At 47.0% G+C, this 72,089-nt stretch overlaps 1 long non-coding RNA gene across 1 annotated transcript; it reads left to right on the forward strand.

Moving 5' to 3' along the window:
• Nucleotides 1-20,298: 20,298 nt before the first annotated feature.
• LOC138566034 (uncharacterized) lies at nt 20,299-58,039 on the forward strand. Its single transcript, XR_011301798.1, has 2 exons — nt 20,299-20,368; nt 57,737-58,039. It is a non-coding gene; the product is annotated as an uncharacterized lncRNA (long non-coding RNA).
• Nucleotides 58,040-72,089: the final 14,050 nt, after the last annotated feature.

Here is a 72,089-nt window from a genome sequence, read left to right on the forward strand (position 1 = left end):
ATATCTTTTAAAAAGAAATAAAACACAGACACCTCAAAATGTATAGCAACGGGCATGGAAATACTCTTACTTGTGGCTATCCATAGACCTTTGTAGCCTGGAATAGCCGTTAATATCGGAAAAATGGCTGAAACAAAAATGCTTTCCTGCCCTCAGGCCCTTACCAAGTGTCCCCTCATTTGTGCCAGCTCCCCCCAGGCTCCAGATGGCCTCCACACCTCCCCTGCCCTCTCCATTTCCCCCCATAAAACAGACTGTTTCTGTGATGCAGTTGGCTTTGTGAAGTCAGCTAGTCGAGGCTATTGCTGAGGCTAGAGATAGCTTTGTGTTGCAAACTCCCTCCAACTCCCAAATTTCACTTGGTGCCCTCTAGCCGCCCCTGCCTCTAGCTTGATGGCATTTGCTTTTTTCCTCCATTTCACTTTCCAATATCCTCAGTTATAGCCACGTTTATCGCTCGCATCGAGAGGAAAACAATGGTGGCTGTTTCATTTCTAAAAACACCCAGTTTTTGGGTAAATCCCTTATATATACCTATCTATTTTTGGGAAGGGGTACTCCCTTCTCCATCAAATATTTAAATAACTACTGTACAGAATAACACCAATCCATGCATGGATCGTGAGTCAACACTTCGTGCCCAAGTTGTTTGGACCTGATCCAAATCTGTGCAGTGGTTTGAGGTGTGCACTTTGGCCAAAATGACCTTGTTTGTCAATGGAAAAATGAATGGGAAGTAGGTGCAACTTTGGACTTTTTTTTGTCTTCTTAATAACTTTCTTATTTTTTTACATATCTTTACAAAACGTTGTGCTCTGTGGGGGTGGAGAGCCGAGTCTCTAAACACTTTCGAAATTTCAGTGAAGTCCGTTACTCGAATCAAATGTTATTAACAATAGAATTTTAAGTGATTCCTATGTGAGTCCGGCTCACCTTAACTATAGGGCAGCTATTGCCGCCCATATATATATATATACATACATATATATATATATATATGGTGTGGGGGCATGGACAAGGAACACATGTTAACAAAATGACATACATACATATACTGTACATTTATTCATTACATTAACTCACATTAATAGTGTTTTACAGCAGGGTTTGATGGGCAGAGATTTGGTGGGGTTAAGGATGGACCTTACTTGGTTAGCAGAAAGAGTTTGAGCCAGGTCTTAAATAGTTCAACCAACTGCTTTAGTGTCATCCAGGAGAGCGCTAAATACTGCGAGGAAAGCAAAGAAAAGGAGAATTGTGAGGCAGCAGAGGCGGGACTTGAGACATAGTGGCTGTTGTGAGTCAGGGAGTGGAGAGCCTGAGCAAGAGAGTGAAGGTTGGAGAAGAGCTAGGTAGGTTGTTGAGGTTGCATGTGACAAAGTTAAATATTTTGTTGAGGGAAGTCAAAGAGTAGAGGATGAGGCCTATGAGTACAATGGAGCTGTGGCTAAATCTTCTAAAGACCAGGGTGAGGATCAGGAGTTTGCAAGAATGACGGGTGAGGTGCATTCAGATCAGCCTGATATTTAGAAGGCTGATACCTGCTGGATTTTGCTGTCTAAGGACCAATATTTGCAAGCATTGGGTGATGGAGTGTGAAGGTGGGGAGTCAGGGGATTGGAGAGTGAGGTTGACGTGGGAGGCCCAGTCAAAGGTGACTTCAAATGTTCATGGGTTCCAGAGATGTTGCAGGTAAAAGAGAGAAAGGTGGAAAAGATTTGTGTGCCATCAGCAAAGAGTTGGTACATGAAACCGAAGGATGAGATGAGTTTTCCAGAGAAGAGGTGTACAGAACTAAAAGGAGCAAATCTAGGATGATCCTTGTGGGATCTTCACTCCCACCAAGTGAAGAGGCAGAGCAAGTGTTGGAGTTTCCAGGGATGGAGAAGGAGTGGTCAGTGAAATATAAGGAAACCCTTATGAATACAGTGTCCTTCCTACCAAGGGAGGAAAAAGTGCAGAGGCGGGACGAGGAGCAACCATATCCGGAGAGAGAGTGTGTTGAAAGAGGAAAGCAGAGTGGTGGGAATGGTGAGATAAGGGGATAAATGTAGATGAATGAGTGAGATCTGTCTCAGAGGAGTTTCAGCTGTGGAACATCAATTTGTGGGCGCTGCACAGTGTGTTTGTCTCCAGGTAGTTAATGGGGCATTGAATAACATGCACACACGGATTTCACAGTGGGTAGGATGAAGGGAGATGCGATTGCAGAAAGAGGGTTTATTAGGGTAGAGAGTATTTTTTTTTTCAGGATGGAAGATGTCAGTAAGCAGAGATAGGTTGAAGCGAGAGGAGATGGGAGGAAGTGTTACAAGATCTTCGGTCACTTGGGGTCCAAAAGGATGGGTTGGTTGAGTGAAGGATGGGTGTCAGTTCAGCAGGGCATGCAAGAGGGAAGTGTGAAAGAGTAGAGGGGGCAATAGGTTGGGGTTGGTGGAGAGATGGAGACGGGGTGCAGCAATAGAAGGGTGAACACGGTGTCCCTTATTTTATTGATTTTAGAGAAGTTGGTGACAAAATTATCGAGTTTGGGGGCAAGCATCGTCAGGAGGACTATTGAAACATCATGAGGGTGGGAGCAGAGATACGGTATAAGAATTGTGTAATACAAAGGTATGGAAGTCTAGAGCAATGGTGAGGGCAAAGAGAGGGTCACTGCAGGCAGCAAGTAAAGGAGCGAAGTGAGTGTTGCTCCATCAACACAGGTGGAGAGGTTTAGTTGTCCTGAGCTGTAAGGGGGTGCAGCCATTCAAGGTTGAGGTCTCAGTGAGCAGGATGAAAGAACAATTCAGGTAGTGTTGTAGTTACAAGCAGGTGGCCAGAGCTGTATTGAAATCAATAAAGGCATTTTTAATAAAGTGGGCATGTTGGAGACCTTAGAGAGAGTTTCTGACTTAGGGCATCATGACAAGTTTAGTGGTAGTGGTAAAACATGCATTTGATTTGATTTGAATATTTGCGTAGCGCATATCCCGCAGGAACCTAGCAAAAATTGCATCTATGCGCAGAACAAAAGAGAGAGAGAGAGAGAGAGGGGAGAGTGGAGTTAGGGTTGAGGATGCTACAAAGATGTGATCAAGTACATGCTGTGGTTAGAATTTCTATGGCAAATTAAGCACATAACCAGGTTTTTAGATTTATCGTACAACACAGTAAACAGACAAGACAGACAAGACACAAATCGGTTGTGGCACGTCATCCAACAGATGTGGTCGCAAAATAGAGAAGGCTGAGTGGCTCACATTCGTGTTTTCGAAAAAGAAGGATTGTGTAGTAGAAGGGCAGAGGCAGAGCGGAGAGAACACACAGGAGCTTAGTGCAAATACATTTCTCTTAAGAAGGAACACACAAAACTGTCAAGGTCCCAGTACACAGGACAGAGGGACTTAAAATAAATGCACTGTTGTACTGGTAGCCAGTGAAGGTGGCGAAGAACGGGGCTGATGATGTTCCTGAAACTAGTGCCAGATAACAACGTGGCAACCATCTTCTGGTGGGTTTGCAGGAAGCAAATGAGTTATTGTGCACTATTCAAGAAGCCGAAATCACCATAATGTAGTCTGGCAGCGGTAATAGCATTCTCCATCATAGTTTGGCTGAAAGGAGGAAGTGATGTTGGGCTGGGGTCGGCAAGTAATGCTTTGATTACTTACTGGGAGTGTCTTCATTACCCTGAGTCTTACTCTTCCTCGTCCCAGTACTTACATTTTAACATGTTCCTACTTCCTGACATTCATTCGAACCTCTTCTACTTTTAATCCCACACCCTTAGGTTCCTACAAGAGGAGGTTTACACCTCATATACTGGAGTCTAACCAAGAGACCTGGCGTGCCACGGCTACCTCCAAGGAGGGAGTGTGGGCTACAAGTACTGGGATGATGAAGAGTACAACTAGGAGCAATGAAGATTACAATAAATAATCCAAGCATTAGCTCCATGTCCCCCTTCCTCTTCCCATTCCATACATTTGAAGCATACCGAATACATCTATGGCACGATGTACAAAAGATTCACAGCAAACCTAAATGACTTATGCACCCAGTGAACTTTAACGACCAGTGGCAATCTTTTAACAAGAAATTGCTCCCAAAACAGAGTGGCCAAAAGTTTGATCCTCCTGACCCAGAAAAAGTGTGTACTGCTGCACAGATATGAGCGGGAAATCCCACGTGTCCAGTATTAACACTTCCCTGGCTTCCACCCAGGTGACAGGCATACCCCTGTAGGGCACCCAGCTTACTCTTAGACTGTAAAGTCAAAGCAATGGTTTCCTTTCACTAAGGAATAACAGTCATGGGAGAAGCCTTTCTACATCTCCCTTAGGCCACAGATGTGACAGAAAACCTCCCTAAAGACCAAAGAGTGGCGGAGCACTCCAGCTAGGTCATCCAGCCAGGACTGTGAGAACCCCTCCGGGAGAGTAACGATAACCATTACCATCATGAACAGAGTTTATTTCAGAGATTGATACAATTTCCATTAAAACAGAATTACATATGCAGTTTTACAAATCGTTTGTGAAAAATAATATAAAAACAACTCCTAATATACAATAAACCAGTAATAAAATGCAAGATTTAACTTAAGGGGGCTACACAATCATGAAAAAGAGTTTCCTCGCATACAAGGCTCTCCTCAAAATTGATAAAAGTGCCCAACCCACCCTAGGAGGATCTGCCCACAGCAAATAGAACAATGCAGGTCTACACTGAGTGAACCGAAGTTCACGCAGAAGCCCACTCCAGGTCCTGGCTCTTAGCTCGGCGTATGCAGGACAAAACAATAGTGAATGGGCCAGGTCCTCCAAAGGCACATTACACAACCAGCAAGATGGATTACACTATCTCACTCCCATGCAGCCTTCATGGCTCTGAGAGGGAGGCGGTTACAACGTGCTCTTGTAATCAACATTCTCTGAGGAGAACTCTCGTCCCATAAAATATATTTCTGGATGCCCAGTGCAGTTACAATCACATGCCTCCTATGAAACGCAATCAATAACTCCTCAGATTCCCTTTCCTCTAACCTGCGAGAGATCATTCTTGTTTTTAGGACCTTTAGTATTCTTGATGTCAGCATCTCTGATGAGTTCAAATATGAGGCAGCATTCCTTTCCCCCAGCTCCTACTTTATAAACGCAAGGCAGGGAATCCTGGCACGGGGTCTTTCAAAGTTAAGAACCTAATTAGGTCATACATCAATCCCGCCTTATCATCGCTCCATAAACAGAGCCAGTGAAATAAAGGCTGTGCTTACAAAGTGTCACTAATAAATGCACTGCCAAGTTCTAAATGGACTCCATAATTAGAGGCTGATCAGGCAAGACCCAATCATTTTTTGAAAAAATAATTTTCAATTCTCTGGAGCGAGTTTACATTCTTATATCCCCACAACTCCATGCCAGACCTTGCAACCGAAACAGCTTTACAAATATAGACTTTTAAGATCATTTCTACCGGTTTGGCTTTTAAGATTGCCAAAGATCTACCTAACCCTCCAAAGGCTTGTATGAACTTAATTGACTGTTTCTTGACAAGTGTTTCCGAGGAAAGGTTTGATGAAAAACGAATCGCCAGATATTCAAATTAACTGGGGGGATAGTAGTACCTTTACTACACATGGGTGGAAATGCTGGCGCTCGCCTACCTTTAAAACAAACCATAACTGCTGACCAGCATTAATTCGGACAACTGAAACAAAGAAAAAAAAATCTCCTTTTAGCCGAAAGTCAGGGTAACACCTAAAAATAATGGCATTAAGGTTAGATAATCATAAATGGGGGAGAACATAAGAGGGCCCACAGCTCTCCGATGCACAAGGAATATCGTCTTCAGTGCTAAAACCTTCAGGCCAGCTACAGCCAAGGGCTCGAAGGGTGGGCCCAGGTCAGAAGATAATTGCAAAACAAATTCCAAAGTTACACTCAGAAAAACCATGTGCTCACACTTTGGCCAGTTGAGCTGCAAATGTATCACTTCATCTCACAGTGATTCTCATTTTTCGAATTTGGTTTTGCAATTATACTCTAGTGCCTAGAGCAGCACCCGTGTGTTCCGATTACTGTTTAGGAAAATGTATAGAACAACCAAGAGAGAAACGTATACGTTTTCTGTAGAATCTGGGTGGTGCCCACCTATCCCCAAACCCTGGTCAGAAGATCCCAAATAGGTGTCAAAGATCTAGCACTTAAGTGCTTGACATCAAAACACTTTAGGACCTAGAAAATAACTGGTGCCCCTGCTTCCAATCCTCCACTAGGGTCACAGAAGGCTTGACTCGCCACCCACTTGGCCTGAAGAGAAAAATGTGCTCAGTACTAGTCAAACACCTCCGGGAGGATCTGTGAGGTGTCAGGTACCCTGCAATCCAGAGGGTGGACCCCTGGCCACTACACCACACCTCAAAGGAATCCCAGTGATAAGCTTAGGATTTTGAGACCCTTTGCCAGGTGTTGATCAATGGGGAGCCTTCCAGATGGGAGGAGGGACCCACGATAGCCTCAGTGGTGGCTCAGCTGACATGCAAAACACATGTGTTAATCACCTCTGCTGGGCCACCATGGAACCACCAATAAGACCTCCACCTGCTACGTCAAATCTTCTGCAGCACCATAGGGATCAGAGGAATTTGAGGAAAGGCGTAGACTAAAGTCCTCGGCTAAACCAGGAACAGTGCATCAATCCCCAGGCCTTCTGCTGTGGGAATATTGATCAAAACAAGGACAGATGGGAATTCTTGGTCAAACCAAGCATGTCAATAGTTGGGTGACCAAAAGCCCTGGAGATCAGGTGGAATGATGTTCGGAAAAGGCACAGTTCCATGGAAGGGGGGTAGGGGTGAAATGGCTCAGTGGATTTGCCTGAGAATTTTTCAACTCACCCCCCGAATGTTAACTGCCCTATGGGAGTTATGACGAGTTTAGTGCAACTCCCCAGGGAAGAGGCAAGCACTCCAGTGTTCTAGACCATGCCTCTTCCTGGTGATTGATCTAAGTGACGGGTGATTTGTGTCTGTCCTGAAGAAGACAAGGTGCCCTCTGATTCTTTGGATTAAACAAAGCAGAGCACAGCAGATAACTTCAAATCACTTTTTTCCTTCCGAGACCAATGATACTGGGACGTCTTGTTCCCAAAAGGGTGTATCTCAATCCAGGGAGCCGGTATCCATTATGATTACTAGTGAGGGTTGGAGGGGCGGTCAAAATAGATGCACCCAGCCACCGCAATTGCTGAAACACCAAAGCCCTTACCATTGGAACCAGGACAGGATCCCAATGCCAATGAGGATGGTCCAACAGAGCTCGCAGATACAGCCAGGCCGAGGGGTTTAGGAAGACCATTGCTGCCATCAATCCCGGTTTCCACAGCCAAGCCAGAGACAGGTTTTTGACACAGGTCTTCAACCCCCTCAGCACGACAGATGGCCCTGTCTTCCAGGAGGTGCACCAGGCCCAGATTGGTGCGAAATACAGCACAGATAATTTGCAGTTCCTGTGTCGGAATCAAATGTGGTTTCACCTAGTTGTGGACGACTCTATGTAATTTTAGGAAGCCCTGCTGGCATGCCATTCTGTTTCAAGCCAGGAAGTACCATGGACAAGCCAATAATCTAGATAGATGTAACACACAATCCTCTGGATGGGTAGCCAGCACCATGGTGATGGCCAAATGGCAATACTTGAAACTAGACGGGATCTCACCCTACCACAAAATGGAGTTACTGGAAGATGGACGGGTGCATGGGAACATGAAGGTAGGTTTCCAGGAGAGCTAGACATTGCAATCAATCCTCCCTGGACACCAGAGGGTTACTCCTTTGGAGGATATCCATTTTTAAAGGAACTTTCTGGACAAATTGGTTGAATCCACTAAGATTGATGACCAAACGGAAACACTGATCTCTTGGGAGCTACGAACACAATGGTGTAGCACCCCAAGTCTTACTTTTCTGTAAGTACTCTGGTGATGGTCTCTTAACCTGAGCATTCACGGTTGGCATGATGATAGCCCCAGTTCAATACATGGCTTCCAGAAAGTTGATGCTGTATGCCTTTGCGATTAATGTCCAGAGCCCAAGGTCTATCCCACTGTTCTCCCAAGCATGTGAAAACAACATAGTCTGGCTCCAACCAGAGGAATAAATGCATAGTCACAATGGCTTAGTCTGCTGTTGGACGGGTCACACCTGGAGTGTGTGTAGGGGGGACATTTAACCTTAAACACCATTTTATTTCCTCCTGAACTAGCTCTGGATCCAGAGTGATTGGTTTGATCTCTCCATTCCTTCTATGAATTGTGACATCATTTGTGCTTCAAGGGGTTGGGGCATGGCTTGTCTTGTTTTTCATTGTAGTACACTTTTTCCTCTAGATCATCCCCAAACAATGTTTGCCCTTCAAATGGTAGATGCAGTACCACTGAATGTTGTGCATTGTTGGTTTTCTGACCCCGAAATCTTTAAACCCATCATTTGCCAAATCCGACAAAAGGTGTGCTTGCAGGTGTATGTTCTTGATGTTCCATGAAAAGTGTACCCCCTGGTGAATTTTACCGCATAGAGACGCAAGGTCTTCCAGAAGAGACTGGACCATTTGAGCAGTGTAGACCCCGTGCAGAGGGAAATGGTGAACCCTAGCAAAGTTATTTTTTTGGGCAGCATTGACCCTGCGATCTGTCACATCTGGTATACATCTGGTACAGTAACATCCTCGGATGACATTCAGGGCCTCCTGGTTAGGCTGGCCCACGGAGAGTCTGCCTCAGTAGATGCAGGTAGTGAAGTCTCCTCCCCCAAGTGTTAAGGTTTATTCATGGAAGGGAGAAGAGGGATTCCTTTCCGTGGACATTCCTCAGATTGTTGGACCATAAGGTCCTCAGCACCCTATTCCAGAAGCTGGGTTGTTGGACAATTACTCAGCAACGCTCTTCATAACTTTCTCAGATGTTTTATAATCAAAAGCTTGGGGTGATGAAGAAGAAGAATCTGTAGGACGGGGGCATTTTCTGGCTCCCCGCCCAAACTGCTTAGAGTCCTCTTCTCTTTCCACTTTCACTGCTATTCTAATTAGCCTTAACATGCACTCAACAGAGCTGGGGTGCTCCTTTCAAGCCTCCTTAGTATTGGGACTCCCTCTGTATCAGATAAGGGTGAGGAAGTACCCTGGTGCTTCAGTTGTTCACTTCACTTTCATATTGTTGCTCTTGCCGTCAGTCAGCCACACATAAACTTTGGGCCCCATGCCCTTCTCTTAACGGACCTCGGCCAGAAATAGGAGAGAGTAATCCCATTCCTTCCCACCCACCTTCCATCTTGACACGCTCCAGAGAGAGCTGCGCTGAGTCAGTACGCCATCCGAGGCTCATGCATAGCCTCTCTGACCTGGGCTCCTGAAAGAAGGGAGATCCTCCACCTGTGTGCCCCTGCTCTCCCGGTGAGCCCAGCAACCACATTCTTCTTGGGCCCGACTGCCGTAGTTGCTGGCTGGTGGTGGTGGGGGGCATGGGTATCCACACAGGGAGCATGGCTCCCAGGGCCTACCTTGATTTAGGTCTAGCTTAGCTACAGTAGAAGCCTGTGCATACCATAGTTGCCTGCCGCGCATACTTCTCCCATACCTCCACGGTCTTTGTGACCCCATGGCCCAACCACAGGGGCTAATCATACTACGAGGACAAGCCCAACAGAAAACAAGAACAGGATGTGAGATCTCAGTAAGTACCCCTTATGGGGGACCCTAGAGGTGGCAGTTAAAAGATTAAAGGAGAAGGGGTCTCAGGAAGGAAGGACACCATCAGATGTGGGCAAAGGGATGTGGTGGTGATGAAAGCCATATCAGATCAAAATAAATCTAATAACAGCTACTTCTAATGGGTGGAAAGGGTGTGGCTTACTTTCCCACCTGTTTCTGTATTGAAGAATAAGTCAATCTTGGAGATCAAACAAGGGGCGTCAAAGGTACACGTGGTTAGACAAGGCCTGCTCACTTTTTTCAGATGGAGAATACGCCCTATCTGAGTGGTTTTGGTGCCATCAGTAAAAACGTGCATAATATTATAATTATGAATTAAGTACCAAAAAGTACCCATACTCTGCATGGGTTTTGAAGAAAGACATGATAACTCTCTCATCAACTGTTGAAAATCAATGATCCTGTAGGTCGCCGTTCCGAGTCGCTTATCGCTTGCTGAGTATACCATTCTTTCATCGATGGCTATTTTTTCAATGTGTTTTTCACAGAAATATTGCACCAGAAAAACATGTCAAAACATACAGTGGGGTGGGAAAGGGCATATAAAGGGTTGGGTGTGTCGTGAATAATAAAAAAAAACATTAGGGGAGGTGGGGTTTTATGTTTCAATAGTTTTTCTCAGCATAAAACCTTCATTAAAAACCCCATCGAAAAAATAGGCGCTGATGAAAGAACATAGAACTGCGTTCTGTGCTTTGCACTCTGCAGTAAACTGCACTGACAATAGATGTGCGTGGCTGGCTGACATAGCCCGGAGCAGACATGGAGGTGAGGCGAGAGTTGGCATGCCTCAGCATACTGAGACATTCTGTGTGCTCTCTCTACCTGTCGCGATGCAGTGCATTGAGGTGCAAATATCTCATAAACGGTACATTCTAGGCCCTTAAAACGTTGTTTTTGAGGTCCTAGTTGGACCTTTCAGTTTTGTTCCTCATGTCGAGATGATTAAAATGAGCTTTGTTCGGTCCTTCTATGACCACATTGATGTTTTGCCGATTTCAAGAAACCGTTTCACGTGTAAAGGGGCTGAAATCCAGGGAAATCCAAATGTCATCTAGCCATGAATGTCTGGAGGGTCCTAATAGATAACTATGCACACTTTGGTGGAACAGTGTGGAACTGTATAAGGGACAAACTAACAGATGTTCTGCTTTATATAGAGATGATATAACATTGTTTTAGAATCGTGCTGCACTCAGGATACAGCCCCCAGTTGTCCCCAGTTGTCCCATTCCTTGGTCCCACACTTCCCAACAAGGCTACATGAAAGTATAAGCAAAACAACTAAGGCATCTAATGAAGACATGTGGTTATGGTAATAGGGTAGAGACATAGCTTCAGCACAACCAATTGCAAATTCATGTATTAGCCTTCAGAATTATGAGGTTTTCATATTAAACGATAAGGGGTGAATTCCAATTGGAATTTGGGATATGTTGGCAGGTGTTAGCTTCAAAATGAATGCTGTGTTACTATGTCTATCTTTGTTGAGGCCCCATTTACCCTACAGCGTCCAGTCCTGGCTCACATCTCCAACACAATTGATTTACTCATGCACAAACGTGCTTGCACATGTGCAAAATCTATTTGCATTTTGTCATAGTGTGTCATAGTGTGCTGGCGCTGTGGAATCTTCAGTGGGTGGAATGTTGGTGTGGTGTGTGGAGTCTTGAGTGTAGAGGTTCTGGAGTGCCAGTTGGAGATGGAGAGTGAGCTGGATGGATGGGCCAGTGTCCATACTTCGATTATACTATTGAACTTACTTGTACTATTGGGCTGAATAAACTACTAATAACTTACCTGGTTCGTATGTGCTGTGTGGTGGAAGGACCCCACTTACTTTATATCACTGGCCACGAGAATTTGTTTTCCAGCACCAGGAGCTGCTGTGGGGGAGCAGCGGACGGAAGACACTGCCCCCAGAAGTTCCCATCCACCAGGGTACCTCGCAGGCCGGGCGGTGCGAGGAGGCATAGTCAGGTGGACAATTTATGTGGAAGAGGGCTCAGGAGGAAAGCGTCCTGGGTTCATCGGATACGGCTGGAGCTGGAACAACTGTGGAGCTGGGCGGTACAGCAACTGGTTATCCTGTCGGTGTTGGTGTTGGCGGGGAGGCAGAGCCCCGGAGGGTGAGTTCGGAGCTTGAGGACAAGTTGAGTGTTGGAGCAGCTGCGGGCTGGGTGGCACAGCAGCCGGTGCCTCTCAGGAGCAGAGCAGTGCTGGAGGCTGCAGGGAGGCAGAGATAGCCTCAGCAGAGTCCTGGTCTGAGAGGTGCCGGAGTGGAGTCCTGCTCCCTGATGTTCTCTTGGGTGAGTGGTGCCAGTGCCTTCAGGGAGACAGTATTAGCCTCGGTGGCAGGGAGGCAGTGGTAACCTCGGAGGAGTGCTGGGTCGTGAGTCCTGCAGGGCGAGTGGTGCCGGAGCACGCAGGGAGGCAGAGGTAGCCTCGGAGCCTGCAGGGAGATGGAGGTAGCCTCAAAGGGGTTCAGGGCTGAATGGTGCCATGACATGACTGGTGACTGCAGGGAGGCAAAGGTAGCCTCGGTGGAGTCCTGGGCCGAGTGGGCTGTGACAAGCTGGATTCCCAGTTATTTACACCGGTGGAGCAGCAGCATTCCTTGAGTGTTTCTGTGCCTGGCGGTGCAGAGAGGAGCATATCTTCACACGAGGGGGGCAGGACTCAGTGATGCGTTTGCTCAAGTTCCGGGGACAGAGGTTGTTGCTGTCAGAGGCAGGCAGCAGTGCTGTTGATGTTGGCGGAGTCCCCGCGTGACCGATTGGAGCGCAACGCCGGCTGGGTGTGCAGTGTGTGTTCCGAGGACATTGTGGAACACACATGTGAGGATGGTGGAGTGACGATGGCAGTGGGGACAGTCAAAGGGGAACGAAATGAATCTTTTCCTCTTGGTTCTTGCCGGATCGGGGAGCTGGAGGCAGGTGCAGCGACTGCAGAACTACTAGGAGCGGCCTCAGGTGTGTTTGGAGCAGCATCCGTGGGGGCGGTAGCCGCAGCCACAGCAGAGTCTGCAGCAGTCGCAGTAATGTCTCAGGTCGTGGATAAAGAGGTTAGGGGCTCAGCTGGTGCAAGGAGTAAGCGTGTGGATTTGGGGGACGGTAAAGGTGTGGATGGTGGTCCAGAGCTTGGAAAAAGAAGGCGTTATGTCACTGAGGAAATTTTGTGTTCCATCTGCTCTGTGTGGGAGGCGGGTAGAGAGGAGTTTTGTGAGAGGTGCAGAGGTTTGGTTGAAAACCTGAGAGCAGTGCACCCGGATCTTTGGGATTTCTATGTGCAGTTAAAGGCCTTCACCTTGTCTGAGGATTGACAGAGATAGGTGTGGGAGAGGCTGGTGATTTTGTTGTTGTGTTGTTAAATGTTGTGGCCTCTGGGTAGTTCTTCTGTGAGGGTGGATACATAGGGGTGGTTGTTTTGGGCCGGAAGTTTGAGTGTGAGTGTACGTGTGGTGGCCCGGGTACCCCTTTTAGTGCCCGTAATGTTGTTTTTGGTCATTGATGTTAAACATGGCTTGTGTGGGCTTTAACATGCAATTTCCTTTTGGGGCATCTGGACTTGAGGATGTTAGGTCACTAGTGGAACATTCGAGTTGGTTCAAGGCATACCATGCATATCCTTGGGTCTGGGTGCTATTTGGACATGTGGGTGCGGGGAGTGTATATATTCTCTGTTCATGTTAACAGTGTTTCTTTACAGGTGTCAAGTTTGGTTATGCAGGTGGGGAGGTTGGAATATGACAACATCCTTTGGTTATTCCTACATTTGTACATGTTTTCCTGCATTGTATATATGTTTGTTGTTAGTGTGGTTTGTGAATGTTTCCCCTGGGGATGGTGATGCAGCGAGGTGCATGTTATTATTGTTGAGGTGCATGCATGCTGTGCAGCCGGTGGTTCAGGTTTGTGTGTATGTCGTATGTGGGTTGTGTTGTTGATTCAGTGGGACTGTTGGTTACAGCCGGTCAGGTGCTGTGGGTTACAGCAGGTTAGAGGGGCTGTTGATTACGGCCATGGTTATGACTGGTGGTTACAGTCGGTCAGATGCTGTTAGTTGTGGCAGGTTAGGGGGGCTGTTGGGTACAGCCAGTCGGTTGCTGTTGGTTAGAGCAGTTTAGGGGTGTCGGTTACAGCCAGGTTATGACTGTCGGTTACAGTTGGTCGGATGCTGTTAGTTGCAGCAGGTTAGGGGGGCTGCTGTCTACAGCCAGTTGGTTGCTGTTGGTCAGAGCAGGTTAGGGGCTGTTGTGTACAGCCAGTTGGTTGCTGTTGGCCAGAGCAGGTTAGGGGCTGTGGGGTACAGCCAGTCGGTTGCTGTTGGTTACAGCAGGTTAGGGGCTGTTGGGTACAGCCAGGTTATGACTGTCGGTTACAGTCAGTCAGATGTTGTTAGTTGCAGCAGGTTAGGGGGGCTGTTGGGTACAGACAGTCGTTTGCTGTTGGTTGGGTGCTGTTGGGTACATCCGTGTTTTGTCTGCCAGTTGCAGTCGGTCGGATGCAGTTAGTGCAGCATGTTAGGTTATAACTGTCGGTTACAGTTGGTCGGATGCTGTTAGTTGCAGCAGGTTAGGGGGGGCTGTTGGGTACATCCACTCAGTTGCTGTTGGTTACCGCAGGTTAGGGGCTGTCAGTTACAGCCAGGTTATGACTGCCGGTTGTGGTCGGTCAGATGCTGCTAGTTGCAACAGGTTAGGGGGGCTGTTGTGTACAGCCAGTTGGTTGCTGTTGGTCAGAGCAGGTTAGGGGATTTTGAGTACAGCCATTTGGTTGCTGTTGGTTACAGCAGGTTAGGGGCTGTTGGGTACAGCCATGTTATGCCTGTCCGTTACAGTTGGTCGGTTGTTGTGGTTACGGCAGGTTGGGGCCGTGGGTACCGCCAGGTGCATGCAGTGCGTGGAGGTGCAGGGTATGTGCAGTGCATGTGGGTGCATGGTACAGTTGTGGTTTGGTATTGGGCCAGGTGAGGTGCGTGGTATTCTTTGGGTTTGGTCATTTAAGCTCACGATTGTGTTGGTATTGTGCATACATGAGGTGTGTGAGCTGGATTCTAGTGAGTGTAGGTTGCGTGTGTAGTTGGCTCTGTGGCGGATGTTGGTTACAGCCAGGTGCATGGAAGTGGTGGTTCGAGTGAGTGTATGTTGTGTGTGGTTGTTTTGTTGGTTCTGTGGGTGGCTGTTTGGTTGCAGCCAGGCGCATGGAGATGCGTGGTAGTGTTGGTATGGTTTAACTGTTTGGCTACAGTTGTGGTTTGGTATGGGGGCATGTGAGGCACGTGTTAGTCTTGGGGTATTGGTCAATTGTGTGTCATGGGTACAGTTGTGTTGTAATTGGTATTTGGTCATGTAAGGTGCATAAGGTGGCTCTGGTGCGGGTTGGTGGTCTGTTGTGGCTGTGCAGCAGGTTCAGTGGGGCTGTGGGTACAGCCGGGTGCTGTGGCAATGATGGGATTGTTCAACTGTTTGGTTACAGTTGGTCGGTTGCTGTTGGTTGCAGCAGGTTAGGGGGGCTGTTGGGTACAGCCAGTCGGTTGTTGTTGGTCACAGCAGGTTAAGGGCTGTTGGTTACAGCCAGAGTGGTGACTGTCATTTACGGTTGGCTGGTTGCTGTTGGTTACAGCAGGTTGGTGGCTGTCGGGTACAGCGAGGGTACAGTTGTGGTTGGCGTTGGGTCATGCATGGTGAATAGTTGAGGGATATGAGGTAGTGTTGATATTGTTCCACTTTTGGGTGGTACAGTTGGGGTTTGTATTGCGTACATGGTGGTGTGTGGATGTATCCCCTTGTGAATGGTAGTGTAGGGTCTGTGTGACTGTTAGGGTATGCAAGTTGCATGCTATGTGTGCGGTTGTTCATTCGGTCAGTTGCTGTTGGTTACTGTTGGTATTGTTCAACTGTTGGTTGCGGTTGCGGTTTGGTAGGGGGGGCATGGTATTGTTGAGGTGCATGCAGGAGGTGTATCAGGTTAATTGGCGTGCTCACGTTGTTTTGGGAAGTTTTCCTGGATCCATGTTTTTTTGTGGTGGTGCTTTTCAATGGTGTGTTGCTTTTGGTTCACTGTTTCTGTCCAGTGTTCTGCTCTCGTGGTTGAGTAACTAACGGGGAGGTGAAGTGTCATAGTGTGTCATAGTGTGCTGGCGCTGTGGAATCTTCAGGGGTGGAATGTTGGTGTGGTGTGTGGAGTCTTGAGTGTAGAGGTTATGGAGTGGCAGTTGGCGTTGGAGAGTGAACTGGATGGATGGGCCATTGTCCATACTGCGATTATACTATTGAACTTACTTGTACTATTGGGCTGAACAAACTACTAATAACTTATCTGCTTCCTGTGTGCTGTGTGGTGGAAGGACCCCACTTACGTTGTATCACGTTTCTACACATTTTTGGCCGCAGATGGGTGTCTGGCTTATAAAATGCGGTATCAGCTACCTGGTAGCTGGGGTGATGTGATTAACCCCATTCTTAATCCGATCAGCCCATGAAAAAGGCCAGCATGTTTAACCTGAACACCACTTCCTGACAGAGAGGTCATAATGTGAGTCTGGATGGAGGAGTCCCAGAAACAACATTAGAAAACAGTCAATTAGGTGAAGAGCCCCCTGGCAAAGTTGGTAAATGGATGTAAAAAGACAGGTGGATGGAACAGGAGAGAGCAGGAAAATGTATAACTCAATTTTGAAGCCGGAGGAGCTGTAGGTGCAGTGAATGCTATGGCTGCATAGCACCCTGCCCTTATCTGCAGACACATGTGATCAGTGGCAGACTGGCCTAGAGGGAAATTGGGAGATTTCCTGGTGGACCTCTGCAGTTTGTTTATATTGCTGCATGCTATGTGTATATGTGGAGACACAGAGCAGAGGCCGCAGGTGCACGTGCTGAGATGACGCAGAGGCACGGAGCAGCAGGACAATGGGCCTCATTACGACTCTGCCGGTCCGGAAAGAACGGTGGTGGTAAACCGCTGACCTGGCGGGTTTAACACGACCCGCCTGCAGGCGGACATTGAAACACCGGCTCTGTCAAAGACGGAACCGGTTTTTCCATGGGAATGGGGACTTACAGAATTCCGCCGCCGGAATACCCGGGTCACTGGGGTCCTAATGCCCCGGTAATTCCGGTAATCACAGAGGCGGAATGGTAATACGAGTCTGGTGGTAACGTGCCGTTTTTTCCGGCTCGGTTACCGCCGGTCTCGTAATGAGGCCCACTGTCTCTGAGTTGATTTCCGGTAGAGTGAGACCAGCATTATGAATAGCTCAGTGTACAAGTGGGGAGTGATATAGAAGGGATGTCTTATCACACATGCAGCGTTCTAAAAGGCCTGAAATGTTAAAGTTGTAAAAACTGGTTAATGGCATAGGCTATAAAGGTAGAAATGCAGACTTGCAGGAAATACTGCTTCCTGCAACCATCCATTATTTTAAACGAGGAATGACATGAACTTTCATCAGAATGTGCAGGTGATGTCTGTCTGGTGGGAAAGTACTTTAAATTATTCTCATCATAAAATTCCTTAACTTTCTCTGAGAGAGACAGGCTACCTATCCTGTTCAAAAATAGCTTGAGGAGTATTGTGCTGTACTTGTCAGTGTATGTATGTTCAGGGTGAGCTGAGAGAATGTTCGTTTGTTGGAAAGCTGCCTCCCTGGACACTCAGGTAGGTTCTTTCATATAAGCTTTATTATAGGTCTTTTCGAGTATGTTACAGAGCGAACCACTGAGTCCCATCACCCAGCTAACTTCTCCCAACTGACTCAAGCTGGAACCTTGACATGGCACTCACAGCCAAGCATTCAGCTGCAGCACATAACCATTCTCTCAGCTCATCCTGAACATACATACACTGACAAGTACACCACAACCCATCCCCCTTTCTTCCAAAAGCACTACATACAAGTAAAGCACATCACAACACATCTCCCTCTCTACGCACACTCACAAAAACATGCAGGGAAACCTGAGGCAACACACTTTATGCATCTTTTTAAAGAAGGATGCAACTCCTCAGCTTCTGGAGAGCATCCCACCAACTTACTTCACATTTGTACATGGAGGACCTCCCCCACCTCTCTACATTTGCTGACTTTCGTGCAGCACTCTTCAAACATCTCGGGATGTACATACATCCCTATCTTGGTACGGAACACATACTTCACTTCTAAGGAGGAAGGCGAGGCCCCGCAGTCCCTATGGCACATGATATCCAACTCAAGAGGAACATCGCACCCACATATCCCCTGGGACACATACCCTAACTTCACTCACTGCAAGGTGCTAACCTGCAACAAAATGGAAGGCGCAACCTTCCACTCTGTGGACACCATACCCTCACTTCACCCACTCGGAAGGGACTACCCTCCAACACTGAGCGACACATGCACCCACAATCGCACATGGAAGGCTCTACCATCCACTCAGTGGGCACCATACCCTCACTTACACGGAAGGCGCTACCCTCCAACATTGAGGGACACGTGCACCCACACTCACACATGGAAGGCGCTACCCTCCACTCTGTGGGCCCCATACCCTCACATCACACACACGGAAGGCGCTACCCACCAACACTGAGGGACTTCATTCCCATGCATTCATCCATGCCAACTTCACTTGAGGCATCTTATTAACTTCCAGCACTAACATGCTCCTATTTTTATAAAACCTTAACTCTAATTAACAGTTACTTCACTATTGACATCTGTTAACTTCTCAAGTGCATAGGTGCTTTGCACCTCTAAGCCTGCAACTCCTCAACTGGTTATATCTAGCCCACTTACACAGGCTCTCCATTATTGCGACTCCAGGCACACTTCATCACCTCCCTTGCCTTACACTAAAGACTTAAAGTCCAAAATGCATAGTCCACAATGCATTTCACTACTGACCTGCAATTCCTCAAAACGTTAATTTTTAATACACGTAGGTAAACCTATTAACATCACTTTGCTTACACTGCGCAGGCATCCAGTATACCATACAAATCACATCCAAATAGATGCAACCTTCAAACTTCTCTTCTGTAATAAAAGTCATATGCATGGTATATACTCAACTTAAAATATACTGACAGTACATTTGGAAAACCAGCGAAGGATACTGTTAATGTGTCAGCAATAACATCCTCCCAAACTGTGGCATCAGATTATATCTGCGTAGTGCTTCCCTGTTCACCACGCATCACTTCACTCTTGGCAGACACGGGCTACACTTCAAACGGATCCTGCACAGTGTCCCTCCTAGGCTTATGCACTGCCAAACCCACAGGTTCTTCCCAATTCTGCTCACTGAGGAAAAAGAAATGAAACTCTCAACAACTCGTCGCCGTTGCCTGATACATATGCTTCGTAGACCCGCAGGACCAGATACTTCTTCCAGCGCTGGGTTTGAAACACCCAAGAACGGTTCATGACGCAGCTCGTCGAGCATAACTATGCTCCTCCTCTTGCTTCTCCTAACATCATGGCAAAATCCATGTCACCTCTGCTACGCGTCCTGAAATTTTTGGCACAAGCGTTTACTGCGGGCAACCACACAGAATTTAAGCGTTCGTACTTCACTAATTCCTTCATTTCCAACCGCCGGCATTGTCCATTGCAGTCCGCTGTCCCTTCCCATTCCTTACACCGTTTTCATGGGACCTATGTCATATTACATGCAGCACCTCAGATGTGAAGTTTCTTTACTTCAAACCGCTGGAGCTAAACAATTACAAGGTATGCCGTGGCAGCGTTCCAACCTCCGCCATACCACTTCACCAATGGGTTACGTCACCATTTGCTCCGGTGAGCCTGAACTCGGCTGAGCTCCTTCACGGACAAGATCTCCCCCGATGTCCCCACAGCTCCACAGTGAGTGCAGCAACACCTCTGCACTGTCATCTGGACATGATAACTCGCCCGGGAGCCCACTTTGCCTGCAGAGCTCGGCTGAAGCTACACCTGCTCCTCTTACCTCGTAAGACACGGCACCACACAGTCTTTAGACACTCTCCAACTTGTGCTTAATGCTAGAGCCTACTCTTACTTGCCCCGCGGCTGTCCCTCGTAAGCCTGTCTCCTTCTCCTGGAGTTATGTGACAAAGCTTCTGCTTACTTTCTGTCTCAGCTCACCCATCTGGCTGAGACTTCCCGGCACTTCATTCCCAAGGTAGGACTGTTTCTCCTTACAGTTCTTGACATATTTGGGGCCCTTACTTCTCATACAACTGGGCAATCATAGTCCTCCTTCTCTTGTCCTGGGTAGTGCACTGGAGCTCTGCTTCATTTCTCTCCCCCCTTGGGTACTGCGCTGAGGCTTTGCTTAACTTCTTTTCCCCCTGGGTATTGTGCTGAGGCTTCTGCTTCATTTCTCTCCCCATTGGGTACTGCGATGGGGTTTCTGCTTTCCCCTTTTGTTCCCCCGAGTTATGCGCTGGGGGTTATGCTTCCTTTCTTATTCTTCCCTGGGTGATGGGATGGACTTAGTTCTCATGGGTGCAGTGGTTTCTCTCCTTCTTTTCAGCTCCCCCTCAGCAAACTGTTACACTTTTCTTCTTCTCTCTTTGAATGCAGGTTCTTTTGTACTTCTTTGAAGAAATCCTCATCGCCATTGTGGGAAAGCAGCTTACTTGGACACTCAGGTATGTTCTTTCATATAAACTTTATTATAAGTCTCTTCAAGATGTTGCAGAACGAACCACTGGGTACCATCACCCAGCTAACTTCTCCCAACTGACTCAAGCTGGAACCTTGAGACGACATTCACACCCAAACATTCCGTGCAGCATACCAACATTCTCTCAGCTCGTTCTGAACATACATACACTGACAAGTACATCACAACACTCCTCAAGCTGGTATTGCACAGTCTACCTATCCTCTGCAATACCAGCTTGAGGAGCTAATATGTGACTGTACTATAATATGCTAAAAGTTGCTATGTTTATTTCCATGCAATTATGTAATGTGGTTAGTCTTTGCTATGATTCGCTGTACAATGTGAGGTTGTAACCATTTTATGATATGCTGGGTTGTTATTATGGTGAGTGTGTAGCTACAACACTAAAACTACCTGTGAATGTCTCCTGACTGTATGTCATAGGAACTTGGTAAAATCCATGCTTCAAGGTGGTTGTATGTTATGTTATGCTATCCAGATTCATAAAGCACACCTTAGCAACAGGGGCTTCATGGCGCTAAGGCTGAGGACTAAGCACATGGCAGATCCAAGCAGCAGAAGTGAGCTCAGGCAGAGAACAGAAAGGTCTTCAGAGCCCTTCTGAGGAGAGATGATCAGTAGTCTCTCAAAGAAACAATGGGATGGAATTCCAAAGCAGGGCTGCCGCTACGGAAAACGAACAACCATCCACTTAGGAATATTTTAACCGAGGAACCACAATGATTCGGGAGTTGGAGGAACGTAATAGATGAGGCGGACCATAATGTTTGATTTGGCCTGCAGATACTCAGGGCCTGTCCCATAAAAAAGCTTGGTGGACTACTTACAAAGCCATGAACTTAACTCATTTAACCACCGGAAGTCAGTGCAAAGAGTTAAGTATCCCAGAGGCTGAAGACCAGTGGGCAGCACCAACGGCTAATCTGGCAACCTAGTTCTGGAACACTTGCAACCTTTGGAGAAGAAAAGCCGGCTGTGCCAGAAACAAAGCATTACAGTAATAAAGTAAACCCGAAGTGAGAGAAGAAACTACCACAGGACAAAGAGAAGAAGGGAGATAGGGCAAGACCTTTGCGAAGAGTCCGTAGCTTAAAGTGAACGGATAGGGAAACGGCACTGATCTGCTCCTGCATAGATAGTGAGGCCAAGAACATCACGCCTAGATTTGTATCCGCAAGAGAAGGCAGGAAAAGAGAGCCAAGGTCCGAGGGCCAGAAATCTGACTACCACCCCAAGGACTCAGGTGTTGAACCGACAACAAGCACCTCAATTCTTTCTCCATTTAGGTGCAGCCCGTTATTACCCATCCAGGAATGGACCGCTGAGAGGCAGGAGTGACAACGCTCTGCAGAAGCCAGCACGGAAAGGTCAAGCCACACCAGGATTTGCATGTCATCAGCGTAAGAAAAACAACAAAAACCAAACAAGAGTGTATAAGTTTGATAAGAGGAAGAATATACAGATTAAAGAGGAGAGGAGAAAGAGCCAAACCCTGATTGAGAGGCATAGCTGCCAACATGAAAGGAGGAAGTGAAAGAGACTGGGAGCGTTTAGAAAGAAAGGACCCAAACCAGTAAAGGACCCAAACCAGTAAAGGACCCGGCCAGAAATACCTGCAGAGGATACCCTATCCCTGAGGATACCATGGGCCAAAGTGTCAAATGCAACCGAGATTTCCAGCAGGATCAGGGGTCTGATGCCGCCCTAATGCACAATCTGGGTCAAATCATCCGCCACCGACACCAGGGCCGATTCAGAACCCAGACTGAAAGGGGTCATGTTCCCCTGAGTCCTCCAGAAAGGAGCAAAGGAGAGGAGTTACCAGGGCTTCAAGCAGTTTCATAGGAAACGAAAGAAGAGAAATAGGGCGGAAATTAGAGAGAGAGTGGAAGAGTACGGATTAGATGTTTTTAAGAGAGGAATAATGAGAGCATGTTTAAGTATGGCCGGTATGTGACCATTCACCTGTGATATGTTGATTGCCGATGTGAGGGGAGGTGCAATACAAGGAATAACAGCCTTAAGAATGCTAAGAGGAATGGGATCTGCAGGAGAAGCTGACTTCATGCTGAGGGCGGCTAACGTAATCTCAGATTCTGAAAAAAACAGAATAATAGACCAGCCAAAGACAGGAGGGCTCACAGCCAGAGAATCCAAAGTGGAGGGCAGGGTAGTGCACGTAGCAGCGATTTCCTGTCTAATAAGCGTGATTTTATCATGAAAATAATTAGAGAGTAAATCGCAGAGCATTTGTGATGGAATCCCAGCCTTAGTGGCAGCAGGGGAGGATAACGAGAGAACAAGCTGAAATAGCTCTTTAGGAGAATTCACTGCAGTTTCCACATGAGAAGCAAAGTGAGGACACTTTGGTGCTGTGACAGCCTGTTGATAAGTACCAGTAGCTTTGCGCAGGGCTAAGTGAGTCGTGGGACAATAGGCAGTATACAGTGCTCCAGATAAGATTTTGAAGAGGGAGTATTTTACTGCCTATTTTTTTAAAGTTGGGAGTAAAATGATTGTCTATGGAGTACAAATGTACGTCCAATTCCCAATGGGACTATTTTATAAGCGAGTACAAATATGTTTTAACAGGGAAACGGAAATGTTTTTGTAATAATGATTCCTTTGCACTTCGTAAGTCATACACATTAAAAGATACATGTTTACTTCTTCTGATCAGTCACTAATAATTGTAGTTTCTTCCTGTGGTACAAAATACACTACTGTTCCAAACAAATCCATGGGGCTGTGTGGGTGAAAGCAGGAGCACAAGGTCTACATATCCGTTTACGATGTTTTTGTTGTGAATATTTGTAATCCCTATTTTTAAGTATTTGCCTATTTTTATGGAGCAAAGGTGGCCATAGGGCTGGTTGTATGTATACAATTAAAGTTTGTCAATGGTCCCATGACATGGAGGCAAGTCTCCACTGCTTGATTATTTGGGCCTCCTTTAAAGATCTGCTGGGCAAGAGAGAAGAAGGCACTAATTTTTGAAAGGGCAAAAATGGGCCACAGTGCCCTTTCACCAATTCCATGAATTTGTTCAGAAAAGTCAGCCATTTTAAAAAGGCTGTACATTTGCAATCAATAAAGTTCAGAAAGATAGTTGTTAGCAGGTTTGAAATCCCATAAATTGTTGCTGGAAATATCTTCAGCAAACTAGACCAAATATTTTCCTTTGGTTTGCAGAAAATATCTCCTGCAAAAGATGATTTGCAGTTTTTTTAGCAGTAAACTCAGCTTTTACTTAAGCTTTCCGTAAACTTTCGAGAAACACATCTGGAGATACATTTGCTTCAAAGTTTTGCCAGAAATGATATGTGGTCTCTTTACTATGGTGTTCCGCTTCTTTAGCTGAGGAAACAAATATATACTTTTGATGTTTGAACGTTTTAAGGGAAATCTGGCGTTCCCTTTTCTGTTTCACTTAGTTGACAATAAGAAATCCTGCAACTTAGTGTTTTGCTGTTTATTTCCACATAGTTTTGCCCAAATCATAAATTTGCAATGTTGCATTGTGAAACCTTGTGAGTTTCACACAATTATGCTGGTCGAATTCAAATTTTGCAGACCCCCACTCATTATCATTGGGATGTATGGCCCAGAGCAATGGATCTTACTGGTTCTTAAAACACACGTGATGAGGATAAGAGAGACAGCAGTAACGTTGCATTGAAATGTGCACTGGCTTTTTCTTTCCGAGATGGCTCCACCGCTCACCACCCCTGATCAGCAGAGAAGCATCCTCCAATTGGAGGGGATTACTGGTAGACTGCTTGCTGAGAATTGCCCTGCCTCCCCTGTTTTTAGATCCTCACTCCATTCTTTCTCTGCTCCCTAACCTTGTTCTCCCCCTATGATTGCATAGCACTCAGTTGCTTCCTGAAGCTAGGCCCATAATAATGGGTATGTAGAGGGATATAGGTAGATGTCTGTGTATGGAGTGTGAGGTCAAGTAGTAAGAATTCTCCTGTGAAGTTTCTCTTCACCTTTCATACATGGGTGTAATGCTGCTCTCAACCAAGCATAGACACCTCCTAACACACACAACCCAAATTGTCTAAGAAATTCTTAGGTCATTTTGAGTTGCCCCCTCCATTGCCATAATGCATTGCCTGCCCAACAAAATGTCTGGTTCAGTGCAGCTCAGACATCATAACAGACTTTTGAAAAGTGCCGTCCCCTTCCTTTCCAAAAGGCTATCAGAATTCATCAACTCTTCTACTCCACTCCTTGGCTCCGTATAGTAAGCTGACTCACCACCCCTGTGGGTCCAAGAGCCCTGCTGCGTGCCTTTTAATGGGAGAATTTTACTGTATCTCAGGAAGAGAAGGTTGAAAGTATCCCAGCATCCACTGCACTGTTGACATCCCCATAAAGGCACCTAGCAACCCTCAAGAGATCCCAGGAAGCACTGTCCAGAGCAGTGTTCTCAAAGAAGCTACGAATCAAAGCCTACTCTTAATGAAGAATGCCCAATGTCCTTTTCAGCTTTCCTGACTTTACTACCAGTCCTTGGGTAGCTATTAAGGGCAATAGTAGGGTAACTTTGGCACTCTCTCCTGGGCTATGCCAGAGTCCAGCATAGCCATATTGCTCCCAAAAAACTCTTGTGCAGTTTATTTCAATGCAGGGTGAGGTTATGAGAAGTGCCACATTGCCTCTTTGTCATTTCAGGGACCACTGTCCTATGTCTAGCTGTCGCTAGTTTTTGCAGGCATGGAAACCAAATCACAGATTTCACCACATCACAGACCGTGCCAGGGCCACCCCATTATCAACTCAGGGACCAAGCCCCGCCAATCAGCCAACACTCTGCTGGTCGCGCCTTCCAATTCTAGATGAACTAGTCCATTTAGACAATCCTGAACTTCCACTTTGACCCTTTTCACAAAGCAGACAAGTTCTTAGACGTGACAGCAACATGGCATGCAGTGCTCTAGAAACACCTACATAAATAATGTCATGGTGTGCTTTGTTACAACATATTATGCTGATTGCCAAATTGTAAAGTGCCAGGCCATTATGGTAAATGGCCTTGTGGTACTGCATGCAGCTGACTGAGATTCTAGGTGACTGTAGTCTTACTTGGGGGAGCAAGGCATACAGTATGTGCATGCATGTACATATACATGGTTCTACGTTATTTCGCCGCTGTATTTTTCATCGCAGGTTTTTTCATTGTTTTTTTTTCTCGAAAAACTCAGGTTTTTTTGTTTTTTTTGGGAGGGTTATCCCCACAAGCCCCCCCCTTTTTATTTTTTTATTCCCTTACACCCGCAACCATATATTTAATTTTTTAACCCCCCCCAAAAAAAAAAAGTTTTTTTCGAAATAAAAACGGCGATGAAAAAACACACAATGAAAAATACTGCGGTGAAATGCGTGTATACCCATATACAAACCTAAATGCAAGAACTGGAGTCTGACACAGCACAATTGATCAGCAAAAAGTCCAAGGGCTCTCCCAAACATTTAGTCATTGACTGTAGAGAGATTGTATCTGTGGTTAGTCTGTATTGAGTGAGGTCTTTAAAATTGTAAGTAAAAAAGCAGTGAATTAGTTGCAAATTGTTGGCTCTGGTTTCCTCCACTTTTAGCAATGAGGCTAAGTAGTAAATATCAGGAAATTGCACATCTCTTACCATGTCCTGGTCCACTGCGCAGGTTGGGGTGGTCAGATCTTGTAGGGGGAGCTTGGTTGCAGACAGGGGATTGGGCAATGCTGAGGTGTGTTCCTTACCTATGTTGAGGACCTGCCCACTTACAAGTGGCATAACCTCAGCATCTGGAGTGAACTGATGGTTGGGTGAGAGAGAATGCTGCAGTGAATGCAGGTGAGCATGAACGCCACTGATTCAGATTGGAACTTGAAATGCTTGATGATCTGGATCCAAGGCACCAACTGTCGCAATTCATTAATTTCAATACAATATTTCAGGATGTTCAACAATCCATATATTTTCTAGGTGTTCTTGGCTGACATGTGCTTTGTGTCTATGTGCTCCATCAAGGACATGACTAACTATTCACATAGAAAGGTTAATGGTATGCCAATCATACTGAGTAATAATGTGCTCGTAATGTAGCATATGAATATAACAAGTTCTATAAAGGAAATAAAAGTGACAGATTTCATTAATGTCGCCATGCTCAAAATTGTTGCCTTTAGGCAGAGTCTTAGTCAATCAGGAGTCTTGGTAGGTGGTATGGTATTTCAACTTCCGGATTCGCTTCATGCCACCATTTTTTTCTCACCACACTCCTTTCTCCTTCGCTCTCCCAAATCTCTGTGCCTCATCTTGCCCCCAATTTCACCACCTGCAGCCACCACATGATGCCACAAATAATCAACCTCATGTATTCCCCTGCTACACTCTGCCTCCATTTTCTCAACAGCCATCTTCTTTTGTAATGTTTTTCTTAACTTATGAGACAGCAGCCCAGCTATATCACAACTTAAAAAGAAAAAGCTGTTGGCACCCCATACCATATGCAGGAATGCTAACTCTTTAACCGCCCCATCCCCTTGGCCATTACAGAGCGGTCAACCACCCCACCGCGGGGGTTATTGCATAAATAGATTTGAAGTGTTACCTTGACAAAAGCTATTGAGTATTGCAACGTATTCTGTTTTCTCCTGGGCCCGCCACTATACAATGCAAAGAACAACAAAAAACACTGATTTGTATGTGCATCAGTGATCGAAATAAAAGACAATTACAGTTTATACGGGAATAGAAATTATTATGGGGCGGCAGTCACCGCCTTATAGTTAAGGTGATGGCCTTGAAACATAGGAAATCCCAAAATTCTATTGCTAATAACTTTTGACTTGCGTGACATTTTCCTTACAAAAAATGGTTCAAGGGCCCCCAGACTCGACCTTTTGGAAAAGATTAATCAAAAAAATGAAAAGTTATTAAGAAAGTTTTTTTTAAAAATGCTGTTTTCAGCCTACTCTAATTCATTTTCCCATATAGAAATAGTCCAAATTTGATAAAGCCAAAGCGCAGAAACTGCTGGGAGAATTTGGACCAAATAAGAAACAACTTGGGCAAGAAGCATTGACTTAATTTCGGGACAGGCTTGGGGAAAATCCATCCAATAGTTTTCAAAATAGTTTATGGGGTTGGGGGCAAACTATTACCGGGGTAATACTGGGGGAATCCAAAAATTAAAAATGCCCAAAAAGCTATTGGAGGGGTTGGCCACCATGGGGCACACAGATGAACAACTCCTCTGTGTGAGCTCCGACCTGAGGTCCCGGAAAAGTGGATTGAGCCCCCACTTCGGACCCCCCTCAAGTATATTCGACGGAATGTGCAAGGAGATAATGAAAATCGCACAAGGAATCACAGAGAAAAACCGATGTCCCTGATCCCCTATCCAGCTGTGTAACACACGTGAATATCAGCGAAACCGGAGGTGAATCGAAACTCATACGGAGATAGGAGCAACTTCGAACGCAACTGGGACACGACATGGAGAGGGGCATTGATCGTGTTATCAGAAGAGCTAGTGCTGAGCAGAGAGAGACAATTATCAGCCATCCGCGACACGTGCGTTGCGGCGTACCTATACAGTGAGTCGCACTTAGCCCCAAGCCAAAACGAACTGTGGCCCCGGCCGCCCAAGCCCCGGACCACACAACGGTGCCGGCCAAATACACTCGGCATCATAGCTTAATACGCGCGTAAATCTAATATAAAGACCGTTACAGCCCATAACATGCCAAGCTCCACGCCCGTATGGAGAACAGAGGGAACGCATAGAGCATACGGCAAGGGGTAGAAGATACGCAGTCAGCACACCATGAACCCCCCACAACAGTGAGATCTGACGGAGCCACTGAAAAGTCTGGAAACAAAGGTGGATCCCTTATTGGAGTGCTCCCCCCAAGAGACCACTACTTAGCGAAAAGCAAGAGGCATCTCCACGGAGACAACATCATAAGACGCATCATCTAGACTGAGGGTTGGGCCCCCATACCTGGGGCGTGTGCCTCCTCATATACTTCCTCGGTGGAGGTGCCACCCCAATCCAAAACTTTGAAGAAGACACTGGACGGAGTGAATCAGGTGCATGAACGCACAACAGAAACTAGCCACCTACGCATACAACCCAACGACTCTTCACTCCGCCGGCCCCGGGATGGCATCTACACCGACTCCGAGTGCCAAAACTGCTGCCACAAAAGGTGATATAGCGGCCCTATTGACAGAAATAAAAAACATGAGTGCCGATATCCGCGGCAAAATTGATAAACTCACGCAACGGCTGGATAGCATAGAAGATAGGGTCAAAGGAGTGGAGAACAACCAAGCCTTAGTAGATACCTTAGAAATGCAACTGGCTCATAGAATAACGAGTCTGGAGCAGAGAGAGGAGGAGTTCAAACTTAAGATGGATGACTTAGAAAATCGGGAGAGAAGAAACAACTTGCGCATTTTCGGAATTCCAGAACAAGAAGGGGAGACGGAGGAAGACCTCAAGTCGACACTCCACAATATCATTAAACTCCTCGTAGCGGACGATGCCATTGAAGAACCTAAACCGGAGTGCATCCACAGAGCAGGTGGCCCACCTGGGGGCTCGAGAACGGTCCTTGTGCGATTCCACCAATACTAAGATAAAGCCAGAGTGTTGGAGAAGGCGAGGAGTGGAGGCACCATCACCCTAGAGGGAGCACAAATAGTGATATATCAAGATCTGCCCTCTTTGACCTTGGCTCTCAGGAAAATGTGCAGACCCCTCACAAAGTGGCTGAAGGAATGGGACACCCGCTACAGATGAGGCTACCCCTTCTCCCTCTCCTTTCAACATGACGGCACAAGGATTAGACTGAGCTCAGAGAAAGACATCAAAGCATGCATATCGGATTTACTTGGAGCACAGGATCATGAAGAAGATCGACAGGAACCCGCAAGGGAGGGGAGGGCATGGCATATCCAAGGTTCAAGGCAAAAAAAGGTGAAAGGATCGAGGAAATATCGCAGAGGCAACATCTCACCTGATGGCGACAAGTGACTTCCGACAACCATGGTATTGTTTAAGGTATATGTTGCCTGATAATAACGGGCATAGACATGGCATGAGGTAAGATCTCAGTGACTGATGTTCGTACTGAAACCACATAGCGATTCCAAGGAAGGGTTAGTGGGGGCTCATTTAGTAATTTGATGTTTTATTTTTTGTACAGGGACTGGGAGGTGACAGTCTCCACTCGTGGTTCAATACTGGGCCAGTGCCATCAACTGAGCCTGATCGAACGCCACCATATGGGGGGAGGGAGTAGAGGGGGACATGGGCAAGGGGAAATATCGAAAGAATGGACTAGTGCAAAACACTGAATGAACAAAAATGTGATGTGGTTACTTGAAATTAGAAGGAATCGGCAGAAACAAATGTATAGTGTGCACAACCTCAGATCACACAACGATGGCGACCGCTGAATCCGGTAGCCGAGGCCCCATAAGGGTGGGAACGCTTAATGTCAAGGGTCTTAACTCACCAACTAAAAGATCGCTGGTGTACAGAGAATTTCATCGAACTAAAATTGGCATTCTTCTTTTACAAGAGACTAAGTACATGAAGGGTGATGAGAGGCCCATATTGGGGAAACGGAGCGGAATAGAATTCTGGGGTTCTGGCCCACTGAGAAAGGGAGGAGTGGGAATTCTCATCAGGAAGGGAATTGACTTCAAAATTACCAAGACCTGGTCAGGCATGGAAGGCCGGGCTTTACTAGTGACAGGATCCATTGGAAATGTGCCTACCACAATCGCCACAATCTATGCCCCAATGTGAATCAGACGAAATTTCTCTCCAAAACAATTCCCAAAATCATACTTGAATCCTCCGGTCATGTCATCCCAGGAGGTGACTTCAATATATGGGCTGACCCCATACTAGATCGCAAAACTGCTAAGCCTACAACACGAGACAACACCAGAGAGGCACACACTAATGTCGCAGAGATGATGGACTTGTATGGAATGAATGATGTATGGAGACGAATGCACCCCAATGAGAGAGCCTACATGTTCTTTTCAGCCCCTCATAACACCTTTACCCGCATTGATTACATTTACCTCACCAAAGAAGTATATAACCAGTCAACACACTCAGAGATCACCCCAATCACATGGTCTGATCATGACATGGTCATCACAGACATCGAATGGGAGCACTTACCGCGTAAAAGCGGGAAATGGAGGTGTAATGAAACTTTGTGGAAAGACCCTGTCTTCAAAATGGAGATGGAAACAGAAATTACTGAATACTTTAAACTTAACAATACAGGGGAGGTCTCCAAACAGGGAGTCTTGGATGCGGGAAAGGCAACTTGGAGGGGAATACTTATAAGAGAGGGAGCCAGGAAAAAGAGAGAGAGGGCCCTGATCGAAAACTGAATCAGACTGGAAATCCACCGGCTAGATAAAGAGGCCAAAAAAGGAGACACACCAGACCTTGTCAAAATAGATGAGGCAAGGCGAAAAAGAGAAGAACTCCCCCTCCTAGAGTACGATCAAATAGCCTGCAAACTCCTATTACTAAAACAAAAGTTCTATGAGAAAGGGGATAAAGCAGACACAATACTGGCGGCCAGGCTGAGGGAATAGCGAGCAGACCACACAGTCCAAGAGATAGTAGACGGGGGGCGCGATACAGATATTAGTGAAACCACTATCCCCGAAGCCTTCGCCGATTTCTTTGAAGCATTATATGCCCCGGAGACGCTCCCAGACCCGCGTGACATTGAGTCATATCTAGATAATATTGTAATGCCCAAAATAACCCCCGCTGAGTCGGCCTGCCTGGAAACCCCCATAACAGGAGAAGAGATACAAAATGCGATAAAAAGATTAACCCTAGACAAATCCTCAGGAGAAGATGGATATACGGCTGGCTTTTACAAGTCATTCAGCACTCAACTCACCCCCTTTCTGGTTGAACTATTTAATGAAATCTTGGAAACAGGTAAACCGCCAGACTCCTTCGTCAGAGCCCTTATTAGAGTAATCCCAAAGGAAGGAAAAGACCCCAAAAAATGTGGATCATATCGCCCCATATCTCTACTAAATGTAGACGCCAAAATCTATACAAGAGTCCTTGCCGCCAGAATTGAATTATATATGCCACATTTTATCCACCCGGATCAAGTGGGCTTCATATTGGGCCGACAGGGGGCCGACACTATGCGCAAGACTCTACACCTAATATATGCCTCCTTAATATGAGCGGTGATCCTGCCTTGTTCTCCATCGATGCAGAAAAGGCCTTTGATAGGGTCAACTGGGACTTCATAATGTCCCTCCTATGCAAGAGCGGCCTAGGGCCCAAATTCAGGAAGGGAATTCAGGCAGTATATACGACACCTATGGCCTCGGTATCGGTCAACGGAGAATATTCCAGGTGGTTCGATCTAAATAGAGGTACCAGGCAGGGATGCCCCCTGTCAGAAATTTTGTTTGCTCTCTCACTCGAGCCACTGGCACAAAAGATGAGAACAGATACTCAGGTAGAGGGAATGCATCTAGGCCAGGTTGAGTACAAAGTGGCACTTTATGCCGATGATATACTCCTCCACGTGATCAATCCAGAAACGTCGATTCACAGAGCCATATCCCTCCTTGAGGAGTACGGCCACATTTCTATTTTTAAGATTAACCAAACCAAGTCAATTTTGTTCCCTCTGACAGGGGCCGCAGAAGAAAACAAGACCAAATATTCCTCCCTTGGCCTTTTCATCGAACACAAGTTACAATATCTAGGGATACAAATTACAAAGCACATAGAAACCTTATACGAAGCCAATTTTCCCAAACTCCTTGAAAACCTCCACGTGGACCTGGCTAGATGGGACAAATTGACAATATCTTGGCTAGGGTGCCTCAACGTGATAAAAATGGTCTGCCTCCCTAGATTTCTGTACCCCTTTCAAATGCTACCTATCAAAATCCCAAAGGACTATTTTCAGGAGGAGGAAAAAAGGCTAGAATAGCATATGACACACTGACACTGCCCAAGGACAAAGGCGGGGTAGGCCTTCCGGACCTCAAACGATACTATGAAGCAGCCCAATTACGGGTACTCATCCCTCACTTACGCAACCAGAGTGAACCACAGTGGATCGCAATGGATAACCATTATTTCCACTCGGCAAGGGTCTCAGAGTGGTTATGGGCCCCGAGGAGGAGAATATTGGCTAGGTCCAAGGCACATCCAATCCTAGCAACTATTTGGGAAATATGGAAAGAGGGCACAGGAATGAGAAAGATCACCACATGGCCATCACCATTAAGCCACTTATTGTCCCCGGCTATAAACAATCATATCCCCAATGTTGAGAGATTTCAGACCTGGTACGAGGCAGGGCTGGAAAGGGTGGGCCAGCTTGCGTGGAGCGAATCCTTCATAACACTACCGGAACTAACAGAAGCGCTTGGAATAGGAGTACTGTCCACATTCCACTTTCTACAGATAAAAGGAGTGTTGACCAAACAGGAATGGAAGGACAAATTGAGCAGGGAACTTACCCCCTTTGAAAAGTTACTCGATTCCAGAACGAACATGAAGGGCCTAATATCAATCATGTGCAAAACATTAATAGAGGCAGGAAGCGGTAACACAGACCATCTCACAGTGAGATGGGAAAAGGACCTGGGGACAGACATTGACAGTGACACATGGGATAAAATGTGTCGTGCAACTTTCAAAACCTCAATATCATCCCAATATAAATTGCATGCCGTCAAGCTTCTACATAGGTGGCAATATGACCCAAGTAGGCTATCCAGAATGTATCAAACAGCTAACCCCCTGTGTTGGCGTCAATGTGAGAAAATCGCCGACTATTGGCATTTGTGGTGGGAATGCCCACGAATTAAGGTCTATTGAGACAAAGTCCTGGGATGGATCAGGGACATAGATGGCATCCAGAGACTTGCAGATCCTCACCTTGTCTTGTTTGGGTTTGAAGAATGCGAGGATGAATGGAGAAGAGTACAGGGACTTGCCCCACATCTTTTGCTTGCCGCCCGAGCGCTACTAGCAATAAAATGGAAATCTGCTACAACTCCTTCTGAAAAAGAATGGGTCAATGTGGCCATGAACATGTGCACCATGGAGAAAATAATGGCATCTCTACATGGTAAATCGACACAATGTGATATCCTATGGGCAGATTTCCTGAATAAATACGCACCTGATGTAACACATGGGGAAGACGATACCCAAGCCTAGTTTAAAACACATACACCCCCAGTAAAAGAGTCACACCTCCCCGACCCTAAAAAAAATACATACCAGATGACCCAGTGAAAGATCAAAGAAATCAAATGGAATGCATAGAAACACCCCCCAATAAAGGAGAACTGAAGTAAACCAAAACGTCAAATAAAAACCCGTCGACACACAAGATCACGAATGAACGCACAAACCCGCGCTACTACTATGAACTATAGACCCAGCCGGGCGGGAAAGGGGCGGGCGGGAGGGGAATCCAGCCGAAGGGGAACGAGAGAAGTATCTTGTTGTGACTTGTTTAACTTAATTGCAAGAACGAACTGTGAAGGTACGAAATGAGGGTATGGTACCATTAGGTACAGCCCTTTCTCTGCTCTCTCTTTATCTCAGTTTTTCTATTTCACTGTTTTTTCTGATGTATAATTGAGTCTGTATAAGTACACATTGTTTGTTTGCTCTTGAACGCGAGAGAATTGTTTTGTATGTTAAAAATCAATAAAACCAAATTTAAAAAAAAAAGCTATTGGAGGAGGAAAAAGGATGCATTTGCATCAGGCTAGAGGTGGGGAGGGGGAAAGAGGATACTATGTGAAACTGGAGAGTTGGGGGTGGTCTGGGGAGCCAGTTAGAGTTCATCCGTTTCTATATTATCGGGGCAATACCGGGAGATGTTTGGAAAAGAAAATGTGTCATACGATCCAAAGAGTGAAAGGGTGTAATGGGAGAGAGCCAGGGAGAGAAAATGAAGCTGAGGGGGATGGGGGGACCATGGAAAGAGGAGAGGGGTACTTGGTGGTTAGTGCCTAAGAGGACTGGGAAGAATGTCTGATTTTGGAATGTTTTCAGATTATTGAGGGACAACCAGGGAAATCCTGCGGTATGGGTAGTTCATTGTGGTTATATGTTTAGTTTGTTGCTGTTATTGGGGGAATATCGGGGGAATCCTGCAAGATACAGAAGAGAGTGGAAAAAAGGACATTTAACACCCACAGTGATCGCATCTTTAAGGCAGGGGGTAATGGGTCTTTGTGCCACTGGCCATGGCAAAAGGACATGGCTAGTGGGCCCTAAAGAAATGTATTGGTGCAACATGTAAAGTGGCCAAGGCTGAAGGCCATGGCTAGTGGGCCCGAAGAAACCTATTGATGCAACTTGTACAGAGGTCACAGCCAAAGGCCATGGCCAATGGGCCCCAAAGAAACCTATTGGTGCAGCATGTACATTGTGGCTAGTGGCCATGGCCAGATGCCATGGCTAGTGGGCCCCAAAGAAACTTATTGGTGCAACATGTACAGTGGGCAGGTCCAAAGGGCATGGCTAGTGGGCCCTAAAGAAACATATTGGTGCAACATGTACAGTGTGCATGCTGGCCATGGCCAAAGGCGTTTTTTTCCCACTCTGCAGTGCTGGGGGTGAGTCTGTGCCGATCCAGGGCACTTCACTTTTTTTTTTAATAACTCAATCTTTCCAGTGCTGCAGCGTGTGGTTCTCCCACTGCCCCTCACCTGTGCCCGCTTCCTGGTGCTCTCCTTCCCCAACCCCCTCCCGCCCACCTGCCTCCCATTGGCCAGCACTCGTTGTGAGTGTCCTCACGCTCGCAGAACCCCAGCACCATTTTCACGCCCCGGTGCTGGGGGTGAGTCTGCGCCGTTCCGGGGCACTTAACTTAAAAAAAAATAACTCCATTTTTTTTTCGGGTGCTGCATCACATGGTTTTCCTGCACCCCCTACCCTGCTTCCTTGTGCTCTCCTTCCCCACCACCTCCCGCCCACTGCGCTCCCATTGCCCATTGGCCAGCAGGCCCTAACATTCATCCCCGCTAGGCAGCCCCTGCCATGGCAGCCCCCTTGGCGAAGGACCGCGAGGCAGCTCCAGATTGTGTCCGCCGGTGTCAGCAGGGGAAGCAAGTAGCCTGCAGCCATCATATAAGTGCCGTGTGGTCAGGGAGGGCAGCAATCACTGCACTGCACTTAACTGACCCACTCCTCAAATTATTCCTATTTCACTTTCCGCATCATCCTTTAGCACCTCAGTTAATTGTATTTGTTTAGCCACCCCTCTTTAGCATTGCTACTGTTTTATGACTGGACCTTTTTTCCCTTTTAAAGGGGAAGAGCGCTCAAAAATGTTATTGTCCCGATCGTTTAGGCATGTATTTTTAAGCATACTGTAATCGAGCTTAAACATTTTTCCTATGCATCTTACCTTAGTTTTCCTCACTTTAACACATGCGAAAACAACGGGTTGGGCGTGGCCATCTTGTGCTAATCTGATCCGTTGAGGCATCGCACTAACTTCAACGGTGCTTGCTGCAAGAATACAGATCACCCGCCCCTGAAGCTGACATCAGAAGACGGATACAGCCCTTTTCACAATGCCAATGCACGCCTTGTGTCAATGTTCTCTGTGCGCAAGCTATTGACGGCTCTCCCTGGAAATGGCAGGAGGCCTCTTTCCTCAACAATTATAAACAGACCCCTTCCCAACTTACAACATCAGAGTTGCTTTTTCACTTGTATAACTGTATTTATTTTGGATAGCCTGTGACTCGTTTCTGCTCTGTTCAGCCATCTTTGTAGTACGAAGCCCCTGCAAACAGATACACTAGCATAACTATTGATTTCAACCGTTACTTGCATTTTATTTAAAACGTTGTTGTATAATGGCAACAATACAGCCCTACCAGTACGAGCCTGAGTATTCCAAGGAGGAAGTAATTGAAAAAGAAAGATGCGGAAACTCTGGTGAATCGAACGATAGTTGGGAAGATGAATCATCAGATCATGAGCCTGAGCCTAGTCGCATGGAAGACGTTTCCACTTGGTGTACCTACTTTTTGACTGTTTAAAAAAACCTACTGGGGGAGCGCTGTTGCACTTGACTAAGATGGCTGCCTGAGCGCGACGCTCCGAGACGGGGAAAATCCTTTTCGGGAACCCTGCCTTGATACCGCTGTGTTATATGCAGTAAACTGGTGGATCGATTACTTAGGATCCAGAGATTCTCCTGTACGCTCAGCGTCTTCCGGAGAAGCGCCGACACAGAGATCCCCGTGGTGCAGCGGGGTCCGGACTGGACGCACTTCGCCACCCCGCCACACGCATTCCACAGGGAGCGGACTCCCGAGCATGCAAGGACCGTGGATCCTGAGGCCAGTAGGGGGAGGGGAGACCGCCACTCAGCGTGGCCCGGTCTTTTCGAGCTGCTCTCCGCGGTCGGGGCTGCGGCCCTGGGCCCCCTCAGCCCCCTCCACCAACACAGTCTCCACTGCGGACCTACCAGGACATTTACCTCTCTCCCTTGGTTCCTGCCGGGCTCCCGCCTTGATCCAACGTTCGAGAACGGCAGCCTCGGAGACACCGCCCGTGCACTGACATCTCCTGGGAGCACCGCGGACCAAGCAAAGCCCCTGGCTGTCGGCTCCTCTGACGTGCTGGGGCCTGGAGCTCCGGAGGCACTGACCCACATCCGGACAGCGCGCAGAGGGAGGCACGGCCCCCCTCCATCAAGATTTAAGGTACGAGGGCCCCTACATGTTAAGCAACTCCCCAAGTTGCCAGGCCCATAGGGAATTGGGCCTACTTTGAACTTGTTGACACTACTTAGAGCACTAACGGCAACATAAAAACATATACGTACATACCAGTGCAGTGCTGGACAGACCCGTGCTGCACTACGCTTCATCCTGCAGCCTGAACATTAACACTGTTCTGCTCCCGGCTCCCTATGACCCTGTGAGCCCACTGCCGGTGGTCCACCTTGCACCAAAGGAATGGCTGATCCCTCATATGCTGCTGACTTGTTGCACTGGGCACACTGCACGCCTTACTGCACTGAAAACCCTAAATCTCGGCACTCACCCGACTTGGCGGGGACCCCTCTTCAGTTGACCCACCGCCACCCTGTGGTCCACAACGGTGATCCCGCCTATTAAAGATTTGATAATACAGAAGTGGTACTACGCTATCCACGTGCCGGGATACTGGGTTGCGGAGCCCCCACTGCCTACATCTACCACACTAACCCCACTACTGCACTACCGGCATAACTAGGAAGCAGAAACTGGGATAAGACGCCAACACCAGGGAGCTGCTCTGGGTGGAGCCCACTGCACTACACAGTGCCCAAGACTCGCACTTGGAGGGGTGATGCCGTGCCTGACGGTCTGGTAGCCGGTGGCCCGAACTCCAGACCAAGGAGCCCCTAGACTCGGAGGGGGACTCCGGGGCCTGGACGCGGCCAACCGCTTGCGCAGCCCACACCCCCAGGGCCCACCCTTTGCTGACATTATGACCAAAGGAGTGGGTGCAGGCAAGAAACAGAGCTCTCTAAACATGTTCACTAAGACTCCAGCTAAGCAGGCAGTGGAATCACCTGAGGAGACCCCCGCAACGTCGGCCCCACTGGCACCCGATGACTCGCAAAAAATGATAGAATACATCCGCCAGGGGTTCGCCACTCTTCACACCAAGCTGGATGACATGAATGGTACCATCTCATCCATTAAGGTGCATATCGAGAAAACAGATGGCCGGGTGGCAGAAATTGAAACAAGGATGGGGGCCGCTGAAGACGATCTTCGTTCCCTATGGGCCACAGTCTCCTCACTCTCTACTCGAATGCTGGTGGTTGAAAAAAAGAATGATGACTTAGAGTCCCGTTCACGGCGTAACAACCTACGCATAGTTGGAGTGCCTGAAGACTTCGTGGAGCACATGTTGCTGTCAGTTCTTGATCCTCCGAAACTTTCCCCGCAGTTCGTGGTAGAAAGATCCCACCGTTCCTTGACTGCAAAACCTAAACCTGGTGCACCTCCACGCCCCATCATCGCCAGGATCTTAAATTTCCATGACCCTGATGCTCTTCTGAGAGCAGCAAGACTCAAGGGGGAGTTGTGGATGGGGGCAGTGAGGATCCATCTCTATCCTGATTTCCTTTTGGCGGTGCAGCAGGAACATAAAACCTTCATAGCAGTAAAAAGAAGACTCTGTGATCATGGGATCAAATACTCCATGTTATTCCCTGCCAAATTAAGAATAGAACACTCTAATCAAACATTCTTCTTCACGATCCCGGAGGAGGCCTCGAAGTTCATAGATGAACATTTCCAAGGCTGATACTCAACCACTAACATGGCACCTATGTAACCTACCACTTTGCGCCGACTCCCTGCCACGAAAGCGTGCTCACAGATGCACTCACACACAGCTGAAGCTATATTGCAGGGAATGCTTTAGCAACGCAATATTTTTATTCCACCGAACTGTTGATCCTTTGTTTACGCAGACTATACTACCATCATCCAATCAAGACTGCAGTATCGAAATATATGTTCCCCAGTCCGATGCGTCACCGCCAGGCCAGCCAACAGGCCCCCAGGTGCTGATGCCGACGAGTTTGTTGTTACTATGGTTCTATCGGGTTGTCATTCCTCTGGTTGGGGGCGAGATGTGGGTGGGGGAGGGGGAATTGGGAGTTAAAAAGGACTTGACGACCACAGAAGATGCCACACATACCACAGTAATATATCACAGGCTTGCGGATGGCACGATGTGCCTGCCCCTGTTGGACCGGCTACGGCTACCGCCACTCCGCACCCCGGAAATCAACCGACACCTCCATATAAATGGCTGATAGTAGCTTGGCATTCATGAGCCGGAACATAAGAGGCCTAGGTAACTACGAAAAATGAGGCAGATACAATTGTACGCAGAATGTCATGACATTAAAGTCCTATGCTTGCAAGAGACCCACGCCCGCTCGGAACAATGTGAAAAGTTTGCTAAGCAATGGGTGCCTCAGAGATACTTTACCAACTATTCCACCCAAAGTTGAGGTGTCCTAACTTTGATACACAAGAGCCTAAAGTTCTCATGCAGTCACTCATTGATAGACCCGCAGGGGAGGCATGTGCGAATCCATGGCAAACTGCAAAATCAAGAGGTAATCATCTTAAATATCTACGGTCCGAACATCGATGACCCTGATTTCTACTTACGCCTAGCTTCATTGTTGGAGAGCTACCCCCTGGTCCCGATCATATGGGGCAACAATTTTAACACGATACTTGACATCAACCTAGACAGATCAGGCTCTAGACCCCGCCAACTATCCAGGCCGGCCCATGCAATTTTGACTACGCCTCCTCGTTTGGCGGTCGTAGACACCTGGCGACTCATGTACCCTGACTCCTGCACATACTCCTACTATTCCACAGTACATGATTCATACTCCAGGATAGATAGGTGGCTTATATCGGACATATTAGTCAGGTGCCTATCCCTCCTCCTGATTCTCCCTAGAACATTATCTGATCACTCACCAGTGATTATCTCACTTAATTGGGGGCAAGACTATAATGAAACAAGTCAGTGGAGAATGAGACCACACACCCTACTCGACCAAACCTTTGCATCTGAACTTGAATCATCCATCGAGGAATTCTTTGAGATTAAAACTCATTCTGTCGCATCACATGCTACCCTCTGGGAATCATTTAAAGTATACATCAGGGGTATCGCCATCTCCAAAGGGTGTGGTATCCTGAAGGGAATTTGCAAGGAAATCGATGGTAGTGAGTCAGCCCTGGCCACCCTCGAGACCCAATATGCCCTCAATCAGGCTCCTGAAACGTTGGCATGGCTGGGGTTGGAACTACACACATTCCACACTCTAGCAGAACGGGAAGTCAAATTTTTAGACAGCCCACATTCAGTTAGGAAATAAGGCGAGTGAGAACGGCTAGGGCGACTGCTCGCCAGGTTAATTCACCGAGAATTCAGAGCCCCCAACATACCGGTGATAGAGCGACCAGACGGAACACTAGCCACGTCCCCACAAGACATCAACTCAGAATTCCTATCATTCTACACCTCCTTATACTCTAAAGTTGACGGCCCCAGGTATCAGAAATTGACTCCTATTTGGAAAATCTCCCTCTCTCGGTCCTTTCCACTGATGCTAGCATTTTCCTGGAGAGGCCATTTACATCAGAAGAACTCACGGAAGCCATTGAATCATTGGCATCGGGTAAGGCCCCTGGCCCAGACGGGCTCCCTATCGACCTGTATAATCGCTTTAAATCACTCCTAGTCCCACATCTATTAGCCCTATGGGAGGAGGCGTGTGAGAAGGGCATACTCCCTCCCTCTCTCCGAGAGGCGATGATAACAGTTCTTCTTAAACCTGGCAAAAGCCCCACCCAATGTGGCTCATACCGCCCTCTCTCACTAATCAACAGTGACGTTAAAATATATGTTAAAGTACTGGCTATTCGACTGGGCTCATTCATGCCCCACATCATCCATCCTGATCAGGCAAGGTTTGTTTCTGGCAGATCCACCGCCCTGAACCTTAGAAGGCTCTTTAACGTGATCAGTAGGATTGGTCTGGAGGTGCAGGCGGTGGCAGCCACCCTAGACATGCAGAAGGCATTTGACTCAGTGTCAGGGAATATCTATGGCGAGTCCTCGAGAAGTGCAAATTTGGCCCCATCTTCCGCACCTGGGTTAGGTTGCTCTACACTGATCCATCGGCTAGGGTCCGCACGGGAGATAGATGCTCCTCCTCCTTTCCAATAGCTAGGGGAACACGGCAGGGCTGTCTATTATCACCGTTGATATTCGCTATTGCCATAGAACCCTTCGCCGACATGATGCACCAATCACACTCTCATAGGGGCCTACGTACTGCCGGTCAAGCGTTATTGTTTCCCTGTATGCCGATGATGCCCTCCTTTACATTTGCTGCTCAGAAACCTACCTTGCCCCTATCCTGGAAGATGTGGTCCGCTTCAGACACATATCGGGTCTAAAAGTAAACTGCTCTAAATCTGTTCTATTCCCACTCACAGACTCCACATTACCCCCCTCCGACCTGGGTGGATTCACGTAGTCCCAATCCAACATTACTTACCTGGGGGTGGTGGTCTCCCTGCATGCAGAGAGGCTACGTGAAGACAACTATCGTAATTACCTCACACACTTGGCCGCTAAGGCAAAGAGATGGACTAGACTCCCTATCTCCTTAGCGGGTCAGATAGGCATACTCAAAATGGTGGTACTACCCCAACTCCTTTACCGATTTACTAATCTTAACCCTGTGGCCAGGAGATGATTTCTTCCGATCGCTGTGCCGTATAACCAACACCTTCCTATGACACTCCGGTGCAGTTCGTCTCAAGCTAACCACACTGACCACCCCTAAGGAACTGGGTGGGTTCGGCGCCCCTGACTTTACCAGATACTGGTTAGTGGCTCAAGCACAATTTGCCTCCTACTTCTTAAACACCACTAAACCCCCTCCACATGTCTGCTTAGAGACGTGAACGGTCAGTGATCGAGAAATTGGGTCCCTTATTCTTAAACCGGTCCCAGCTGATCCAGACTCGGCTGATCGTGTCGCCAGTACATCCTTGGCTCTCACTAAGATCTGGAAGCTGGTTGAAACACCTCGCCCCTTCCACATGGACCTCCCCCTCTGGAACTTCTTTCCCGATGTTTCAAATGTCCAACAATCCATGGGGTCCTGCTGGGCCGATTCAGGCTTCCTGGCACTGCGCGATATCTATGAACAGGGTAACTTCCTTGAATGGGCAGACCTCCCAATTCCCCTCAAGCGGAAACCTTCTGCATGGTTACAATACTCTTCCCTCCAAAAAAATCTCAAGGCCAGATACCCCAACTTCCCTACAATACCACCGGTCGAGCCCATAATCGAAGAGTTGTGCACCTTTGACTGCTTTAGAGGCAAGGTATCAAGGCTCTATACCCTACTGCAGGCTAGGGCCACCCCCTCCTTCGGTAAACTGAGATGTAGGTGGGAGGAAGACCTTGGAATTGAGATCACTGATGAACGCTGGTCCCAGATGTGTGCCCGCACCCACAACGTATCATATAACTCCCGGTTCAAACTAATACAATTTAAAGTGTTACACAGATACCATCACACTCCGGGCAGGCTACACCATATGTTCAGTGAACTTCCTTCCAGCTGCCCTAGATGCGGTGCAGATCAAGCCCCCTACATCCATATGACCTGGAGCTGCCCACGGCTCATGCAATACTGGACAGAAATATGCACCGCATTGTCCGCCATAATAGACTACACTATAGATCCATCCCCAATGCGATGCCTATTCAATGACTTCCCCCAACTAAGTCGTGACTCCAAAAAACTGGCTGGACTCTGTATGATACTTGCTGTACGCTGCATTCTGATGAACTGGCTCCGGCCCAGAGCACCCACGTATGCACAGTGGCTCAGGACAGTCACATGGCACATGACACCGAGGAGGCCTGGGGAGCACTACAACACCCGCACTCAAGGCCAAGAGACATTTGGCGGAGTTTTCGTAATGACATGTCTGCCACGACCTCGCACCCGGACTCTGAATCCTCCACCCCTGGCCTTTCCCCCGCACAACTGTAATACCATGAATAGTGGTTCTTAAGCTTTACACCCATGCCTTCACATAGTTCCCTGACCCTCTTGATGCACCCGAAAGCCAGCACTTTATTTTGAAGTATGTATTTCAGTAATTGTGTATCCTATTGTTGTGTTGTGAGCATCTCTGTTGTTTTGTATGTTGTCAAGCCAAATAAATTAAGTTTTTTAAAAAAAAGTAAAGATTTAAAAAAAAAAAAAAAACTACTGGACGGATTTACACCAAATTTACAAAAGAACGTTTTCAGGACCAAGTCGCCGCTCCTGCTGCAAATTTGGTGAAAATGCATCCAGCGGGTTGGGCATTATGTTTCCATTGCATCTATGGGAAAAACCACAAATTTAAGGACCCCCTATAAGTTTACCCCTCATGGAGGAAACCTCACCAAACTTTGCAGAATCAATCCGAGGGGGCCATATAGTTATTTTGCAAAGTTTCTTGAGGATTCGTCTGGGAAGGCAAAGTTATAAGCCGCCCAAAAAGTGCTCTTGCTATGGGTTGAGCAACTCAACCATAACTACACGGCCGCTACCGCAGGCCGTGTAATATATATTTATAATATATATTTAATTTAACATTTTAAAGAGTCAAGCACGCTGGTGTACTGGAGCGGATTTGCCTCTCTTCCACCTAGGGGTAAAGCTAGAGCCTGAGTGAGAGCTTAGACAATAAGAAAGAAACCAAATACCAACATTTATATAGTCTGTGTATCTTTGTGTCATCTCTTAAGTGATTAAAAGTGTGCTATTGTGATAACATAGTGGTTTGCTTTGTTTAGGAGATTGGGGCCCATTCCTTAATACTTGCCTCCCCAATACCCCAAAATACCTGCTTCTTCCCATCACATCACGGCCCAGAGAGACAAGGGGCCCATGAGACAAGTGGTGTATGAAAGAAATAATATAGTAATGTATCACCTTACCCACTTGTTTCTGTCTCCCACTTATTGTGTCCACACACCAACCCCACAATTATAGTAAGATGAACCGAGTGAGAGAGCGTCCAGAGTTAAACAACTGAGGGCTAGTCAGAAACAGATAGAAGTAGTGCCTACAAACATTGTGTCATCATCATAGAGCTGACAGAAAAAGCTGAATGACTGAATGATGGCAGAGAGGAATAGTGTATAAAGAAGAGTAAGGATCTGAGGACTGAACCATGCACAACACCAAAAAAAGATGTTGAGAAGAAGAAGAATTCCTAGCCATGGTTAAATCAAATGCGAGAGAGCAACACAAAAAATGTCAAGAGAAGAGACTGAAGAGCAGTGAATAGAGAGGCTGACCATATTAAAAGCAGCATCTAGGGTAGGAAGAAAGAGAGACGATTGCTGCATTTCATGAGATGAAGCAATTATTGACATGTAGAAGAGTAGTCACAGTGGAGTGAGAGGGAAAGAACCCAGACTGAAGAGGAGGGACACAAATATAATTTCCCAGATATGAAGAAAGCTGAGAATAGGCAGCACATTCCACATGTTTAGATAGGAAAGGAAGAGGATAAAGGGGACAATCCATACAAGGGAACAGAGTAGTCAAAAGAAGGGATTTTGATAATAAGAATAACACCAGTGGGCCGAGAGGAATTGAAAAGAGGTGTTAGATAAAGAAGATAAAATGGTATACCTGAGAAATAAAAGGCAAAGGAAGGGAATCGGAGAGGGTGCCCATGGGATTAACCAGATAAACTAAGAGAGATAATGAGGGTTCAGAAAGTTTAGCAAAAGAGGAGAATGCTGTTGAGACAGAAAGGGAAGAAGGAGGAGATAGGTGTGAGGAAAAGCTAGAGTAAAGATTATCTATCTTAGAAGCATAGCTCAGGGAGAAAGGGTAAAGTTAAGAGAAGGATCAGAAAGTCGAGGATCCACAAGAGCATTAAGAAGAGATACAACACAATGCGGGTGAGGGGACAGACTAGAAAGAAGAGATTGATAGAGTCACTTAACATGAACAATATCAAGATCATAAGAAGCATTGCATTATAAAGTCTGTTTTGTGATTAATATGCTGGCACTCACACGCAGACCTGCTGTGGAGTCAGTAGTTGTTCCAGGTAGCTTTATTTTACAGATGTACAGTATATACATCAATCATGTTACTCTATAGCTATATACAAGACATGAAGTACAGGACAGGGTCAAGGAGGGGTATTAGACCAACATACACAGGAGAGAACCACCCAGCCATCCTCACAACTCCGCTCAGGCCCCCAACTGACACACTCAGAACTTTCACTCACTGATCCACTCAACATTCTCCTGAGCTGCATTCATGCATCAACATTCTGACAGCAAGCACTCCAGGTCACATGACAAGACTGCATTACAACACATTGATACTTTTTCCAGCAATGTTCAAGTTTACGTACATTTCTGTGGGTGTTTTGTAACAAAGGGGTAAGACATGGTTAGGGTGGTTTATGAGAGGGAACCAAAGGAAGAGAATGATCAAGAGAGACCAATGTGGTACACATTGTGGAAAAAAGAATAAAGAATAAGGGAAGACGAGTCTGAATGGAGAAAAGAAATCAAATCCAGAGACAAGATGGAAGAATGGACATAATAAGAAAAATAAGATGTGCCAAAGTGACAAAGATCACAGTACAGAAAAGAAACATTGGGAAAAGGGGAAGACCTAACTGAATAAATGAATGATGTAAGAGAAAGAAAGAAAAGGAGGATCAGAACGGAGGAAAGGAAATGCCAAGACATAAGAGTCTGTTGAATGAGTGACAAAGATCAGATCAAGGGATGAGCCTGACACATGAAAGGGAGGAGTAGAAAATTGAGCCAAAGGAAAAGAAACAATAATAGAAGTGAAAGAGCATGAAAAGTGGGAGGATGACAGCTATACAATGAAATCACAAGGAAGATTGAAAGAAGATTCGAAACAAAGAAGGAAAGACAAAAAGAATACATATTGTCACAGAAAGATGAAAGAGGTTCTGGGGACGGTAGACGATAATAAAATAAAGAGCCAATAAGGTTTGGAAAGGAGGCATAATGATATTAAAAAAAGAAAATATATGAAGTTAAGTAGGAGAAGGTGGAAGAGTCCATAAAGAATGGAACAGGATAGCTGTGCTACCACTGGGCTGGCATATGACAGACATGAAAAATAGGACAAATAATGTTATCAAGCAAATATTGTCGGAAATCTCCCCCCGTCTCACCTGGGATCGCTTCTTGCTCTGTTCCGCGGGAGGATTCCTCTTGTGGACGGATCAAGTCTTGTATAGGCTCGCTCGAGTCTCGTCCGACTCCAGCGCGCGTTCAGAGTTCCAGGAAGGTCGCAGTTGCTGGATGTCCAGGAAGAAAGTAGCGGTCGCTAGGGTTGAGGATTCCGGGAGAAGATTTAGAGGGGAAAGGTGGAAGGAAGGAAGAAAGGACCAGGAAACTAGGAATAGTGGATTCGGCGAACAGCACACACACGTCTAGTCACTACCTAATGATAGCGTTGAGACGCACAGGGCCGCGGGGGCGTGGCCAATTTATAGAACGTGCTGTGTCCGACGTAAAGGCTGGTGTGAGGCAAGTCACTTGGCACGGCCATGTTGGGAGTAACAAGGAATACAAGCCCCGTCGCGATAAGGACCAGGAAGTCCAGAAAGGGCAAGTTCTGTGGGTCATGACAGCATGCCTCCTCCGAAAACCTGTTCCACCAGGTTTGCCCGGGTGTATGAGATGGAATCTGCTAAGCAATCGAGGGGTATTTAGGTTAGAAACTGGTTCCCAGGTTCTCTCGCTAGGAGGATATCCTTTCCATTCAATCAGGTATTGAAGGTGACCCCATTTATACCTGGAATCACATATTCTGGACACTTCATATTCCAGTTGATTGTCCACAATCACAGGACTGGTCTGCAGGTTTTCCGGGTGGATCGGATGTAGGGTTTCAATAGAGAAGTGTGAAAGACTGGGTGTATTCTCTTCCAGGAGTCTGGTAGCTTGAGCCGGAATGAGACAGAATTGATGATTTCCTTTATGGAAAATGGTCCATAGTACCGGAGGGCTAATTTGTTTGGCCGTAAATGTTGTGGTAATAGTTTCGAGGACAACCAGACTTGATCACCAATGGAATAAGAAGGTGCTGGTCTTCTTTTGGAGTCCGCATAACGCTTAGTGCGTGTCTGGGCCTTTTCCAATTGTTCCTTGGCTTCCTTGTGTATGTTGATGAGAGTCTCAATCCATGAGTCGAGAATAGGTACTGGTGTGGGATGTGGAAGAACAGAAGGTAAAACAGACGGGTGAAAACCTTGACTGCAATAGAAAGGGCTGACCTTGACTGCTGAGTGATCGGAATTGTTGTAGGCAAACTCGGCCAAGGGCATATGGAGAGACCAGTCATCCTGAACCTTGGTGGCAAAACAACGAAGATATTGCTCTAGAGTCTGATTTACACGTTCCGTGGCGCTGTTGGTTTGTGGGTGATAACCTGATGAGAGAGCGCGTTGGATCCCTAGAATACGACACAGATGTTTCCAGAATTGTGAGACGTATTGAGGTCCTCGGTCCGATATGATCTTGGAAGGAAGTCCATGAAGACGGAAAATGTGTTCCAGGAAGATTCCAGCAAGTTCTGAGGAGGGTGGTAGTTTATACAGAGGCGTAAAATGAGCCATATGTGTGAACAAGTCTATGGTTACCATGATGGTCGTGTATCCTCGGGAAGATGGTAATTCCACAATGAAGTCTGTAGCAATGAATTCCTGTGGTCTTGTTGGCAGCGATGGTTGCAGTAGAAGACCCGCCAGTCTCTTGTTATCATGTTTGTTTTGACTGCAGACAGCACAAGCTTTGATGTACTGTTGTACGTCGGTCTTCATTTCAGGCCACCAAAACTGTCTTTGTATAAGATGGAGGGTGTTAGTTATGCCATGATGTCTGGAGTGAAGGGTATCATGGCAGAGGTTTATCATTCTTTGTTGTAATTTCTGTGTAGGAATGACCAGTGCATTGTCCTTGAATAAATATCCTTCCTTAACTCTTAGGTTCCATGGATTCTTCCTTGAAATATCCTTCCAGAGGTCAGAGGACTGGGTTTGCACTCGGATTTCTTCCAGGAGGTTGACTGCTTGAGCTACAAAGATCGTGTGGGGAAACATTTTAGGATAGGCCTTGTCTTCAGTGGTTACATAGTCAGGACATCGAGATAAGGCATCAGCAATCATGTTTTGTGATCCGGGAACATGAGTGATTTGGAATTTGGTACTGGGCAAAAAAGTAGGCCCAACGCGCCTGACGAATGTTCCTGCACTCCAACGACTGTAGAATTTGAAGATTCCGATGGTCCGTGTGGACCTGAACTGGATATCTAGCACCCAGAAGTAGATGTCGCCATTCAGTGAAGGCTTGGCGGATGGCTAACAGTTCCTTTTCCAGGACGGAATAGTGTGTCTCACTGGGAGTCAGGGTTCGTGAGAGGTAAGCAATGGGGTGTTCCAGTTTATCCTCAAGTACCTGTTTCAAGACCGCTCCTATGGCATAGTTAGAGGCATCCATTTCCACTACTAATGGGCGATTTATGTCGGGTTAGGCCAGGATGGGGGCTTGCGTGAACTCTGTCTTCAATCGTTGGAATGCTTTATCTTGCAGTGTAGACCAGATAAAGGGGGTGTCTTTCTTCAAGAGAGCAACGATCGGCTGAAAGATCTCGGAAAAGGTAGAAATAAACTTCCGGTAGAAGTTGGCAAGCCCCAGGAAGGATTGAACTTGTTTCACAGATGTGGGAGCGGGCCAAGCCACTATGGCTTTTACCTTTGAAGGGACCATACCAATTCCTTCTGGGCTAAGGATGAATCCTAGGTAGTGAACAGAGGTAACGTGAAACAAGCATTTTTCGGGTTTGGCTAAAAGTTTGTGTTCACGGAGTCGTTGTAATACTGCCTTTACATGTTCTTCATGCTTTAGAGGATCCTTGGAAAAGATCAATATGTCATCCAGATAGACAATGACGAGGAGTAACAACATGTCAGAAAACACCCTATCCATAAAATGTTGAAAAACTGCGGGAGCATTAGCTAGTCCAAAGGGCATGACTAGATATTCATAGTGACCAAAGGGTGTTCTAAAGACTGTTTTCCATTCGTCTCCTTCCCGGACATGGATTAAATGGTATGCACCCCGAAGATCCAACTTCGTGAATATTACGACGCCTCTTACAGCTTCCAGGATATCCGAGATCAGGGGCAGTGGGTACCGATCTTTGAGGGTGCATTGATTTAAGCCACGATAGTCGAGGCAAGGTCTGAGTTCCTTGGTGTCCTTCTTGGGAACGAAGAACAACGAAGCACCCGCTGGAGATTTTGAGGGTTTTATGGTGCCGTTTTCAAGATTGGTGTCCAGGTATTCTCGGAGGGCCTTTTTCTCAGGTTCAGAAAGAATTAACATTCTGCCAAAGGGAATCACTGCTGAGGGATCTGCATCTATGGCACAGTCTTCAGGTCTGTGAGGGGGTAAGGCCTGGACTATGGCAGTTGAAAATACATCAGCATATCCCTGATAGGCCTCTGGGACTTGTATGATATTGGAAACCATAAGTGGTGTTTTCTGGTCTTTTAGTGGTTCTTTAGGAGGTGTCGAGGAGGGATCCAGGGATAGACAGTGGGACATACAAAACTCTGAGCCCAGGAATAGTGATCCTGCTGTCCAATTGATATACGGATTGTGCTTTTGTAACCAGGGCATACCCAATACCATGGGGTAATGGGCTGACTTAATGATGTTGAATGTAATCCACTCTTGGTGATGGTTTATGGAAAGTTGGATCTCTTTTGTCTGCAGGCTTATGGGTCCTGAAGAGAGGGGTCTTCCGTCGATTGCTTCCACCGGCTGCATGGTACTTCGTGTCTCGTACGGGGTATGATGACTAGCAACCCAGTCTTGATCAATGAAAATTCCCATAGCTCCGCAGTCCAGCAAGGCCAGAATGGGATAGGTCTTATTCTTGGAGGGCGACAGGGAGGCCTCTAGTATCACCAAATTGTTTTGTCCAGGAGAGTTCAAGGATGGAATTGATGTGGAGCAAACATCTCTCTCCCGACACCTCGCTCCATCTAGGATCGGGAGCTGGCGTTTCCTGAACGCTGTGGCGGGGCTAGAGGACATTCTCTAACAAGGTGCTTATCCGAGGCACAATACATGCACAGGCCTGAGTGGATCCTTCTCATCCTTTCTTGAGGGGAAATAGGTCCACGGAAGGCTCCTATTTGCATGGGTTCCGGATAAATGTCAGGGGTTGGGGCAGGATCGGTTTTTACAGAAGTCTCAAGGGAGTTCTTTTGAAAGGGTATCTTGGTCTTTCTTCTTTCAGCCTTTCTTTCCTGGATTCATAAGTCTATTTGCATGGCTAGATCCATAAGAGCCTGGAATGAGCTAGGACAAGCCACTCTGGCTAATTCATCCTTTATATCCTCATTTAGACCCCTGCGAAATAGAGTGAAAGTTGCTTCTGAGGACCAATCTGCTTCCTTGGCCAGTTGTTTGAATCTAGTAACATACGTTAGCATATCCTGGGATCCCTGTTGGAAATCAATTAACCGTTCCTGAGCACTATAAACCTGTTCTGGGCAGTCGAACATAGTTTTGAGTGCCTGAATAAATCCATCATAATCATCCAGGAGGGCATCTCTAGAGTTGACTAGGGGAGTAGCCCAGGTCAACGCGTTCCCTGTGAGGTGCGTGATTATAAAGCCCACCTTCGCCCTGGAAGTTGAAAAATAGTAGGGCTTAAAAGTAAAATGCACCAAGCAGGAATCCAGGAATCCCCGTAAGGACTTTGCCGAGCCATCATATTTGTCTACCACTCTGCCCAGTAACACACTCTTCTTGTTAGCGAGACAAAACAAGTTGCTTTAACGCAGCATTCTCTGCTTTTAAGTTCTGCACTTCAGTTGTTAGTTCTTGCATGCCACGCATGAGGTCCTGGACTGCTTTCTCCATAGCAGTATCAGTGTCGGTCGTTTGGCATCTCAAACTGTCGTAAATCTCCCCCCATCTCACCTGGGATCGCTTCTTGCTCTGTTCCGCGGGAGGATTCCTCTTGTGGACGGATAGGGTCTTGTATAGGCTCGCTCGAGTCTCGTCCGACTCCAGCGTGCGTTCAGAGTTCCAGGAAGGTCGCAGTTCCAGGATGTCCAGGAAGAAAGTTGCGGTCGCTAGGGTTGAGGATTCCGGGAGCAGATTTAGAGGGGAAAGGTGGAAGGAAGGAAGGAAGAAGGGACCAGGAAACTAGGAATAGTGGATTCACCGAACAGCGCACACACGTCTAGTCACTACCTAATGATAGCGTTGAGACACGCGGGGCCGCGGCGGTGTGGCCAATTTATAGAATGTGCAGTGTCTGACGTAAAGGCTGGTGTGAGGCAAGTCACTTGGCACGGCCATGTTGGGAGTAACAAGGAATACAAGCCCCGTCGCGATAAGGACCAGGAAGTCCAGAAAGGGCAAGTTCTGTGGGTCATGACAATTATAAACTCTTATTTATTAAGCTCATTACATTCTCTTTTGACATTTATAAGTGAATGGGTTTATTAAATGCAGGAATTGCCCAACAATATTAATTTAAAGTTGCTCAATACAAACTATAAAGTAATACAAAAACGCTCATACAATCCTATAATTATAAAGGTCAGTGATAAAAGCCACACTGATGAAGCAGAAACATAGTTCATAAAGTAATAGCTTACTACTTCACCACAGATGTAAAATCCAGAGCCATGAGCAGGGATTGCATTGACCTTTGCATTGACCTTTGAGCGTTCCCATGGTACAGCCATGTGTGCCCTGCATTCCCATACCCACCTCCCCCCTTTCCACTTACCTTTCCGCCATCTCTCTTCCGACCCTACGGCGTCAGTTCACTGACGCTGCATGGTCTTTTTTTTTTTTTAACTTCTTATCCCCCGCTTATCATTCTGGTAAGCGGGGGACATCCCTGCAGTCCGCGACTCCCATTACTGCACCCAAGAGGAGCCTGGGACACCCCTGCAACCCCTACTCTGCTTGGGCTCAGTAATGGGAGTCAGGATGTTGTGCGCACTTAAAGGCGCAGTAACTGCGGGGGCGCAGTACTGAGGTCGACATTTTTGAATGATTCCGTACCACGCTCTCTTAAGGCATAACTGCCGGTGCTCAACGCCTTTTGGTGACCTGGAAGACAGTAAGAAACTATTGCTAGAGTATAATAAACATTTATTATACATCTTACGTTGTATAAAAGGCTGTCCCACAATCCTAGTACAAAAATAAACCATTTGGAAATGATTGCAGCTCCTTTGATGCGTCATTGATGGTGCAGGGATTAAAAGTGGTATTCTATTTTGTACATGTCAAAGAAAACCTATACTTTTAAAGAATATATTGCACAGGACTGCCATGGGCATCTGTAATATTGTCAGACACCTAATGTGCCCTTTAACTGATACAATACCCGGCATGTTGGCATGCCACCGCCAGTGTCGGATTGGCCCGTCGGCCGATCGGCCCGTGGCCGATACGAAATCCTTAGAGGCTGGCGAGGGGCCGGGTTTCAAGCCCATGCCTGGGCCGGTCTCACGCTGGCTCAGGGCTGCCTGCAGTGCTGATCTGCTCTGCATGATCAGGGCCTGCGGGCAGCAAGTCGGCGCGAGACTGACACCATGGCGCTGCTGCTAGGTGATTGTGAAGGAAGTGTTACTTTTTTACAAAACACTGGTAGTGGGTCGGGCTGGCCTCAGCCTGGCCTGCTACCAGTGTTTTGTAAAAAAGTAACAGATTCCTGCAACTGCTCGTCCTTGAAGGACCTGGGGCAGCAGCAGGCAGTCTGATGGAGGAGCCTGGAGGCCGCCTGCAGGGCTGGGCTTGGCCAGAGGCAGGATAAGTTGCTTTCAACTTTGCAGGAAGCAAGTAACACATTTGTTGCACGCCACTTTGCAAAGTTTAAAGCAACTAATATTGGCCATGGCCAATGAAAATGCGGCGAGACTCCGTGCCGCCACCACCCCTCACTCCCAGCCCAGGTCAGGATTGGAGCTGTAGCCTGCAGGAAGCTGCGCACAAATGAGGACCTTACCAGTGCCATGGGCGAGGTCGAGGCCCCTGTCTCCACACCACAGCAAGAGTCCCTCGACTCGTCTCCAGCAGTGCAGCAGAGGCCAGCCCAGGAGGGCACACAGGCACTCGGGCACGGGCGACCCCCCCGATCCTCCCTGCCCACACAGTCACCACCCCACAGCGTCAGCGGAGATGGAGAGACACCCCTGGCTGAGGAGGTAAGAGTCACCGGCCGTAAATGTGGTTATGGGTGGTAAAATAGCTCAGCAGTTTGAGCGCTCACTGCTGCAATCTGAGCGTGATCTGCAGGTCGCAGGTTTGAATCCCGGCAAGGCCAACTCAGCCTTTCATCCTTCCGAGGTCGATAAATGAGTACCAGTTTTGGTTGGTTGATATTGTATGTAAGTATGTAAAGCGCTTTGGATTAAGGTGCTATATAAATAACACATCATTATCATTAATGCCCCCCCACCTGTCTCATTTTGTATCTCTTAGCTCCACACCCTGATAACCAAAGCTCCATTCTTTGTTGCCCTTCCATTTTCTCCCACTGCCTCCCCTTCACCCTTTTTGATCACTACTCTTACAACTCTCTCTCCACCAGTGCCCACCACAGCATCATTAGATCCCAGGAGCAGCAAGCTATGCTGTTGGGGTGAAAGAGGAACATTCCTGCCATGCATGTGGGGCAAAAACATGAGATAGCGACCCGCAGGGCATGCTCCTACTCACTGCTTGCCATGATTGGGCGTTGCTGTGGAGAGTTGTGACTGGCAGCTAGGAGCAAGGAAAGACTACTATGGTTGGCCTCTAAATCTGGTTAATGGACAATGCAGATGAAATCGGATGTTTTTGTTTTTGATGATTTAGGCACATTGAAGTCTATGGAGGGGTCTTGGGTTTGACGTGAGGGTGTACATTGTCCAGGGCTGGTGACACCCACCCAAAGAGAGGGAATGGAGGTATGCACCACAGGGCATCGCAACTCTGCGTGATAAGTAGAGCGACAGACTGTGGCATGTTTTCCACACTGCACTCTGCATGATTGTGGAGAAGGGCACTTCCTTTTTTTTATGCTCAGACTCGAGCCCCATGTATCTGCAGTGCTGGATGGCAGTAGCTGCCGGTCTACGAGGTGGCTCATAAACTTCGCAGATCCCTCCAATTGATGATGGCCTGCAATGGAAAAACATCTAGCGTGGTCTACATCATACACACGAGGGAATGCTTGGGATAATTAGCAGTGGACTGGGGGTGGGGCCATTTACATCTCAAAGCAAATGTTCCATGTTGCTTTGGCACACCTTTGCTTGCTCAAGCTGACTGTTTAGTAGTTTATTAAAAAAATACTCATCACAAATTTCGCCATACTTGGAAAGCACCTGTGTGTGAACTCATTTCCAGAAAATGTTTTGGGTCATTGGCTGTCAGGCTGTCCCATAAAAGGGCAAAGCTGACAGGACCACTGCGGTCACATACATTCATGTTTGTGTTTGATGGGGTGGATTTGCACCACGCAGGCACAAAGGGGGCCAGTGTGTTGCTGTTGGGTGGAGGTAGGGGGCTACCTACGCTCTAGTCTGAGTGTAACATTAGGAGACACTCCTGGATTTTCCTTACTGGGGGTTGTTGTGTTCGAAGCCTAAGGTGCCCTTCATTGTTATTTTTTGCAACACCCTGGCAGCTCTGCCTTCTTTGGTGTTCGTTCGCTCGCCAGGGTGGACGGTCAGTGGGTTTCTGTGTGTGTCATCCATAAAAAGTGTGATTTATTACAAAGGCTCCTGAGTCCTCTCCGTTTCTCCTCCCTGTTGCTTCCACAGACAAGCTCCAGTTTCCTGATTTTTACATCCACTTAACACTAACACGAGACGCAGAGAGGAGTTGCTGAATGCATCATTGAGGGCACACATGTGTCCAACAGATGAGCTCTTCATGTATGTGGTTTGTGAACTATAAATAGTAAACACACTCCAGTATAATTGGGCCCAAGCAAGAAACATACCTTTTGAAAAAGAGCTCACATTTTTGCAAAAAACAGGCATTTTACATAATATTTTAAATTAGTGAATGTAATGATAACTGACGGCATACAGTATACATCATACGGACTACATGAGGGCCTGCTGCAGTGTTACGGATTGCTGCCCAACTGCCACTGCTAAAATGTGCCGATTTTTCAGAAATCATGCCATGGTAGCTATTAACTAACCAAAAAAAAGTTCCATCCCAGTCAGTGTGGGGGATGGGAATGGAAGTAGCACATCGTACTATTTAGAATAATGCACAGTCAGATTTGTAATGCAGTATCACCGCAAACCATATTCCCCGCAATAGCCTATGAGGGGAATACCTGATGCTTGGTAATCAAGCAGTCAGTAACAAGAAAGCACTGCCTCTTTAGCTGTAGTCCCGTGAAGCCAGGATGCCTGAGTTCATACTCCAGCTTACATGTCAGTGTGATTGAACCTATGCAAAACACTTTGCTTCCATTGCCCCATTACTGAAAGAATAAAAAGAAAAAGGGGCAACGGATGCACCTTCTTTAAATGCTGCCTGCCTCTTGGAAATGTGGAAATCCTTGCGCCTAAAAGCTTGTGCTCAGTGTAGAAATATTTGACCATGCACATCAAGTGGCCATTGACTAGTCTTCATTGTGCCACAATGAATGCTGTGTTGTAATGTGTCTATCTTTCCTATCTGCATAGCATGCTGTTCAGGATGTTTGTTTGCATGTATGAGGTAACGTGTGCTCAGAGTATGGAATGTCCTGTGAGGGTGCTGCTTTCCCTATTTTGCCAACCTCTGATCTGAAGCCCGAAAAGTAGATGCACGCAGTCTTGAAATGCGGCCAAATTTGCACAGACTTGCAGATGAACTTAACTGGTCTGCTGTTAAATCTCAGTTACCAGTTTAATGGTATCCACTACATAACAATTGCTCAGTTTACTATTGCTGATTTGATAGCTCAGTGGGTTGAGCGCTTGCTTCTGCGATGTGTGTGTGTGATCTGCAGGTTGCAGGTTCGAATCTCAGACTTTCATCCTTCTGAGGTTGATAAATGAGTACCAACACAGGTTGGGGGATATTGTATGCATATTTGTTCTATAAAAAAGAGCTTAAGAGTAGATGCTATACAATAACATATTATCATTTGGCCTTGGACGTCTGCTTGCATTGATGATGGTTTGAGGGCCACTTTTCTTGATGCAAGGGGTGGGCCACTTTTTGAGGTGACCTTTAAGGCTGGGCCACTTTTTTGAGGCGAGGGAGGGCCACTTTTTTTTGGGTGTCCGGGCCTATTTCTTGTTCCAGTCCGACCCTGGCCACCGCCAACATCTTTATTTGTTTATTCACCACTATTGATACACCTAAAAGAACACTAACTGCACCTCTCTAAACTTGCAAATGAAAACCAGAACTCCCCAACGTAAGATTTATCCATTCCCCAAATCACATTATGAATGCCTTCCCAAGATGGTGTCCAGCACAAAGTGACATGCCATGCTATTTTTAAGCTTGTACAAGCTTCATAACCTAAATATTGGTCGTGTAAAGAGTGGAGAGGCATTTCGAAAAAAGGATCAGATTTGTTTATTTGGTTTTAACGCCTCTACCATTTCTCTACTTTATGTATGCCAAGTTGCCAACGGTTATGACCTGATTTGGCTTAAAGGTAAAACACACTGTTTGATTAAAATGTGCAGTGTGATTTTTAAGCACATTGAGGAGTCCACAATCAACTAAAAGATTTAAAATAAGGGTTCCATTACAAGGAAGTGCCAAAAGAGAGCATCCTGTGGATCTAGCCCTAAACTTCTGTGTCAGGGCTCTGTTCGTTTATGTCATAAAGTGAGTCCCCACGCCATTTATGTGTGACCTGTCAATATCATGTGCTTTCTAATGGTTGAATGGCCTTGTGGTGCTGTCTTTCGTGCATGCTATTGTAATATTGACCGGCGCGCCCTGCTGACTCATGGAATCTTGTGGCATAGTGTTAACCTCCTGCAACGTGCATGGGACTGCAATGATGTCATGTGACCTCCTCTCATAGTTTTCCACTTTTGAGATCGGCGATTTCTGTCCACTCAGGAAGCAGAAGATGAACAGCGCTGATTACTCCAATCCTTGATTGCTGCCCTCATGCCTGTGTTCAAAGAAACTATCGAACTCCAGAGTTGAGGGCACGTTGTGATCCCCATCCTCCCACTCCACAATGCCTTTGACGGGTCTTTTTGCGGACCACTTTCTTTTTGTGCTTTAGAACTCATGAGCTACTCAGCCCTGCCATTCCCTGTAGGCCTCTGCTACTGCACAATGGATATAATGATATATGCAGCAAGATAAGACGCCGAAGCTTCTTGGCACCTGGTAAATGCCATTAAAGAAATCCAACTGCGGCTCCTAGTGCTTGAATTTGCAGAGGTGCATTTTACCATCTATTCCCCACAGTAGATGATAACTAAGCATCAAGGCGAAAAAGCGCTGACGGGTGTTCAATACAAGGTGGAGGGACTGTGTTGTGTGTGAGAAATTAAATTATGGTTCTTGAGTAGTTCGAAACACTAACATTCTCTTTAATTTTACTTTATTGTACTATTAGAGATCTCAAGAAGATGATGATGATGATGATGACGATGATGAAAGAAACGTTGAACCATTTCGCGTTTTCCAGATGTGTACTGCCACCTGCCTACACTGCAGCATTTTCCCACCTACCGATGGCCTTTGCCACTCAATGTTACTTGTACAAAACCAGATGGGACATACCCACATAACCCACTTGTACCATCCTTGTAAGTAAGTTTCCCCTCCAGTAACAGCGCCACGAAGCCCTAGGGCTGTTTGCGTGCTATACAAATGTAAACGAATTTAAATAAAAAAATAAATACATTAGTCCTCCTCACATTGGACAGACCTTTGCTGTCTTCATTATGATAAACTACACCTTTAATCTGCCAATGTGAAAGGCCAGTGCTTCGACGGTAGGAGTATAGTCTTTCTTTTACAAGCTGGTTTATGGAGGTCAAATGTGTTGGGGCGGATCTTCGAGCAACATGATAATGGGAATGGAAGATACTCCAGACATGCAATGTTTTATTCGGTGACCAGGAAACATCAGGGGATGGGTCGCTGGCCATGTCCACTCCACAGCTCTGTATGTTTGGATGTTTAATGATTTTGATGGTCACATCTAATGTCAAGTGATGACCCATATCTTATTTTTCTACAGGCCTGAACCCTTGCTGTTGTGGTTATAGAAAAAGAGAAAATACTTTACAAAAAAAAAAACGTTTTTCTGTACTTTTTGGACTTGATACGAATTTTGTAATAAATTACAAATGGCGGTAGATAAGGCAGAGCCCTGCTAGATTACGTAGGGAGGAGTGATATGATATGATAGGTTATTTATAACTAGCTTAATAACCAGAGGTTTCTAAGCGCGGACCCGGGGATCGAACCTCTGTTGCTCCGTTTCGTCTTGCTTCCAATGCGAGCACGTTGTCCCTGAGCTATCCCCCCGAGACAAATTGAGGACAAGAAGGCTGCCACCGGGAGGTGTGGCGGAAAAAGGGGGGGAACAGGGGCTGGGAGTACAGGAATCCATCTTTTTCTCCTCAAGAATACATGTATCTTATTATTGCAATGCCAAGTGTGATCACCTATGAACCATAATGGGACATTGGACGCAATTGTGGACTTTGCAGGCAGGGATGACCGTTGTGTGATTCAACCAAATTAACTTTGTTTTAACTATTGCTAATACTGCTCTTTGCTGTCACACAGAGAGTCTATGCAGATGCTAACAACGGCCAGCTTGTCTTCGGCAGGAATTGGGCAATAGGGCACCTGTGCTCTTCTTCCTTAGAACGATGGACCCGGGGCAAGTGGCACGTGTCTCCATGGGCAGCAATCAGGACATGGAGGTGCAATGAGGAATCAGTGGTACCCTAAAGACCATGTCTTGTACAAAGAAGAGTGCTGTTGTGGGGGGAGATTCCAGGGATGATGCTGTCAAGCGGAGATGTGTAATGATGGGTTTTGTTTTGGTGCCAGTGAGTTCAGACGCCATGTCAGGTAGGAAAGGTATCTGCTAAGATGACAGCCATAAATGTGGAGCAGAGAGTCTGAGGAGCGCTGGCACTGACCTTTGAGGATGGTGTCCTGCTGATGTGACAGACATGCCAGGCTGAGGTAGAAACCGGGGGCTGAACCTCCTCCAGTTTTTTTTATCTGCGACATAAGGATTATACATAGTTCTTTTCACAGGTTATCCTACTCGATGATATTTTCAAAAAGGACTTTGCAAAAAAACATTCAGTGATCAATCCTCGCAAATAGGTGAGATGCACAAAGTTGCTTGCCAGTTGTAGTGTTTTGTATGCCAATGGCTTGATTACTATATGATAAGATAGATGTAAAATATATGGAATCATCCAAAAAGCCGGAAAAAACGTATGGCATATTTGACCGAATATATTAGGCTAAACGAAAATCTCGTATAACCTAAAAATGTTAACAAGTATGCCCTACACAACATTAGAGTGAAGAAGGGCAGTTGGGGCTGCGGCGGTGTCCCCTGCACCTTTGTTCACTGTAATGTGAACGGGGTTGTGGGGGTGTCCCCCGCTCCTGACTCAATTAAATATTTTTTTTGAAGAAAAGTGGACCATGCGTCGCAGAGGGATGTTGGTGACCACAGGTAAGTAAGGGGATGGGGGAAAGGGCAAAGTCTGAAATGTTCAGGGGAGAGAAGACCGAAAGTTATTTTCGGAAAAATAAATTTTGGTCTTTTTCTCCCTCGAACATTTCAGCTTTGATCTGCCAACCCCAATCCAAATATATTTGTATACAAGGTTTCTTCAGATATATACACTGAAGTTCAGTATTGAACATATACAAAAGAATGGAATGGAATCTCCTGTAGAGATGCAGATTATCTTTAAATCCATGTGTATTGTTCACAGAGCCTACTACGGAACAGGAGCTCCCTACTTGCGCGAGAAACTGATTGAATATATTTACGTCCATACAGCTATGCCCTGCTAATGAGCTGTTGCTAACTGGGCCCGGTGTCATGCATCACGTCCCTACACCTGCTAGTGTCCCTACAGAACATACACCCACCTTCACCTCCGGCTTGCATGTAGGAAAGCGACAGCCTGGGGTCCGCTTCCCTTGTGCAGGGACTGGTACCAATCACTGCATGAGGAAATACCATTTGGGACGACTACATCCATTCCTGTATTGGCAGCTTCCTTGGCGCATTGGGGCAGGCAGAGTCAGGCGTCCTAATACCCGGCAATCAATCTCGCTTCCGGACCACGTGACAAGAAAGGCCCGCTCACGTGATACAGTCACGGGTCACATGACACAGAAGCACCGCTCACGTGACAAGGCTTCCATAGCAACGGGATAAAAGCCAGGACTCCGTGCTTACACAGTGCTTCACAGCTGTTTCGTACCGGCACTGTTTGGCGTTCTCCTCGACCTTGATTCCTGGTATATTCTGATCATGGACTACGAATTACAGACTTCCTTTTCTCTTTCCCTTCTGTTTTGGCGCCTCTAAAATGGATCTCTTGTTGCTGTGACCCACGGACTGTTCAACTGGACTCCTTCTGCTTCAGCCCTTGGATTTGTTGTTTTCTTCAAACTTACCTGGACTCACGAGTCAGCTCGGATTTCTCGTGGCGTTCCTTTTGCTGGAACGCTTCTTGTTTCTTCTTCCATTGAAGCATCAAGTGATATTTCATCTACAGGTATTTCCAGTGTTTGGTACATAAAGAGGTGATCTACTGTTGCTGTCCTTCTGTGGTCACTCATACCATTCACTGAGGGTTCTTACCTACACCCACCATGTGCTTTGCTCCCAAGGTCCCAGTTGGGTAGAATTGACACTCCTTCCACACTTAGGTAAGCCATTTCTCTGATACTGTCAGCTGTCCATAATCGGCTGTTACTATTGGTGTTTGTGCTAGACCATTGTTTGCCCTACAGCAGCCTTGGGGTTTCTAGTGTTCCGTGGTTCCGGCGTTCCAGTACCTATCACCTGTGGCCTCAAAGATTGCACAGAGAGTTATATTAGAGCTCCCTGTGTGGAACTTGGGGACGGAGGCCTTTATAATCTACACGACTATCAAGTCTTGACAGACTGTGAAGCCGTACCTTGTGGTCTAGATTATGGAGGACCCAGCTGGTGATCCTGTGGCTGCTCTAGTCCAAGCAATTACTGTTCTACGGTCTGACATGGCAGCAGCCACCGCGGCCATTCACCAATGCATTGACTCCATACAGAGTGCCTGACACCCTCTACCTGCAGGCCCAGAGTTCGGGGATGTAGTCCCCAAACCACAGCCCCCAGTGCTACTCCTCATGTCCCAGTGGTGGTTCCCACTCCATTTCCCTTGACAGCTCCAGAGAGGTTTCATGGCGACCCTAGGAAATTCTGCACATTCCTCAATCAATATAAACTACACTTCCTTTGTAGACCATTAGCTTTCCCGAACACTACCACTAAGACTGCATTTACCTTGTCCCATTTCACAGGCATTGCTGCTACATGGGCTAACCCTCTATTGGAAAATGACAGTCCAGCCTTGTACGATTTTGACTTGTTAGTAGCAGAGATGACCCGGGTTTTCGATACCCGACACAAGGCCCAATCACGAGACCTGGAGTTATTTGATTTAAGTCAAGGAAAGAACACACTCATAGAATACATTACATGTTTCAATCAGCTATCGGTTGAAACCTCGTGGCCCGAGAGCAAGAAGGCCATGTTTTTCTATAGGGGTCTAAGCAACCCTATGAAAGACGCGCTTTCGGTTGTTCCATCATTACCGACACAATACCCTGACCTGGTGGATCTAGCCTTACAGGTAGATGCCCGAAGAACTAAACGAAAGGCCGAAGCAGGGTTTTCTAGCGCACAATCTATCACAACCCCTTCTGAATCCTCCGGGGAGAACCTATGCAGGTCGTAGGAATCCGCAGCCCTATCTCTTCCATAGAGAGAGAACGTAGGAGGTCAGACAATGCCTGTTTCTACTGTGGCTTAAACGGGCATTTCGTCAAGGAGTGTCCTCGTCGTCCAAAAATGAAGAATCAGGTTTTTCAGAAAGCTCGATCCTAGATATGGGGGCTAGATCAAGCACTCTTTTGTCCCTCTCAGATTCAGTATCCGCTTTTGGCTGTATAAGACCCATTGTAGGACAGGCCATTCTGAATCCAGTCCTGGAAGTCACACATTCAGTCAAGATTGTCATTGATTCCGGGGCCATGGGTAATTACATCGACATAACACTAGCTGTGTCTCTAAATCTGCCCTTACTGAACAAGCAACATCCAGAACCGGTCCAGGCGGTTGACGGCACTGCCCTGGCGTCAGGCCCTATCAGACAACATACCGCTCCTCTCACCTTGATTGTTCAAGATACCCTTAAAGAGACCATATCATTTGACCTGATCTCCATGCCACAGTTCGGTCTCATCCTGGAAATCCCTTGGCTAAAGAAGCACAATCCCCTTATTGATTGGAAAACGGGACAAGTGCATTTTGAATCCGAGATATGTCAGTTTTACTGTCTCACAGTACCTGAAGGACAGGTAACTCCCTCACAAGCGTTAGGAGCGGTCGCACAGCTCACTTTGAACGATGCTGAGGGTTCTGAATCGACCCCCCATATGGTAGGTGCCATTGCAACAGGCATTCCGGTGGTCTACCATGACTTCCAAGAGGTATTCGATCAAAGGACAGCTCAAATCCTACCACCACATCGTTCGTACGACTGTCCTATAGATCTCATTCCTGATTCCACCATACCTAGTGGCCGTATTTACTGACTCTCTCACTCTGAGGATCAGGCTTTAAAAGCATACATCCAGAAATCATTACATTTAGGTCACATCCGTCCTTCCACGTCACCCGCAGCCAGTCCGAAATTCTTTGTTCCAAAGAAGGAGGGAGACCTCCGCCCGTGTGTAGTCTATCGACACCTGAATGCAATCACCATCAAGAATCGATACCCGATACCCCTCATCACCCCTTTACTTGACCGATTGACACATGCCTCCATATATTCTAAGCTCGATCTCAGAGGGGCATACAATCTAGTCCGTATACGTAAAGGGGATGAATGGAAAACCGCCTTTTGTACCCGGCATGGTTTATTCGAGTACAATGTCATGCCATTCGGTCTTTGCAATGCACCAGCCAAGTTTCAACGTTTTATGAATTAGGTGTTCAGCGATATACTACATATCTACGTTATCGTTTATCTGGATGACATTCTCATATTTTCACACTCCCTGGAGGAACATTTGTCACATGTCAGAGAAGTGCTTTCCCGATTGCGTAAACACTCTCTTTTTGCCAAACCAGAGAAGTGTCTATTTCACATCGACAAAGTCGAATTCTTGGGGTTCCACATCACACCAAGGGGCTTGTCTATGAACCACTCAAAAATCCGAGCTGTGCTGGACTGGCCAGTACCTGTAAACCTTAAAGCCCTGCAGTCCTTCCTCGGGTTCGCTAACTTTTATAGATGCTTCATCTATGGTTTCTCCTCTATTGTTGCCCCCCTCACAGCTTTGACTAGTCTCATGTCCCGTTTCTCTGGTCGGCAGAACATCAAAGACCCTTCGAGTCTCTAAAGGCTGCCTTTCCCACAGCCCCAGTCCTCCAACATCCTGACCCAGAACTGTCTTTCATGGTGGAGGCAGATGTCTCCTCTTTTGCCCTGGGGGCTGTACTCTCACAAGCCTGTCCTTCCTCTGGTAGTCTGCATCCTGTGGCATTCCACTCCCGTAAATGTACTTCCACTGAATCACATTATACTGTCACAGACAAATAACTCATGGCAGTAAAGGGACGCTTACCAAGTATGGAGGCACCATCTTTTAGGAGCTAAACATCAGATAGTTGTGTTTACTGATCATCGCAACCTGCAAGACCTGGCCTCCTTCAAATGTATCAACAGCCGACAGGTTCGATGGCATTTGTTTTTTGCAGCCTACGATTTTCAGATCAAACACAGACCTGGTTTAGCACATGGGAAGGCTGATGCGTTATCCCGTTCCTGTGGGGGAGTTTCATTACCGATTTTCCCGAAACCCTACTGGAACGGAAGAAAGTGGTTTGTCTTTGCACCCCTCCATTGTCCTTGTTAGCCTCTATCCGTTTGTGGGTGTCCCAGCACCTGGACCATTTGTCAGAGTGGGATCCAGTGTATCACGACAGCCTACCCTTTGTGCAAAATAGGTTAGTTTTGCCCACCATCAATGGACACCCTGGTCAGAGATGTACTCTAGCTATGCTGAAGCATTGGTGCTGGTGGCCTTCGATGAAGCAGGATGTTGACAACTATGAACACCTGCTCAGTATGTGCCCAGTGTAAGACTTGTAGGGGACGTCCTTTAGGTCTGCTTCAACCCTTGCCAGTACCCCCAAGACCTTGGCACACTCTCACAATGGACTTTGTCACTGACCTACCCCGGGTGCAGGGGTTCGACACAGTGTGGGTGGTGGTGGACTCTTTCACCAAGATGGCTCACTTTATCCCATGCTCAGGAATCCCTTCCGCCCCTGTTTTGGCTGGGTTGTTCTTCAGGTCTGTATTTTGCTTGTTTGGGTTACCCTCAATACTGATATCTGATAGGGGTTTCCAGTTCACGTCCTGATTTTGGCAACCTCTGACTAAGCTGCTCGGGGTGGACGCCCGATACTCCTCAGTTTACCATCCCGAGACAGACGGGCAGACCGAGCGGGTGAAGCAGTCGATGAGCAATACCTGCGTTGCCTGATGTTACAACATCAGCAGTCATGGTTCTGCATGTTGCACCTTGCTGAGTTCACCTACAATAATGCCTTACACACCTCCATGGGATTCTCGCCATTCTATTCGCTTTATGGCCAGCACCCTCGCACACTACCTTTCCCCGACCTCTCCTTATCTGATACTCCTGCTGCTACAGCCTGTGTCAGGGATCTGTCAACTGTTCATGGCCAGACTCTTGTTCATCTCCGCGAAGCCCAGGCGTCCCTGAAGTCCACGGCGGACAGGAGGCAGACAGCTGCCCCTGACTATTCCATTGGGGACAAAGTTTGGCTAGCCACTCGCCACCTCCGCTTGACGGGTTGTCGCAAGCTTCTGCCCCGATTCATTGGTCCCTACAAGGTCTCATGTGTGATAAATCCTGTGGTTTACCGCCTCTCGATTCCTGTTGCCTGGCGCATCCATACGGTTTTCCACACTTCCCGCTCAAGCCATGCCCTGGCCCAACCCGCCTTGTTTCTCCCCCTGCCTCGGTCTCCTTGGATGCCCCTGATGAATATGAGGTCAGTGCTATCCTGGGTTCCCGTTTATTTAGGGGTCGTTTGCAGTATCTGGTTGATTGGTTGGGGTATGGTCGCGAGGAGCAGTCCTGGGTCCCTGCTGGGGATGTTAGTGCTACTCGTCTCGTTTTCCGTTTCCACCGTGAGCATCCATCCTACCCAGGGGGTCATGGGCCCTTGGTGCGTGACTATGTCATGCATCATGTCCCTACACCTGCTAGTGTCCCTACAGCAGGTACATCCACCTTCACCTCCAGCTTGCATGTAGGACAGCGACAGCCTGGGGTCTGCTTCCTTCGCACCACACACTAACGTTGATTACGAGCGCCACATATTTCACACTACCAGAGAGGAGAAGGGTGAATCCATAGACAATTTCGTCATGCGCCTTCGCATCAAACTGAAACATTGCGAGTTTCACAAATATTCAAACGAAGAAGCACTCAGATCACAAGTAATTGCGGGATGTCTCTCCCAACCATTTCGCAAACAACTGTTACAAAAACAGAGAAGAAATTTTAGCGCTGGCCCGCATGGAGGCAGCAGTGGACTCACAATTGGACAACCTGGGCAAAGTCTCTATACAAAAGCCCACAGAAAACCCTGAAACCATCAACAAACTGTACGCAACCCCCAAACAAGGAGGAAAGCGCCCTGACGCCACATGTTACAAATGTGGGTATGAATACCCACATGCCAGAGAGTGCCCAGCAATAGGACAACAATGCGCTGCATGCGGGGGAATGGACCACTACAGGGCAGTGTGCAAAAACGCTCCAGGACCCAGTCCAGGCAAACAGCGAGCCCAAGAAAGGTGCAGGAACACCTGCTAAAGCCCACCAAGATCTAAAGGGGAGAGTGAACGCACAAACCCCAGGAGAGAAGACAGAGACCGAGGAACTTCTACCCACGAGAAGACAGGCGCCCGCCAGAAGAAGCTAGATGCTCCCAAAGAAGACGTTTCATCAGGTACATTGATGCGAGATCCCCCACCAGCAGCGAAACCCCATCTTCAGAAGAAGGCCAGAGGAAAATAGGATACGTGTGGGCCCTCAACAACACCACAGCCACCAAACACAGCCCTATCCTCACATTACATGTCAATAACACCCCACTAAAATTCCTGATAGATACCGGGGCAACGGTCAATATCATTAGCGAACAAGCATACGAGTCGCTCACACTGCCGCCAAAGATCAGGAAAGCCTCTGTGGACATATATCCCTACGGTGCCACAACCCCTCTACCATGCAAAGGCACGATCACGGCATGGTGCACCCATAAAGAGCATGCAGCAAAAATTCCCCTACATATTTTGAAAATGGAGGCCAACAGTGGTTGCATTCTAAGTTTTCGGGCCGCAGTGGACATGGGTCTAGTGCACATATTGTACGAACTGATGGCGCACAAATATTTTGCCAAACCAGAGGCGATCGAACAAACCTTCCCCAAATTGTTCACTGGTCTCGGGAAACTAAAGAACAGAAAAGTGCATCTTCACATAAACCCACTTGTCAAGCCAATAGCCCAACATTATCGGGGCATCCCCATCAACATTCAAAGGCAGGTGGAGGACGAACTAGACAAACTCATCAAAATGAACGTGATTCAACCTGTGTCAGGCACCACACCCTGGGTATCACCCATTGCCCCCGTCCCCAAGAAATCCCCAGACGGATCCATACATTTGTGTGTTTACATGCGCAGAGCCAACGTTGCCATCGAAAGGGAGAGACACCAAGCACCCAGAATCACGGATATGATCCACCTCCTCCACGGGGCGAAGATCTTCTCAAAATTAGATTTAACTAAAGGATACCACCAGATTTAAATTGCACCAGAATCCAGATACATCACTACATTCGTAACCCACCTTGACCTTTTCCAGCACAAAAGGCTCAGCTTTGGCATCTCTTCCGCCGCTGACATTTTTCAAGAAGAAATACATAGGGTAATTCGGCAAGTCCCAAACTGTTTGAACTACTCAGACGACGTACTGGTATACGGCAAAACGCATGAGGAGCACGACATGGCACTACACAGGTTATATCAGGCCCTGGAAGAAGCAGGACTCACGTTAAACAAGGCAAAATGTGAATATTCAAAAGGGTCTTGAAGGCATGCGTCCCCAACCAGCACGATCCTCCCCGCAATGAGAGACAATAAAGGACTCTCCCAAATCGGGAATAAAGCCAGGACAGAGTGCGGGTGAGCTTAAATGGGAGTTTATCGATTAGAATAGGGCATGCAAAAAACTCTGCAAAACTCCGAGAGCGCTCTGTCTGACAATAGCAAAGACAGGCGTATATATTTACAAAAATCGTCATAAGAACCTACACACTATAGGGGGCACAAGTTCAATGGGATTGGGTGGCGACGACTAACTATAGGTGCTGCTGCGATGTGGTTGGCTTTGGCCTGAAGACGTCACTGGTCAGCCTCGCGGGTTGGGCTGGGCCTGGCAGGTTGGCTGGGTTCATCCGGGCGGTGTTGTTGTGCCATCGTGGCCAGTGTCAGAAATGAATGTCCTTTCCTGACTTATTTGCCCTGGGCCATGCACACCGCAGTCATTCAGTCATTGCAATATTATCTTCTTTAGTAAATCTTCCAATAGGTTATTCTACAGGTTAATGCAACACAGGAGGAATGTACCTTGTGAGGGGTCTGGAGGTAATACGTCAGGACATGGTTACCAGTGTCCTGTTGACCGGGGCTATAGGTCGAGGGGCTAAGCTTCAGGGCCTGGGACGGGCGGTACAGGTCTTTCTGCCTTGTTAGAAGTTGTTATGGATGTTCCGCTGTGTGTTGTCAATGTGTTGGGTGTCCTGATTGCACAGGGCCATAAGTCTAAGATGATCCGGTGGGTTGTGGGGCTTACGGGGGGGGCGCCTTTTGGAAGCGTGTGTTCAGGCAGAGGTTTACTGCTGTGCTGTAAATAATGCAGGTGGCGGGCCGCGGCCTTGGGTGCTGCAGAGGGGGCTACAAATCTTTGAAACGGCTCCAGTCTGGTTGGGGGAGGCGGAGTAGCGCAGCGCGGGCCTCTGCTCTCATGCCTTGGCAGCCTTCGCAGGGTGGGAGGGGGAATGGCCTTGCACGTATTTCACAAAGGTATCTCCCTCCTGTGTTGCCGATTTTAGGTAAAAACTTCACAAACATTTGAACACTCTATAATACTTATTCAAATCATTTTGAAACATGCATTTAAACTTTGCTGGATGTGTCTCGATTATACCCAGTCTGAGCACCTTATTCATACACTATGTTTTAACAACTACAGTATTTAGTTATATGCATATACATTTGCAGTGAGTGAGGTAGTATTAGGGTTGGTGGAGTACATAGAAAGTAACCCGCCACTGTACGTGGCGGAGGTGGCACATGAGGGGCCTAGACATACACGTGTGACGAGTGCATTCCCGTACACTCTTCACATGTGTCCTTGGTATGGTTACATTCGTTTTCTTGTGTACTCTAGCAGCATCAGTTCAGTTGTGGTGCGGGACCGCGGGGCGTGGGGCTTTCAGTGATACTTATGAAGAATAATCCCCCGGAAATGCTTTTAACATTTGCAAACCCCTGCAGGGGTGTGGGTCCTTCACGGCTGGTGTCATGTACGATAATCACACAATTTCACAGATTTCTTTAGTAAGAGTGGTTGTATGGAGAGGATACATGTGTTAAAAGTGGTTTCTTACATTCATATTTGGGTACCTGTCTGCTTTCAGCAGATGACCATTCTACAGATCTTCCCATCGCCCAGGCCTTGCTGACCGGGTCATTGTGGGAGCAGCGATACACTGCGGAAGGTGAACTGTTACACTGTTAATGTATTACGCTAGATCATGCCCGTCTTGTTCGTGGGAACGGGCTCTCAGCGGATCTACCATGGTGCTGCGGAGACAGGGAGGACTGAAACTTTCCGGAGGTGGGGGCCGCGCTACAGCGCGCTGAGCTCACACCATCTTTAGCAAACACGAAATAGTTTCTGAGGCCTAGCTAAATTTAATACGTGCGGGCAATGTCTTCAGCAGGTGAGCCATCCACCACCTGGGCCCTGGTGGTAGGAGGGAACGCCCGATGAGCCATGGCCCTCACCCGGGGTGGAGATGTAGGCAAGGGGGGGGTCTTTTGGACCACTCCTCCCCTACATTTCCCCCCTTTCATTACTTAAGTAACGAATACTTTAACTCCTCCAACCTTCTACACTCCACTTCGTCCATCACTGCCTCGTCCCATGCAGGTGTGCCTTTTATGGGCATCCATGCTCTGCACACCCCCCGTAAGCTTTCCCCTCTTCTGGCATATTCATCTGGGGTACAAGTCAGGTAGATACATCCGCCATCTCCCGCCAAGTCTACCCACACCTCCTGGTACCATTCTAATACACGGGGCTCTCTAATGGTGGTGTGCCATGCTTTATCTATGATATCTTTGTCGTGATAGATAGGCACTAGCTGATATCTTGGTGTGTCATCTGTTCCTGTTTGGACCTGTACTTCCTGCATGTTTTGTATTGTCCCACGGGTGTTGCCCATTGTCACCACCATCATTGCACCATTTGGTACTGCGTTAGCACAAACTCGAAGACCCACCTGGCACAGGCAAAAAATTAAAAGGAGGAACACCACAGCTGGCATCAAAAACTTCACAGTTGTTCCAAGCCATGAGGGGACCCAGGAGAAGATGTTATCGAACCATGTACTGTCTTCTGCTCCGCCTTCCATTTTCATTTTTTCTCCTAGGTTGTGGACTGCTTCGATCACATGGGACAGGGAGCCATTTTCTGCGTCTTCGGAAGGTACGAAAGTGCAGCAGGCACTTCCGATTTTTCGGCAAACACCTCCATCCATCGCCGTCAACAGGTCCAGGACATACCTGTTTTGCATGGTCATCAGTCGTAAAGCTCTTAGTTCCACTTTTATTACGTTAAATCCTTCTTCGGTGTCGTTCGCCAGCTGAATCAATTCCCATCGTGTTATCTGGAGCCATTTTGCGTTTGCTCTTGCTTGGACACTTGAGACAAGTGAGGCAAAGAATGTTTCTGCTGAACTAAATAATCAATATTTATCTGGGATCTGAGCCAATAGTTCTGATGATTCCTTTGATATGTAGTTTGATGCACGTCTGTTACGGTTCAGCATTTCTCCCTTGTTTCCGGAAGACAGGACATACATTTGTGACTCCGCAGTTGGCTGGGCTGCACTCTGTTGCCGGCGTTCCGGTGTCTTGTTGTTCCCGTCAATGTGGCTTTCTGGTATTACCATTAGGGCTGAGTGCAGAGTGGCCATTGAGCAGCTGCCACTCCACGACGGGGGGAGGTGTAGGTATGCCTGGTTGCCGCATACCCAGTACGTGTCCATAAGGGCCGCTGTCCCTTTTCTCAGATCTGGGATGGTGAGGGTCTTGTTACAGTTCTTGTTTGTTCCCATGGAGGTCTTCCCCTCTCCTTTAAAACACAGTTCATAGTCTATTTCGCTCTGTAGTTTGAAAGGTTTTTCGATGGCGGTTACCCAAGTTAGTTTTGAAATGTGTTCTTTCCATACTGGTGTGTATGTTTCTTCTATCCACTGCAATTTCTCTGGTGCCACACCTCTCAGTGCTTCCGCTTTGCACATTACTTCTTCATCCTTCCACTTGTTATCAGAAAAAAGTGTCCCTTGTATTACAAAAAATGGTTCTTTCAAACATACTACCCCTGCTGTTTTTGGGTAGCATGTTTTCTCGTTCTGCAGCATTTGAAAAGTAACTTCATGTGCCTGGAAGGTGTTCTTAATCCTGCATAACGTGAGATGAAGGAGACATTGGGCATCTATAATTGGCAACTCTTTGGGTAACAATACTTTGGGTGTACCTGAAGCGTGAGGGATGAGGGAGCAGACATAACAGCTCTCGTTTGTTGTTTGTTTAGCTGTGGCACTCATATCTGCATACCACTTATTTGTTTGGTGGGGGTGTCGTGGGTCTTCCATCTTATCTAGACCTAACCCATAGTACTCATCATACTTCCTCCTCCCTGCTTCCCTCTTTCGTCTGTTGTTCTTGTTCCTCATGTACTTCCCAACTTCCTGGGCGAAGGATAAAATAGACCCCCCTTTCTCATTCCCGCCCCCTGTGGCCCATGCATCATATAATATTTCGTGTATTGCTAACAGCTTTTCCTTTTCGTCCCTGACGTTATCTTGCAGGTCATTTTTTAGGGTGGGGGCAGGCTGGCTGGTGGGGGTGTTATACAACCATGATATGGCAGACGGGTTTCGGTCATTTAAACTACGGGCATTGTAATTAGGTATCCCGGGTGGAGACACTGTGTTGTTTTGCACTCCACCCTGTGGCTCTTTTTTTTCCGATATGATAGTATTGGATGGTGTGGTGTGATAACCCCATACAAGTTTAGTTCCATCCCATACCAGAAAATCACCTTCCCTCATATTGACACTTACAGTTACATTGGTCCCAGTAGTGCTGTTAATCCCTCCCCCCTCGTTCATCTCGATAGAGATGAACGCTATAAACCAATATGTAACCAAGCTAAACATTAGCATAAAAAACATCGTAATGCATATAGATAATCCGCACTCATACGAATATTTGCATCTCTCATTTAATATTTCTCTCATTC

The sequence above is a fragment of the Ambystoma mexicanum genome, chromosome 2p, assembly GCF_040938575.1.
Source record: "Ambystoma mexicanum isolate Mex_15411 chromosome 2p, UKY_AmexF1_1, whole genome shotgun sequence".
In the NCBI taxonomy this organism is placed as follows: domain Eukaryota; kingdom Metazoa; phylum Chordata; class Amphibia; order Caudata; family Ambystomatidae; genus Ambystoma; species Ambystoma mexicanum.